Here is a 69,455-nt window from a genome sequence, read left to right as displayed (position 1 = left end):
CATTATGGGGTGCCTGAGGATATAGTGTCTGATCGGGGTCCCCAGTTCACGTCAAGGGTCTGGAAGGCGTTCATGGAACGTCTGGGGATCTCGGTTAGTCTTACCTCAGGTTTTCACCCCGAGAGTAATGGGCAGGTGGAGAGAGTTAACCAGGATGTGGGCAGGTTTCTGCGGTCCTATTGCCAGGACCGGCCAGGGGAGTGGGCGAAGTTCGTGCCCTGGGCAGAGATAGCCCAGAACTCGCTACGTCACTCCTCCACTAACCTTACCCCTTTTCAATGTGTATTAGGGTATCAGCCGGTTCTGGCTCCTTGGCATCAGAGTCAGACCGAAGCTCCTGCGGTGGACAATTGGTTTCGGCACGCTGAGGAAACTTGGGAGGCAGCCCACGTCCACCTTCAGCGTGCCATAAGGCGCCAGAAAATTGGCGCAGACCGTCGCCGCAGTGAGGCCCCGGTGTTCGTACCAGGGGACAGGGTCTGGCTCTCAACCCGAAACCTGCCCCTCCGCCTGCTCTGCCGGAAGCTGTGTCCGCGGTTTGTGGGGCCGTTTAAAGTCCTGAGGAGAGTGAACGAGGTATGTTATAGATTACAACTGCCCATTAATTACCGTATTAACCCCTCGTTCCATGTGTCTCTCCTCAGGCCGGTGGTGGCTGGCCCGCTCCAGGAGGCTGAAGTGCGTGAAGTTCCTCCGCCTCCTCTAGACATCGAGGGGGTCCCGGCGTACGCTATTCGATCCATTTCGGATTCGAGACGTCGGGCGAGGGGCCTTCAGTACCTCGTGGACTGGGAGGGGTACGGGCCGGAGGAGAGATGCTGGGTTCCGGTGGAGGACGTTTTAGATCCTTCTATGTTAAAAGAATTCCACCGCCTCCATCCGGATCGCCCTGCACCTCGCCCTCCGGGTCGTCCCCGAGGCCGGTGTCGACGCGCTGCTGGAGCCGCGCGTCAGGGGGGGGGGTAATGTCACGACTTCTGCCGAAGTCGTTGCCTCTCCTTGTCCGGGCGGTGTTCGGCGGTCGACTTCACCGGTCTTCTAGTCATCATCGATCCATTTTTCATTTTCCATTGGTTTTGTCTTGTCTTCCCACACACCTGTTGTCAATCCCATTCATTACCTGTTGTGTATTTAACCCTCTGTTTCCCTTCATGTGTTTGTCAGAGATTGTTCGTTGTCAAGTGTTGTGTGTTTTGTGTATAAGTGTGCGATGGGTCTTCGTACCCAGATTTTGTATTATATTTTTTCGTGAGTGTTATGGAGCTTATTACTGGAACTTTTATTAAAGTACTCCATGCTACACTCTATTTTGACTCTCCTGCGCCTGACTTCCTCTGCCACTTATACACGCCATTGTAACACCTTGATTATTTTGTCAAGTGTTTTTTCGTCTTCGTTTATAATATATTAAATCATGTATTCAAACCACGCTGCGCTTTGGTCCGATCCTTGCTCCTCCTCTAACGAGGAGGAAGACGAACGTTACAAGGAGACTATAACACAGTGTTAAGTACCTCAATGGAGCATAAAGGTAATCACTCTACTAACTATCATCACCGTGCCCTTAAGGAAATCACAATTATTATGGACAGATTAGAAATAGTGGATATTTGGAGACTAAAAAACCTTGACCAAGTGAGATATACATGGAGGAGACTTAATCAAGCTAGTCGTCTTGACTACTTTGTCTCTTTCTCTCTTGCATCAAAGGTTAAGAATGTTTTAATAGGAGACAGAATGCGATCGGATCATCATCTAATTGGCATTCACATAACTCTTATAAATTTTCCACGTGGACGGGGATATTGAAAATTGAATCAAAGTTTACTGGAGGACAACTTATTTTTAACTAAGACAAAATCATTTATAACTCAATTTTTCCAGTATAATATAGGTTCAGCAAATCCCCTTATTGTTTGGGATACCTTTAAATGTACCTTCAGGGGTCATTCAATTCAATATTCATGTCAGAGTCGTGTGTATAGGTGGCAGGGAAGTCAGGCGCAGGAGAGTTCAACAGAGTGTAAATGGAGACTTTTAATAAATGTCCACTTAACATGCTCCAAACACGAAAATGTACATACATAAAATAAACATGGGTACGAGGACCCGTCGCGCACCTATACACCAGGAATCAACACTTGACATAAAACAATCTCTGACAAAGACATGAGGGGGAACAGAGGGTTAAATACACAAGAGGTAATGGATGGGATTGAAAACAGGTGTGTGGGAAGACAAGACAAAACCAATGGAAAATGAAAAATGGATCGATGATGGCTAGAAGACCGGTGACGTCGACCGCCGAACACCGCCCGAACAAGGAGAGGCAACGACTTCGGAAGAAGTCGTGACAATTCATCAATAATAATAAAAAAAAGTTGTTTCTGGCTAAAGAGACAAGACTAACAAGGGAAATCCATGAACTAATAGTACAGGTAGATAGCAATAAACGATACTACAGAGATGCAAAATAAGTTAGAGGAAAAACAAAAAGAACTCGAGGAACTTATCGTACAAATGTACAGAAAGATCAGTGCGAAGGCCAAATTACAGAGGAAGAACTTTGAGCCTATTAAATCCTTTCAGTCTGGAAAAACAGGGCTTGATGGCATACCAGTAGAGGTATATCAAGTATACTAAAAGCTCCATTGTTAGATTGTTTTAACTACTCCTATAGAAATGGTAGTCTGTCAGGTACTCAGCAGGAAGGTCTGATTTCTCTGTTATTAAAACAAGACCCAGTGTAACGCTCGTCTAATGCCTCCTCCTCGGACGAGGAGGAGGAGTAAGGGTCGGACCAAAATGCCGCGTAGGTTGGATCCATAATGATTTATTTAAACAAGACAAAGACGAACACGAAAAACACTTTGAAAATTACAAAACAACAAAACGACGTAGACAGACCTGAACATGTGAACTTACATAAACACGAAGAACGCACGAACAGGAACAGACTACATACACGAACGAAAACGAAACAGTCCCATGTGGTGCGACATACACAGACACGGAAGACAATCACCCACAAACAAACAGTGAGAACAGCCTACCTTAATATGGTTCTCAATCAGAGGAAACGTCAAACACCTGCCTCTAATTGAGAACCATATCAGGCAACACATTAAACCCAACATAGAAACACAACACATAGAATGCCCACCCCAACTCACGCCCTGACCAACTAAACACATACAAAAACAACAGAAAACAGGTCAGGAACGTGACACCCAGATGGAAAATATAAAGACCCAGTCTATCTAAAAAACTGGAGGCCCCTTACACTTTAATGTTGTGATGCAAAAATACTAGCAAAATGCATAGCACTCAGAATTTAAAAGGTTTTACCAGGTATTGTTCATCCTGATCAGACAGGTTTTTTACATGGACGATACATTGGAGATAATATACGACAACTACTAGAAATAATAGAACATCATGAAACATATATGAAGCCAGGAATGGTATTTATAGCGGATTTTGAAAAGGCATTTGATAAAGTAAGACTGGATTTTATTTATAAATGCCTGGATTTTTTCAATTTTGGTCATTCTCTTATAAAATGGGTAAAGATAATGTAAAGCAACCCCAGGTGTAAAATAGTAAATAACGGCTACTTCTCAGAGAGTTTTTAATTGTCGAGGAGTTAAACAAGGGTGTCCGCTGTCATACCTATTTGTTATTGCCATCGAAATCCTAGCTATTAAAATCAGATCCAATAACAACATTAGAGGATTAAAAATCCAAGGCTTAAAAACAAAGGTGTCCATGTATGCCGATGACTCAAGTTTTATATTAAGTCCGCAAGCTAGATCCCTGCAATGTCTCATTGAAGAACTTTTCTGTACTCTCTGGACTAGAACCTAATTATGATAAGTGTACAATATTACATATTGGATCCTTAAAAAATACAACTTTTACATTACCCTGCAGTTTACCTATAAAATGGGCTGATGGTGAAGTAGACATACTCAGTATTCATATCACAAAATACATAAATAAGCTCTCCACAATGAATTTCAATAGAAAGTTGTAAAAATAGACAAGATCCTGCAACCATGGAGAGGTAAATACCTGTCTATTTATGGAAAAATTGCCCTGATTAACTCCTTAGTCATATCTCAGTTTACTCGCTAACTTATGGTGCTGCCTACTCCTGATTATTCGTTTTTCAAATCATATGAGCAAAAAATATTTCACTTTATCTTGGACGCTAAACCAGACAAAATTAAATGTGCCTATCTATATAATGAATATGAATTGGGTGGGTTGAGATTATTAAATATAAAAGCACTAAACCTCTCTCTAAAAGCTTCACTCATTCAAAAGTTGTATTTGAACCCTAAATGGTTCTCAAGTAGATTACTAAGAAAAACGAATCCGTTGTTTAAAAATGGCCTTTTTGCCTTTGTGCAGATTGCCATGTCTCATTTTCGATTAATTAAAAATTATACTTTTTTCAAAGTATCTCTCTTTTTCAAACAAGCATTGCAGAGCTGGCTACAATTTTAATTTCATCCCCCTGAAAAGATAGAACAAATATTATGGCTAAACTCAAATGTGCTAATTGATAAAATACCTGTATTTATGGGAAATATGTTTGAAAAGGGTATTTTGTTTTTAAATTATATTGTAAATTGGAATGGTAGAGTTACGTTCTGTCTGCCCAATATAAAGGATAAAAATTGGCGGAGGAATAAAAATAGCATAAATAGGAAAGTATACCAATTTCATTTGAGGACCAGGATGTTGACAACTGTGCAATACAGATTGCAAAATAGTTGGGAGGAGATTTTTGATGTACCGATTCCATGGTACAGGGTGTATGAGTTGATATATAAAACAACGCAAGATTCAAGACTTCGTGCTTTTCAGCAAATATTATTATATAGAATTCTTGCCACCAACAAAATGTGGAATATTTGAGGCATAAAATCCTCGAAGCTCTGCAGATTTTGTTGTGAGGATACAGAATCAATAGACCATGTATTTTGGTATTGCCCTCAGGTAGACTGTTTCTGGTCTCAGGTTCAGGAATGGCTGAAAATGCATAGCATTGATCTAAAATTGACCCTATAAATAGAACTGTTAAGAGATCTGTAGAGACCGGGTCAGTCAATTACTAATATACCAATACTCTTAGTAAAAGTATTTATCTTCAACTCGCAATCTGTGGATTCTATTCGATTAGATAGATTGCAATTGTACGTTAAACATCACAGCATAGTTGAAAGATATGTGTTGGGTGGCAAGCAGAGATAGATGGGATTGGCTGAGGTAAGCTTAGTGTTGGTATGTGGAATTGGAGATAAGTGGGAGTGGAGTTGCTGTGTGGGAGATAGAATTATGGTCAAAGATAAAATAAAAAATACAAATAAAAGTCAAAATAAAACATAATTGTGAGCGGACCAAGTAATTGGGCGTCACTCTAAAGCGGGAAGGTGGAACAAACGAGTCAGGAGTAGGTTTTCTTGATTGAACAAAGTTCTATATTGAGGGCATTTGGACAACACAAACACTCCAACAGAATCAATGAAACTCTCCAAAGGAACAAAACATATATCTTCTTCTCCAGAGCAAAACAGGAACACAATATGATTGTCTTTAAATTACAACAAAAAGTCACGACATTGTCACCGTCTTAATGGTTCTTCCTAGATAGCTCCTCTGTCTCGGTGGCCATCTTCCAGAGATCGTTCCCCTTCTTGCTGGTTCCATACTCTCTCTTATAGGGGAAGGAGAATATCTCATTAGTAGTGTCAGCTGTGCTTAATTGCCTCTGGTTCACCTGTCTCCCATGCCTTGTTGGGCTACCATCCGTGAGCTCAGCCTGCCCTCTGGTGGTCCTTCCACATACCTTCCCCCTCAGGACCGAACCGGAGGGTCGGGCGCCAGACGCACCGTCTTGGTCGCGTCGGGACAGCGCGTCTGCATTCCCGTTCCTCGATCCGGCCCTGTGGATGACATGGAAAGAGAATGGTTGTAAAGACAAAAACCATCTGGCTATTCTGTTGTTATTGTTCCTCTTACCAGCCATCCACGTGAGGGGCGCATGGTCCGTAACTAAAGCAAACCTCCGACCCAGTAGGTAGTACCGGAGATAATCGAGAGCCCACTTAATGGCTAAGGCCTCTTTCTCTACGGTAGCATACCTCTGTTCCCGATCGCTGAGCTTCCTACTTATGAAGAGAATCGGCTTCTCTGCTTCGCCTTTACCCTGAGCTAGTACGGCCCCGAGCCCTGTATCCGAGGCGTCGACCTGCACAATGAACTCTTGTGAGAAGTCCGGAGCCTGTAGGACGGGATCAGAACACAGGCCATCTTTTAGCGATTGAAAGGCCTCTTCCGTCTCGTCGTTCCACTCTACCTGGTTTGGTAAGTTTTTCTTGATGAGGTTTGTGAGGGGATTGGCAATGGTTGCATATCCCGGGATAAAACGGCGATAATATCCCGTTATCCCTGAGAAGGCCCGAACGTCCCGCTTGGTCCGGGGTCGCGGCCAGTCTCGAATTGCCCTGGTCTTCTCTGCCTGTGGGCGTATTTTCCCATTCCCCACGGTGTACCCCAGGTATTCCGCTTCGGACAGACCCAGGCAGCATTTATTTGGATTGGCCGTCAACCCTGTGGCTTCCAAACTCACGAGCACCGCCCGTAATCGCAGGAGGTGACTATCCCAGTCCTCGCTGTGGATAACCACATCGTCTATGTACGCCGCTGCATACTCTTGATGGGGCCGTAGAATGGCATCCATGAGGCGTTGGAAAGTTGCAGCGGCACCATGCAGTCCGAAGGGCATCCTCACATACTGGAAAAGCCCCTCTGGTGTGGCAAAGGCAGTCTTTGGGCGATCCTCCGGAACCACCGGCACTTGCCAATATCCCTTCGTCAAATCCAGGGTGGTGATGAACTTGGCCTTTCCTAAGCGCTCCAAGAGTTCATCCACGCGGGGCATGGGATACGCATCGAATGTAGAGATGGCATTCACGGCCCTAAAATCGTTGCAGAGCCTCATACTACCATCGGATTTGGGGACCAGGACTATGGGACTGGACCACTCACTCGTCGATGGCTCGATCACACCCATCCTCAACATCTCCCTTACCTCGTTCTTAGCGATGACTCGGCGAGCCTCAGGAATCCTGTAAGGGCGGATATGCACCTTCTGGCCGGGTTCAGTGTGGATATGGTGGAACAGGACATCTGTTTGTCCTGGGAATGGAGAGAATATTAGACCGAAGTTCATAATCAGCTTGTCTAGCTGTCTTGACTGCTCCGGCAGGAGAGTTTGACCACGGCGCACCGGTGGTAGAGCCTCCTCTTTTCCTTTTCCCTCCAGGGCCATCAAAGCCACCTCCTCCTCTCTTCCATGGTACGGCTTTAACAGGTTTATGTGATAGAGTTGGACCTTCTTCCTTCTATCAGGTTGCTTGATGAGGTAATTGACCGGTGAGACCCTTTTCATTACCTCGTAGGGTCCTCTCCACTGTGCCAGCAAGCGATGTTCGGCCGTGGGCACGAGCACCATCACTTTCTCTCCCACGGTGAACTCACGGGGGGTCGCGGACTTATCATAGGCCCGGCCTTGGGTCCTTTGTGCCTTCTCCATATGTTCCTTGACTATGGGCCACACTGCTGACAGGCGGTCTCTCATCAGGGTAATATGTTCTATTGTGGATCGAAAGGGGCATGGTTGGGTCTCCCAGGTCTCCTTGGCTAAGTCGAGGATCCCTCGACAGGGTCTGCCATAGAGCAATTCAAACGGAGAGAATCCAGTGGATGCTTGGGGTACTTCTCGCAGGGCAAACATTAAGTGTGGGAGAAGCATGTCCCAGTTTTTCCCGTCTCGGGACACCACTCTTCTCAACATGCTTTTAATCGTTTTGTTCAAGCGTTCACACAACCCGTCTGTTTGAGGGTGGAATATGCTTGTACGTATTTGTTGAACCTGATACAACCGACACAGGTCCTTCATCAACCGCGACATGAATGGGGTTCCCTGATCAGTTAAGATCGTCTTAGGGAGGCCCACCCGAGAGAACATCATGAATAATTCCTTGGCAATTCCCTTTGACGACATATTACGCAGGGGTATGGCCTCCGGGAACTTGGTAGCGTAATCTATGACCACTAGGATGTACTCGTGTCCTCTGGCGGATTTTGGGAGGGGTCCTACGAGGTCCATAGCTATGCGTTCAAAGGGAGTCTCTATAATGGGGAGAGGAATCAAAGGGTTACGCAGGTGTGGCCGTGGAGCTGTACGTTGACATTGATCACACGTCCTACAATACCTGGCCACATCCCGGGTGACCCGGGGCCAATAGAATCTCTGCATGATTCTGTCAATAGTCTTGTCTCGTGCCAGGTGTCCTCCTAGGACGTGGGAATGGGCTAACTGTAGAACTGTATCCCTGTATGGTCTAGGCACCATTAGTAATTCCAGGTTTTCCCCCCCTTCGTCGTACGACCCAGTATAAGAGACCCCGCCTGATTGCATAGTAAGGAAGAGGGGGCTCACCTGATCCGTCGACGTTCCTCCCGTCGATCACCTTCACCTTCCTCATGGCCTCCCTTAGGTCTGGGTCTCTATGCTGCGAGGTGCCGAACTGTCCCTTTAATTCCTGGGGCAGATCAACCTCGGTAGAGGGATGTGGAGGATGTTCCCCATCCCCCTCGGGGGTGACCGATGAGAACCCCTTCCAGGTTCCCTCCTCGGATGGAGCTTCAAATATATCCCTTAGCGTCTGGTTGCTCCTTCCTTCCTGTGTAGTGTATAACCCTTCACAAGTGTCTTCATCGGTGGTTTCCTGGAATATCTGTCGTAAACGTTGGGTTGCTATTTCTTCCTCTGCTGCAGAGGACGAGGACGTAGCTACGTCTCCTTGTAGGACTACTACCTCGGGCTTGGATTTTCTCTTCTTTCCTGTCCCCCTTCTTTCCACGCATAACGTCATCTGCCGAAGCTCCTTATATAAGGGACAGTCTCTCCCGATCAATAATGGTACCTTCAGCTGGGGCACTTTCCCTGCCCTGACTGTACACCTTCCTTTTGGAGTGAGAATCGGCAGATTCACAGTGGGGTAATAGTGGGTGTCTCCATGGATACAGGATACGGCTACTTTGTCTGGTAGCAGTGTTGCGGAGGTCACCAGCCGCTCCTCTACTAACGTAACCATACTTCCCGAGTCGAGGATGGCTACCACATCTTGTCCTTCGACTTGAACTGGAATCTCTGGGGCTGGAGCTATTTCTGCTAACCAACAGTGTTGATCCTGCCCCCTCAAACCGAGAGGTGTGGGGGTGGGCAGTGATGACTCTGTGACCATGGGCTCGTCCTTGCTAGGACATTGTGGGGCATAATGGTTGGGAGACTGACATTTATAACACCGACCCTGCTGTGTGGGGGATGATTTCTCCCACCTCCGGAGGGGGTTTGGACGTGTCGGTGGCGGACGCGCCGGCGTGAGTCGGGGTACGGGATCGGAAGAATCCTTCCGTTCCTCCTTGTCACTTTTTAACAACTCCCCTGTAGACCGATATGTTTCCACCGCCTGTGCTATGTCGTCGGCTGACAACGGGTTGGCTTGCCCCACAACCCTTTTTAAGTCACTGGGTAATTCCCTCAATATCTTGTCCACTACAAGAGTCTCTATCACCTGTCCTACTCCCTTTTCAGGTTCTAGCCACTGTTTCGTCAGTCGTATTAATGCAAAAATCTGGGAACGGACGGGTTTGTCAGCTGTGTAGGTCCATTGATGGAACTTTACGGCCCTATCTCTGGCAGTCAGCTGGTACCGGGATAGGATCTCGGTTTTTAGTCGCCCATAGTCTGCAGCTTCGCGGGCATCCAGGTCAAAATAGGCTTCCTGATTCACCCCGGTCAAAAGAGGGGCTAATGCGCTCGCCCATTCTGTGGGCGGCCACTCTTCCAAGGTGGCCGTCCTTTCGAAGGTCATGAGGAAGGCCTCAATATCATCCTCCTTGGAGAGACGAGGTAAGATGGCATGAGCAGCCGCTCTTGGCTTAACTCTAGGTTCTTCTCGCCGGCTCAGCTGTTGTTGCAGGAGTTCTATGGTTGTATGCTGTGCCGCGATCAATTGTTGTAGTAGGGCGTTATCCATCGTTCTTGAAAGGTTCCTCCTGGTCTACTGGAAGAATCTTGATTTACTCACTTATCCTTGTGTCACTCGTCCACCTAGTGCCCACGTTCTCCACGAATGTGAGCGGACCAAGTAATTGGGCGTCACTCTAAAGCGGGAAGGTGGAACAAACGAGTCAGGAGTAGGTTTTCTTGATTGAACAAAGTTCTATATTGAGGGCATTTGGACAACACAAACACTCCAACAGAATCAATGAAACTCTCCAAAGGAACAAAACATATATCTTCTTCTCCAGAGCAAAACAGGAACACAATATGATTGTCTTTAAATTACAACAAAAAGTCACGACATTGTCACCGTCTTAATGGTTCTTCCTAGATAGCTCCTCTGTCTCGGTGGCCATCTTCCAGAGATCGTTCCCCTTCTTGCTGGTTCCATACTCTCTCTTATAGGGGAAGGAGAATATCTCATTAGTAGTGTCAGCTGTGCTTAATTGCCTCTGGTTCACCTGTCTCCCATGCCTTGTTGGGCTACCATCCGTGAGCTCAGCCTGCCCTCTGGTGGTCCTTCCACATAATAAAAAGTAAATTTGAATGACACTAAGGGGCAGTGTTTTTACAACTAATACCGGTTTGCCTGAGGCTGATGCCGTGCAGGTGTTTGTACACATGCATATACACACACTCTCATTCAAATAAACACATACAAGAACACACACACAAACATATACAGTTGGCATTGCTGTTATGATTTTAGTTTCCTTGATTATCCTTCGTTTTTTATTTTTTTATTTGTATTGTTGTTTGCTGTTTTCTTTGGTCTTTTCCTTTTTTCTCTTTAGTTCATTTTCTTGTTTTTTGGTGCATTGGGGTGTTCTTGGGGATGGGGAATGGAATTAATTGTATTTTTTATTTTTCTTCCTGGGGGGGGGGGGACTGTGGGAGGGGTCTCGAATGGTTGAGGGACAGCTATTGGGAAACTGTGGGGGGATATTGGAGGGTTCGGTTTCACGTTTTTTGGCCTGGTGGTAGATCGGTCATCATGCCCTTGAGCAGGGCATTGACCCTGTATGCTTCTTTCTGTGTGTTGCTCTGAATGGGAATCTGTTGGATGATTGGTATGATGTAGTTGTTGAGCGGCTTCACTGCAAGTATATTGTATGTTTTGAATAAATAAATAAAAGCTAAGGATCACGGTCGATGTAGTGGTTTTCATCCTGCCTGAGAGAGTCAACCGGGAGCCTCCTTGTAGCCTGTCGGCCAGTGATTGGTCTGTGTCAGCACGTGGTCCGGCGTGACAACAAATGTAGTAGTCAGAATGGACCACTATTTAATTAAATATCTCAATTTGTAGCGAACTGTAAAATAATTCACCATCAGGATCAAACTTGACCATAATAAACACATTTTAGAGGCCAAAGCCGCCATTCTGTCGATTGTAATTTACATAGGCTTTCTAAGGCAGACCAGGGCTTTTGGCACCGCTAGGTTGCTACACAGTAGTCGACCAGCAGAGCTAGTGGTTTCACGCTCCAGACCAGATACTTGGGGCCTGGTTATCGTGGTCCATGAAAACCATGTGTGGTCCATGTGTCAAGGGCCCTCAGATCCTCAAAAAGTTATACAACTGCACCACTGAGAGCATCTTGACTTGATGCATCACTGCTTGGTATGGGAACTGCCGTAATATAACTTCTAAATGCCTCATGAGCTTAGTTCAACTTTTGTTACCCATCAGAACCTAAAATATTTGTTTTTTATCCAATGTTTGTAAACAACGTAAATGTAAACAGACACTGTATAGAATAACACATTGGTTTCATTACACTGTAAAGAGTCTATGACAGCAATCCTTGCTTTGGTTTAGTTTCCCTGGCACCGTTTCCAAATGCTAATGTTTTAGCATTTGTGGCACAAATCCCATTCAAGTCATGGGACTGATATCAGCATTTTTCGCGCATGTGCAAATCATCCAAAAGTATCTCAAATTGATTATGAAGGTAAATAAAGTCATGTATAGATGATTTGAACATGATGCGCAAAAAATGCTAATATTGGTCACATTACTTGAATAGAATTTGTGCCACAAATGCTAAAATGTTAGCATGTGGAAACAGTCCCAGGGAAACCAAACCAAAACATGGATTGCTGTCACAGCTTGTCTATAGACTGACTGCTTACCGGGTAAGGATACCAATATGTAATTTTGTAATTTGGGTGAACTATCCCATTTTGATATCATGGATGGTCAGTCCTTGCATGCATAGCTCTGTCTATGAGTTTGAGAGTGGTTGCATTTCTCCAGGCCCATTCCTCAGCTTTTTACAAAAGCAGAAGCTGGGTGACAGCTTTGTTATTGCTTCAAATGCATACTGCGGATTCTAGCTTTAAGGGTAAGATTGGTGGAGGTGACGCTTATGCTAGATCCGCCTCATGGGACAATTTCACTGCTATAGCTACATACAACTCTACCCAATCGGAATTCAGTACCATTGTATTGTTACTTTTTAATTATGACTTTTTATTTTAGCCTACTTGGTAAATATTTTCTTCTTCTTGAACTGCACTGTTGGTTAAGGGCTTGTAAGTAAGCATTTCACGGTAAAGTCTACAATTGCTGTAGCGGCGTATGTGGCAAATAAAGTTTGATTTGTATAAGTCCCTTTTGCGTGACCAACTATATCCTCTCCACCTTCTCTATCTCTGTTTGTTTGTTTCTCTCCCTCCCCCCTCTCTTCCTCCCTCCATCAGGTACACACCCACAGGAAGCGTCAGTCCCACAATTCATGTCAGATGGATGTGGCTGGGGGTCCGTGCACGGTCCACTGCATGGAACTTGTCAGCGATTGGCTCTCTTTGCTGTGACGTGCTTCGAGACCAGTCACTAGGTGAGCTTCATCAAGCACGGGCCCCGCCCTGACAACTGGCTTTTCTTTGACAGTATGACCGACAGGGAAGGTGAGAAACGTCAACTATGATATAGCAGGGGTATTTAAATTGGGAGATTGAGGGCTGCAGAGTCTACTTACCTGGTGTTCAGATCTGAATAACCCCATGATTACAGGGCAAATGAAAGTCTGCAGTACTGCATATCTCAAAAAGCTCTTGCCCCTTGAATATCCCTGAAAGCAGAAGCATTCTATGAAAAACTAAGGCTAGACCCCGCCTCCTTAAGAGAGCCTGCCCGCCGGCCGTTTGTGACTCCTGCATGTGTCTCGACAAACATTTTTGGTTGTAATAACGGTTTTAGATCAATGTTGTTACCTGGGAGATCCGATTGGCGTCTCAATTAAAATTGTGGATGCGTTGGATGAGATGGCGTAGATGAGAATAATGAGAGCTGGGCTTATTTTGTTTTTTTTGTGTTTCTATGGAACAGAAGGAGCGTGCTCTGCGCCTCAAGAATATGTCGGATTGAAATGTGTCATGTATGGATCTTCGAAGCAGGGCGCCTATCAAGAGTGTTATCTCTGGGGTGGCACTAGAAGTAAATACAAAGCAATATACAGCATTCGAAAAGTATTCAGACCCCTTCACTTTTTCCACATTTTGATATTTTATTCTAAAATGGATTAAATAAAAAACATCCTCATCAGTCTACACACAATACCCCATTATGACAAAGCGAAAACAGGTTTCTAGAATTTTTTGCAAATTTATAAAAAATTAAAAACATACCTTGTTTACATAAGTATTAAGACCGTTTGCTATGAGACTCAAAATTGACCTCAGGTGCATCCTGTTTCCATTGATCATCCTTGAGATGTTTCTACAACTTGATTGGAGTCCACTAAATTCAATTGATTGGACATGATTTGGAAAGGCACACACCTGTCTATGTAAGGTCCCACAGTTGACAGTGCATGTCAGAGCAAAAACCAAGCCGTGAGGTTGAAGGAATTATCCATAGAGCTCTGAGACAGGATTGTGTCGAGGAACAGATCTGGGGAAGGGTACAAAAAAATGTCTGCAGCATTGAAGGTCCCCAAGAACACAGTTGCCTCCATCATTCTTAAATGGAAGAAGTATGGAAACACCAAGACTCTTCCTAGAACTGGCCGCCTGCCAAACTGAGCAATCAAGGGGAGAAGGACCTTGGTCAGGGCCCTGACCAAGAACCCATGGTCACTTTGACAGAGCTCCAGAGTTCCTCTGTGGAAATGGGAGAACCTTCCAGAAGGACAACCGTCTCTGCAGCACTCCACCAATCAGGCCTTTATGGTATAGTGGCCAGACAGAAGCCACTCCCCAGTAAAGGGCATATGACAGCCTGCTTGGAGTTTGCCAAAAGGACTCTCAGACCATGAGAAACAAGATTCTCTGGTCTGATGAAACCAAGATTGAACTCTTTTGCCTGAATCCCAAGCATCATGTCTGGAGGAAACCAGGCACCGCTCATCACCTGGCCAATACCATCCCAACGGTGAAGCATGGTGATGGCAGCATCATGCTGTGGAGATGTTTTTCAGCAGCAGGGAATGGGAGACTAGTCAGGATAGAGGGAAAGATGAACGGAGTAAAGTACAGAGAGATCCTTGATGAAAACCTGCTCAAGAGCGCTCAGGACTGTGGGTGTAGGTTCACCTTCCAACAGGACAATTACCCTAAGCTCACAGCAGAGACAATGGCTTCGGGACAAGTCTCTGAATGTTCTTGAGTGGCCCAACCAGAGCCCGGACTTGAACCCGATTGAACATCTCTGGAAAAACCTGAAAATAGCTGTGCAGCAACACGTGGAAAAAGTGAAGAGGTCTGAATACTTTCCGAATACACTGTACGTGAAAAATTGGATCAAGTGGTTGGTGCACAATGACTGACCACATGGTAGATGGAGTGCAGAAGCACACTAACATCCACTCTATTGTTTTTTTGATGAGTCTCCCTTCTCATTACGTTGGTTATCAACTGCAAAGCGCAAACAGAGAAAATCTGAGAAAATAGGCATCATTGTAAGTGCAGCTGACTCAGGGATTTTTCTGCAGAGGCATTACAAGGAATCCTGTCGATTGATGCACCTGAGCCTGTGTAGGGATGTGATTTGAATGTGACTGAACGAGTTGGATTGTTGTTTTATTTATTTTGGTTTCAATACCCCGTACAGTAGGTGGCGGAAATACACCAATAGGTATAGTCTGACATAACATTTTAAGAAGAAGTGAAGCGCGACGCCAATACTAAAACGTCACTATTGTGTGCCCGGCCATCGTATGTCGTCGATTTAAGCTGAATGAACTGCTTGTGAATAATTAGACGAATATTCACGTACGGTTGGCTAATTCTGCTCGAGAGTAACATCAAAGTAAAGTAAACACTAGTTGGAACGTCTCTAAGGTGAGGAGTGTTGTCATTTCATCTCTTAAGCCTCTTTCTCTGGCTAGATGTGTGAGCTAACAAGCTAGCTAGCTGCTTCGGTTAACCTAGCAGTAGCTAACTATGCATGTTTATACGTTGTTAGCAGTAGTACCAGTTTTCATGAATGCAATACTGGACAGCATCATAATTGTGTGTCATTTAGCGTAGCGTTAGTCCATAAACCTATAGTCTAACCCTAGTGCATATGTAATACAAGTATTTGTATGACCAGCAATGATGGCCTAGCTGCTAACTTAGATAGGTAACGTTCAACTAAGAAACCTGAACATTTCACCCCCATCTTGCTTTATGTCAAGCCAATGCCTCACTTCGTAGCTAGTCAGGGGTTGTCTTGGAATAGCCTAGTTTAAGAAATATTATCCGTAACTGTCCATTCCGACGCTGTGTTTTAACGTTTAGAAACGTCAAGCATCGCTTGCGAAACGTTTTTCGGAGCACGCTACATAGCTAAATAACACAGTGGGCCTCCCCTGTCTTTCCGTAAACAACACTATCAGCCATATAAAGTGTGTTAATTTAACATGTTTTATTATTATTCCTCGCAGATATGAAAGATACGCTCCAAAACCTTACCGTCAGCGATGCATTTAAACGTTCAGAACGATAGCCGGGGCTCTTAACAGAACACCCCCAGCCAGAAGATACTGTCGTCAATAGGCGCTGAATGGGTTAGGAATATCCTAGTCGCTGACACTAGCAAGATCTTCTATGAAGCGCAGCAAAAATAAAATATCAGTGTTTTGGTCATTGTCAAATGTCACTCAGTCATGTTCCTTTCATGTTATAATATTGTGTTCTTCTTGTGGTTCAACATAGTTATACATTGCCATGGCGTCTCCAGGGGGACAGGGAGGAGGGGCAGTGTCTACAAGAGGAGCAGGAGCTAGGAGGATGAAATGGGCTCTGGAGTTGAGCTTGGGCAATGCTAGGTAAGACTGCATTTTACTGCTCACGTCTTCAGTGCTCCTGAGTGGCGCAGCGGTGTAAGGCACTGCATCTTAGTGCAAGAGGCATCACTACAGTCCCTGGTTCGAATCCAGGCTGTATCACATCCAGCCGTGATTGGGAGTGCGTTGCCGGGGTTTGGCTGGGATAGGCCTTCACTGTAAATAAGAATTTGTTCTTAACTGACTTGCCTAGTTAAATGAAGGTTACATTTTAAATAAATACAAAATGAAAGTGTCTGCATTTGTTTGAATCCGGCCTGCCCTTAGAGGTTGTGTCAATCTTTCCCCACTGTCATCCTCTCTCACTATCTGATACACTTGATATTTTGCTGACATTTCAAATGAGTCCAGATCAACAGTTACACAGATAAACAGGCATGACATGCTTCAAGATCCACCTTGTTATAACTAATCTATAACCTAAAGCTTCTGTTCTGACCTCTTCCCCATGGATCGCCCTCTAACTGTCCTCTTTGTCTTCCAGGGGTCGTGGAGACAGACAGAGTAACCAGGGAGATGTGATGTACCCCATTGGATACTCAGACAAACCAGTCCCAGACACCAGCATCCAGGAAACAGACAAAAACCTGGTGGAAAAGGTAGGTCACCAGAAGAGGGTGATTTCACAACATCATGATGTATTGTTCAAAGTTTGCGTTTTCTACTTTTTCATCTTACTTTATTAATATATTGTTGGTAACTTGCTCTCCCTTCCTTACCCCATTACCCTTTCTCTCTACCTCCTCCCTCCTCTATAACAGCGTTGTTGGGACGTGGCCCTGGGCCCTCTGAAGCAGATTCCCATGAACCTGTTCATCATGTACATGTCTGGGAACACCATCTCAATCTTCCCTATCATGATGGTCTGTATGATGGCCTGGAGGCCCATCCAGGCTCTCATGTCCATGTCTGCCAGTGAGTATTTATTGTATATATATTTTTACCTTTCTTTTAGCAGGGAGTCCCATTGAGACCAATGTCTCTTTTGCAAGGGTGCCCTGCATCTCACAATATGAAAGAAATGTGTTTCAACAAGGTGTGTGCACATCAATCAACATTTGTTTCGACATCAGTCAATGTATGAGTCAGTTATCAAAAGTGCACATTTTCATCCATAGTCTCTGGGCAGGTTGAACCAGATATAGGAGAACCATAATACAATACAATCGTCACTACAGCTGTACAAATACGCCAAAGAGTAGCTCTGCCAGTGCCTAGTTCTTTGAGACTACAGCAGTGTTCACCAACCTTTGTCATTGAGCTCTCCAGAACTTCCTTTTGATTTATTTTTGGACTATCTGTTTTCCCATGTATGGGGTGAGTGCCTGGACACAGCCCTTAGCCGTGGTACAATTGGCCATATATCACAAACCCACAGCTAAGGGCTGTTATGTACGAATCAACGCGGAGTGCCTGGACACAGACCTTAGCCGTGGTATGTTGGCCATATATCACAAAACCCAGAGGTGCCTGATTGCTATTAGAAACTGGTTACCAACGTAAAAATAAATGTTTTGTCTTACCCGTGGTATACGGTCTGATTCACCACGACTTTCAGCCAATCCGCATTAAGCACTCGAACCACCCAGTTTATAGTGGCCAATCAAACGCGGCTAAGGACTGTTCTTAGGCACAACGCAAAGCGGAGTATATTGGCAATATCACAAACGTCCGAGGTGCCTTAATGCTATTATAAACTGGTTAACAATTAAAGTAGAACAGTAAATAAGTATTTGTGTCATATCTGTGGTATATTGTCTGATCTACACAAAGCTGAAATAAAGTTTCAGCCAATCAGCATCTGGGACCCTAACTACCCGGTTTGTATAATGTCGTTTATAAGCGTGTTATCACTGCTCACTCTTGCCCTTTCTCTCTTCAGCATTCAAGCTGTTGGAGAACTCTAACCAGCAGTGGCTCCAGGGGCTGGTCTATTCTGTAGGGAACCTGTTGGGCTCGGCATTGGCTATCTACAAGTGTCAGTCAATGGGTCTTCTCCCAACTCACTCTTCTGATTGGCTCGCTTTCATAGAACCCCCTCAGGTGATATTTTTTTCTATACTGTTATCCGTCCAATTTCCTGTTCTCTTATGTGTTATAGGATGATTATTAACTTGTTTTTCAGGTTTGTCATGTGTAATGAATACATTGGAAATCTTACCTGTGCTGTTGTGTTAAAAAAAAAACGAAAAACAGCACATCATAGTTGCTAGCAGCAATGAACAGGGTTCACAGGATGACAGAAAATACATGATCAGTTGGATAACAAAGCATGCATTATCATGTAGGAATTGTCTTTACATGCAGTTTATGAAAGCGTTACCACTTAGAATTGAAATCTGTTGGAACACTCCACATTAGCGTTCCAAAATACTTTGATACACTCTCACAGCTGTAATACGCTGGCTGAAAGTGGCAGGACATCCCATTTTTAAATTTGATCTAATAAAATATCCACTTTTCACTGCGTTCAGACCACATAAGGGGCGGCAGGTAGCCTAGTGGTTAGAGCGTTGGGCCAGTAACCGAAAGGTTGCTAGATTGAATCCCCGAGCTGACAAGGTAAAAATCTGTCATTCTGCCCCAGAACAAGGCAGCTAGGCCGTCCTTGTAAATAAGAATTTGTTCTTAACTGACTTGCCTAGTTCAATAAAGGTTAAATAAAAATGAGGGCAACTATGTGATTATACGAATCACGAAAATCCACAATGACCATCTGCATGATTTTAAATTTGCATCAAATAAAGTCCACTTGATCAATAATTATTGCTCTAGTATCCTCTGGTGCCAATGATATATACTGCCACCATCTGGTGACTTTATATTCCAAGATTCTAAGGATGTAAACTCAGCAAAAAACGTACTCACTGTCAGCTGCATTTATTTTCAGCAAACTTAACATTAATATTTGTATGAACATAACAAGATTCAACAACTGAGACATAAACTGAACAAGTTCCACAGACATGTGACTAACAGAAATGGAATAATGTGTCCCTGAACAAAAGGGGGGGTCAAAATCAAAAGTAACAGTCAGTATCTGGTGTGGCCACCAGCTGCATTAAGTACTGCAGCATGCCTAAGGCACGTTCACGTAGATGAGCAGGGACCCTGGGCATCTTTCTTTTGGTGTTTTTCAGAGTCAGTAGAAAGGCCTCTTTAGTGTCCTAAGTTTTCATAACTGTGGCCTTAATTGCCTTGTAAGCTGTTAGTGTCTTATCGACCGTTCCACAGGTGCATGTTCATTAATTGTTTATGGTTCATTGAACAAGCATGGGAAACAGTGTTTAAACCCTTTACAATGAAGATCGTGAAGTTATTTGGATTTTTATGAATAATCTTTGAAAGACAGGGTTCTGAAAAAGGGACGTTTCTTTTTTTGCTGAGTTTATAAGGTTCACATACCAAATTTCATTGCCCCATGTACATCAGTTCAGTTCTAGTAGCCATTTGTTGCCCATGGTGGAATCATCTAACCTGCTGCCTCCTGAAGCCCCCATGAGCTCCCAAGTCTAGAAGCAGTCTAGCTAACACGTTATCTAGCTAACGTTAGCATTGTCAATTAGCATTTCGCTAGCTAGCTGAGCTGTTTTACAAGAAAATGTCTGAGATGACTAATGCAAGCTAACAAGTGCTTATTTCTTTAAGATATCAATGCCAAAATTAACATGGTTCATCATGGTAATGTCTTTGATGACCCTAAAAAGTCTAAAGTTGATAGGCCATTGTGGAGTGGATTTAAATGGACACATCAAGTCTGATTTACTGATTTATCAATAACTCAGCCATCTCTTAACCAATCTCTTAGCTTTTCTCAAACAGCGTTAAGAGATGTACCATGGGCCTACATGCCACATTGTGGTCTTTGGACTTATGGTTCATGACTATAATATTTTTAAGGTTTTCCAAAATGTTAAGATGGAGGACAACACATTAAATTCTTCCGCTGCTTTGTCGTTCGCTACATGCATTAGTCTGAGACTGCCGTCATTTAAGTTGTTTCTGGTGACAAGGGGCAGGAGGGGTGTTCCACAAAACAAAGTCAGTGATTGGATTTATTTATTTTTCCCATATCAGCTTTGTTGTGAACCCCTAAATATACTCATACATACACTGAACAAAAATATAAAGCAACATGTAAAGTGTTTGTCTCATTTTTCATGAGCTGAAATAAAAGATCCCAGACATTCTGCACGAAAAGCGTATTTTTCTAGAATTTTGTAAACATTCGTTTACATCCCTGTTAGTGAGCGTTTCTCCTTTGCCATGATAATCCATCCTCCTGGCAGGTTTGGCATGTCAAAGAGCTGATTAAACAGCATGATCATTACACAGGTGCACCTGGTACAGGGGACAATAAAAGACCACTCTGAAATGTGCAGTTTTGTCCCACAACACAATGCCACAGACGTCTCAAGTTTTGAGGGAGGGTGCACTTGGCATGCTAACTGCAGGAATGACCACCAGAGCTGTTGCCAGATAATTTAATGTTAATTTCTCTACCATAAGCTGCCTCCAACGTCATTTTAGAGAATTTGGCAGTACGTCCAACCGGCCTCATAGCCGCAGACCACGTGCCCCATGGTGGGGTTATGGGCAGGCATAAACTACGAATAACGAACACCATTGCATTTTATCAACGGCATTTTGAATGCACAAAAATACAGCGATGAGATCCTGAGGCCCATTTTATTTATTTTTATCTGTAACCAACAGATGCATTTCTTTATTCCCAGTGATGTGCAATTCATAGATTAGGGCCTAATGAATTCATTTCTATTGACTGATATCCTCATATGAACTGTAACTCAGTAAAATCAATGAAATTGTTGCATGTTGCGTTTTTGTTCAGTATACATACAACAACCCATAAGCCTAATATGCATACAATTGTACAATGTCTGTTCCTGTTGTAATGGGTAGTACAAATATATAAACTGTGATCTTTTTCTGTTCTCTGCAGAGGATGGAGATCATGGGTGGAGGGATGGTATTGTGAAGAGGACAGAAGGCACACATTCTGAAATATGCTGAACTGTTCTATTAATACATTAAATCTCTTTCAAGTCTTTTCAATTCTCTGGCTTTTAGGTTTTTGTAGAATCCTCAAGCTTTTTATGTATCTACATTCTGTTTGTCATTTGAGATTTAATTTGTCACAGGTTATAAAATGTTACAGAACACATTCACCATCTGATAATAGGAAAATGTCATGTTTGTAAAACCGTTCATCATTCTACTAAATCCACGCGGTCAACTTAGTGTCACCATAAATGAAAAATATGTTATCTTTTTGTGAAATAAAAGGGTTAATTTGTTTGTTAAATCTAATGGTGACAGTCATTAAAAATGTGTGGAACTAAGTTTACTGGCAAATGTGGAAATGTCGTTCTGGAATAAACACTTTTTAGGAATTTGGGTTTTGCGTTTAACCTTGGACACCCTTTACAAACATTTTCCCTGTGCTGAAAACAGGGCGGGCAGGCCATAGGGTCAGACCGGCAGTGAAGGAAAGGGAAAGTTGGGCACATTGGTGAAGGCTATGGGGACACATTTGGAGAGGTACATGTAGGTTACTTTTGCATTGAATTACAAAGGCAATTCATTAGTGTCCTGGCGAAATCCGGAATGTTAGTCAGTTAACTCATGCCATCATTTTTGGAAATATTGTTTCTTATACATTTTGTACATTGTGAAGTCTTAAGTCATTTGAAAAACAACTCCCATTCTCATGCATGTACACTTGCAAGTTGGAAGCTACAAATCGACAACTTTGTAAGTAAAATTGATTATGAAAACAAATGAGACGGCTGACTGAAAATACACAATTGTTGAGCAGCACTCGCTCTTGTTAAACCAACGAATGCCATTCATTTGTATTTGGTCCACTTCTTCGAACGCCTTGCCGCACCCCCACATGAATCGCTTCTTCACTAGAAAATACAAAACCACTTAAATGTGGTCGAAATAGGTGGTAGTAGCCCATCCTGCACTGAATAACACAGGTAATTAAATCGCATTAGACTGCAGGTTAGACTTGCATCTGTCATCAATATGTAACTGTTTAACGAGTGACAGGATGCAGTGGCAACCTGTCATTCAGTGCTCTGCCCCACCTGTTAAGATAAACACTTTTGTGTAGTTATTTGGCATTAATACGTGTCACATAGCAGTTTGCAAACAAACATGGTCTCTTTTTTGCTTTCTTGAGCAAGGCAGTTCCAAAATGCAGGTGTTTCAGCCTAGCTCGGTGCTTTCTGTGGTGGAGAGGCAGCCAGCGGTTAATTGACTTAATGTTCTGTGACTCATGGTGTACTGTCCTCCTTAATTAAGGTGTATGCAACCATAATTTGACAACTCACATCGGTAGCCATGAAGTGCTTTGAAAGGATGGTCATGGCTCACATCAACATCATCCCAGAAACCCAAAACCCAGTCCAATTCACATACAGCTCCACAGATGACGCAATCTCAATCGGGGCGGCAGGTAGCCTTAGTGGATCGAGCGTTGGACTAGCAACCAAAAGGTTGCAAGATCGAATCCCTGAGCTGACAAGATAAAAATCTGTCGTTCTGCCCCCTGAACAAGGCACAAATACTGTTCCTAGGCCGTCATTGAAAATAAGAATTTGTTCTTAACTGACTTGCCTAGTTAAATAAAGGTCAAATAAAATCGCACACCACACTGCTCTTTCCCACCTGGACAAAAGGAATAACTATGTGAGAATGCTGTTCATTGACTACAGCTCAGCGTTCAACACCATACCGTATCCACAAAACTCATCCCTAAGCTAAAGACCCTGGGACTGAACACCTCCCTCTGCATCTGGATCCTGGACTTCCTGACAGGCCGCCCCAAGGGTAGGCAACAAGACATCTGCCACGCTGATCCTCAACACTTAGGGGTGCATGCTTAGTCCCCTCCTGTACTCCCGGTTCATCCATTACTGCGGGCCAAGCACAACTCCAACTCCATCAAGTTTGCTGACGACACAACGGTGGTGGGCCGGATCACCAACAACGATAAGCCAGCCTATAGGGAGGAGGTCAGAGACCTGGCAGTATGGTGCCAGGACAACAACCTCTCCCTCAATTTGAGAAAGACAAAGGAGATGATCATGGACTACAGGAAAAGGTGAACCGAACACGCCCCCATTAACATCAACGGGGCTGTAGTGGAGCGGGTCGAGAGTTTCAAGTTCCTTGGTGTCCACCTCACCAGCAAACTATCATCGTCCAAACACACCAATAATGTCGTAAAGAGGGCACGACCACCCCTTTTCCCCCTCAGGAGACTGAAAAGATTTGGCATGGGTCCCCAGATCCTCAAAAAGTTCTACAGCTGCACCATCAAAAGCATCCTGACCAGTTGCATCACCACCTGGTATGGCAACTGCTCGACATCCGTCCGTAAGGCGCTACAGAGCACAGTGCGTACGGCCCAGTACATCACTGGGGCCAAGCTTCCTGCCATCCAGGACCTATATACTAGGCGGTGTCAGAGGAAGGCCCAAAAAATGGTCAAAGACTCCAGTCACCCAAGTTATAGACTATTCTCTCTGCTACTGCACGGCAAGCGGTTCCGGAGCTCCAAGTGTAGGTCCAAAAGGCTCCTTAACAGCTTCTACCCCCAAGCCATAAGACTTCTGAACAATTCATAAAATGGCCAACTGGACTATTTGCATTGAACTCCCCCCCCTTTGTTTTTACACTGCTGCTACTCGCTGTTTATTATCTATGCATAGTCACTTTACCCCTACCTACATGTACAAAATACCTCGACTAAGCTGTACCCCGCACATTGACTCCGTACCGGTACCCCCTGTATATAGCCTCATTATTGTTATTTTGTGTTACTTGACTTTTTTTAAAAACTTAATTTAGTAAATATCTTCTTATCTCTATTTTGTTAAAATTGCTTTCTTGGTTAAGTAAGCATTCCACAGTAAGGCCTACACCTGTTGTATTCAGTGCATGTGACAAATAAAATGTTATTTGATTGTGTGAAAGACATTTTAGGACACACCTGAGGATGTTAACAACATGACCATCGAGAGAACACATCGGACAGTGACGACACTGCCCCAACCTGGTGAAAATCTTACAATACACCGACAGGGAGAAGGTCTGGCTCAGAGCAAAAGCTCTTAGAAATTCTCACTGGAAAGGGGCAAAGGTGGAGTTTTTCCCTGACTTTTCCAAGGATGTTCAGGACAAGAGAAATGTGTTCACGGAGGTGACACACACACTGAATTTATACCAGACATTAGGAACACCTTCCAAATATTGAGTTGCACCCCCAATTTTTCCCTCAGAATAGCCTCCATTTGTCAGGGCAATGACTTTGCAAGGTGTCAAAAGCGCTCCACAGAGATGCTGGTCCTTGTTGACTCCAATGCTACCCACAGATGTGTCAAGTTCCCTGGATGTTCTTTGGATGGTGGACCATTCTTGATACACACAGGATACTGTTGAGCATAAAAAACCCAGCAGTGTTGCAGTTCTTGACACAAACCGGTGCACCTGGCACATACTACCATACCCTGTTCAAAGGCACATAAATCTTTTGTCTTGCCCATTCACCCTTTGAATAGCACACACGCACACAATCCATGTCTCAAGGCTTAAAAATCCTTCCTTAACCTGCCTCCTCCCCTTCATCTATACTGATTGAAGTGGATTTAACAAGTGACATCAATTATTTTGCAAAATAATAGTGGATTTAGATGATTTTCCTCTGGTACTAGGGAGGGATTATAATCAGGTCCCTGATGCATTTTAGATTAATCTAAAACTGGTCGATCCAGGCTGTATCACATCCAGACGTGATTGGGAGTCCCATAGGGCGGTGCACAATTGGCCCAGAGTTGGCCGGGGTAGGCCGTCATTGTAAATAATAAGGAGAAAAAAAACAGGACCTCAAACTCAAGAAGCAATTCCAACACTGTGTAAAGATGCTGGTCTTTATGATATATGGAGACTGATCAATCAAACCGCTCATGATTACACATTCTTTTCGAATAAGCATACTGTTTATTCCCGCATAGAGTACTGTTTGATCTCACTCTCTCATAGATAAAGTGGGTGCTTGCAGTGTGGGCACAATCACTATGACAGATCATGCACCCATTGATCTGACGTTTGGAATAGGAGAAGAAAGAGAAACATTGAAGTGTTGGCGAATGAATACCAGCCTCTTACAGGACAAGGTGTTTTGTGAATTCCTTAAAGCAAACATTACAAAATTCTTTGAAACAAACAATGACGGTGCGAAACAGATACTTGTTTGGGAGGCTTTTAAAGCTTACATACGCGAAGTAATGACACAACGATCAGATACTATTAAAAAAATTGATAAATAGAACGTTTAGAAATTTGAAACGGAGCTCAAAACGCTGGAGAGGGATATTGTTTGCAATTACAGAGATCATACGTTTCCTGTAGTTCTTGACCAGATTTGCACACACTGCAGCAGGGATTTTAGCCCACTCCTCCATACATACCTTCTCCAGATCCTTCAGGTTTCGGGGCTGTCGCTGGGCAATACGGATTTTCTATTGGGTTCAGGTCTGGAGACTGGCTAGGCCACTCCAGGACCTTGAGATGCTTCTTATGGAGCCACTCCTTAGTTGCCCTGGCTGTGTGTTTCGGGTCGTTGTCATGCTGGAAGACCCAGCCACAACCCATCTTCAATGCTCTTACTGAGGGAAGGAGGTTGTTGGCCAGGATCTACGAGCGGAATGCTTTATTCAGTAAAAAAGCTGAATATTCCCTGTACAGGTTGAAGCAGATGGTACGAATCAGGTGAAAAGGCAGGAAAACTGTTGGCCAGTCAATTGAAACAATTCAGCAAATAGGTGGAATCAGAAATAAGACAGGCATGCTGATTACCAATCATAAAGAAAACAATATATTTAGAGACTTCAATCAGAAATGTTATACTTCAGATGGTCCTTTGGATATGCAGAAAGCAGAGACGTTCTTTCAGAATTTGAACCTGCATAAATCTAACAGCGGAAGACAGGAATTGACAGGAATTGATTAGATTGCCCCATTACTTTGGAGGAATTGACCGAAACCATAAGACAAGCACCATTGGTAAAACTCCAGGCTTGGATGGGCTACCCAGTGATTTCGATAAAAGTTTTGCAGAGCAGCTTAGCCCAGAGATATTGAAAACATTTAACACATCGATTAACACAGGTAAGCTCCTACCTTCTATGAGTAAAACAGTAATCGCCCTAATCCTTAAAAAAGGAAAGAATCCCCATGAGTGTGGGAGCTACTGTCCAATTTCTTTGATAAATTGTGATGGAAAATCATTTACCAAACTTTTGTCTATGATGGTGAATCATATAATTAAGAAAATCATAAATCCAGACCAGGTGGAGAACTGATCTGATAATCTTAGATGCCTATTGCATGTAATCTGGAAGGCCAAAAATGTGGATACTTCAGTGGCAGCTTTATCCCTAGATGCAGAGAAATCCTTTGATAGAGTGGGTTGGGATTACCTGCATTATACTCTAAATACATTTGGATTTGGACAGGGCTTTCAGAATATTATTACACTTATGTACAACGACTCCAAATCCATAGTAATCACTAACAGATTACGGTCATCTCCATTTAAAGTAGGGCGAGGCACAAAACAAGGTGACTGTCTCTCACCTTTCCTATTTATTATAGCACTAGAACCATTAGCCAAAGCCATTAGGCTGCATCAGTCAGTCAAAGTAGTTACTGTGGGAGGTAGATAGAATAAACTACTGCTTTATGCAGACTACATATTACTATTACTATCAGACCCCCAACTCTCCATATCTCCTTTACTCAACCTAGTAAATTAATTTTCAGAGATATTGAGGTATAAAGTAAATTTGACCAAGTCCGAGGTAATGCCCCTATAAAAACATGACTTCCTTAACTGGAGGTATCAATGGGTCCCTAAAAACTTGAAGTGCCTGGGGATTGCTTTAAATCCTAGTCAAGAGAACGTGATTTCTGAAAACCTTAACCAACTATTCAACAAAATTCAACTCCAGTTTAAGAACTGGGATAAGCTACCAATTGCATTATGGGGTAGGAAACAGTTTATAATTGTTTATATTATTCTTTATTTAACCTTTATTTAACTAGGCATATAAAGATTGGTCATAGCTCCCAAAACTGAATTACATCATCAGCATGTTACCACTATCCATACCTGTCGGTACCTTTTAAATCTAGGGACAAAATTAATACTCCCTTTATTTTTGCTGGTAAAAGGGCCAGGATGAAACTGGCGAGATTACAGGCAAAGACTGAGAAGGGAGGATTAAAGCTCCCTGACATGCAATTATGTCAAGAAGACTTTATAACTGCCCAAGTAGGCTCTCTCTTCATTGAGAACTCCAAAAGGCCAATTTTGGTGGACATCGAAGAAGAACTTAATGCCCCATTTGGAGCATCAGATTATCTGAGTCAACAAAAGGTGGGATGGCAGAATCCAATAATGTCCCATTCAAAAAATATGTGGAGTGAGATTCATAAGAGAGAGGAATATTCACCTTTCTTGAAAGCTCTGCTTTGTTATGGAACAACCATAAATTGAAAATAGGAGGACAGGGGATAAAGAACATTGGGTGTCTAAATCAAGAAAACACATTTACCTCTTTTGAAGAACTAAGGTCCAAGTATAATTTACAGGAACAAGACTTTTGGAGATACATTATCTCCAGTTTAGAGATTGTATGTTTACGGTGGGACTGAAAAACAACAAATTCCCTGTATATTCTGATGTAAATGTTAAGATAGAAATCCTCTGCAAATGGCCACATACCGCAGGGCTTATATATCGCCACCTTATAGGTGGATTTAATGAAACTTGTAAGGGCCTAAAGGCTGTATGATGAAAAAGACCTAGAGGTAACATTTGTAGAGGAGGAATTGAACACAATAGTACAACAGATGCAGATGCAGATCCCTATGAGGGATGCTGATTCAATTTAAAGTGTTCAATGGGATTTATTGGACTCCTCTGAGGCTGAACAGAATAGGTTTGATAGAATCCAACCTATGCTGGAGATGTCAATCAAGTACAGCTGACATAGACCTCCCGAGTGGCGCAGCGGTCTTGGGCACTGCATCGCAGTGCTAGCTGCGTTACTACAGATCCTGGTTCGATACTGGGCTGTGTTGCAGCCGTCATTAGGTGACGTTAAATTGGCCAAGCATCGTCCAGGTCAGGGGAGGGTTTGTCCGGCCGAGATGTCCCTGTCCCATCGCGCTCTAGCGACTTCTGTGGCAGGCCGGGCGCAAGGATGCTGACACTGGTTGCTAGGTGTACGGTGTTTCTTCCCGACACATTGGTGCGGCCGGTGAAATTTTCCATATGTTCTGTAAATGTCCAAGTTTGGGAAGCTTTTGGCATAGGGTAACGGAATAGACTGGGGAATAAATGGGTACCACAATACTTGCAAATCCTGCTATGCTATTACTGAATATCACTAAGGATATTGATAGACTGAGAAGCTCATGTTTAAACGGGCTAAAATATTTGTTTCCTTTAATATATTCTCTATTGTATATATATTCATGCCTGTCTGTCTATTGTTTAGTGTTAAATGTGATTAAATTCCATTGTTATATTGTGAAAGGAAACAATAAACTGTAATTGCAAAGAGTTAGCAGTTAAGGTTGGGGAAAAGAGGATTTTGAATGGGAATAAATGGTTTGGTCCCCACAAGGTTAGTAAAACAAACGTCCATCCTCCTCAGTGAATTTCATAAAAATAGTGAAACAATATCAGTTATCCTTTTTAGATAAAACTATACTAAATATACTCACGTCGCCAAATAACTGATTAAAAAATAATGTATTAATAATAAGGTCTACAATAGCATAAAATGTATTCTGTAGGGTAGCACCATGGTGTAGCCAGAGTCAGCTAGTTTCCGTCCTCTGTGTACATTGACTTCAGTACAAAACCTAGGAGGCTCATGGTTCTCACCCCATTCCATAGACTTACACAGTAATTATGACAACTTCCGGAGAACATCCTCTAACCTATCAGAGCTCTTGCAGCATGAACTGACATGTTGTTGACCCAATCAAAGGATCAGAGAATATATCTAGTACTGAAAGCAAGAGAGTGCGAGAGAGAGCTAGCTAAATTTCATATTTCTTTCACTTTCACTTACTTAGCTAGCAAATGCAGCTAGCTAGTTTAGCCTATTCAAACACTGGTACTCTTCCAAGTCAAGGTAAGCTTTTATCAATTCAATGCCACCGGGGTCCACTGGTGTAACTGCTAAACTGCTTGGAGACTGTACACTGTATGTGTCACATCTGTGTCACATCTACTCCCTCTCCTCCCCTCCCCTCCGGCGTTCAATATACTAACCACTGTTCCTGGGATCCCTCATTACACACACCTAGTATCAATCATTACACGCACCTGTACATCATCATAAGGCACACCTGGACTCCATTACCTTACTCATTACCTCCCATATATCTGGCACTCCCTTAGGTTCCTTCCCCAGTCAGTATTGAGCCTGTGTTTATGCAAAGATGCTACTGTTATATTGTCTCGTTCCATGTTTGTTGTTTTATTAAATGTTTCAGCTGCACCTGCTTCTCGACTCACAACGTCTTCGTTATGGAATACTGACTCAAACAATGGAAGCAGCAGGAGAACAAAATATCTCCCAGACGGTCCACAAGCAGGGATACCTTCTATGTCAACACCAGGACCAGCTTGCACAACTGGGGACGGCTATGGGAGAGGTTCTTCGCAGTGTGCAACATCTCGAACATACCCAGGAAGTGTTGCCGTCAACTAGCGGAGGATACTCTATAACCAGTCGACCCAGCGATCCAGCACAATATCCTATTCAGCAACCCGCTCAGGTCAGCGATGCCCGTTTGTCCCTACCGGATAAATATGATGGTACCCCATCTAAATGCCGTGACTTCCTACTTCAGTGCTCCCTCTACTTTACACACCAGAGGGAAGCCCCCACCACCGAGAGGTCCAAGGTTGCCATGGTTATTTCTCTGCTGACTAGGAGGGCTTTGGAATGGGCCACGGCCGTCTGGGAGAGAGGAAGAGCTAGATTCATATGAGGGGTTCATGTCTCTATTCAAATGCATCTTTGATCATCTCCGGAGGGCAGAGAGGGAGGTGAGTGCTTACTCTAATTATGGCAGAATACGTGCTCTTCCACCTCATAGGGCAGGAGTGAGTATTCCATCTTCATCACTTTCTGCTAAACTCTTTTTGGTGTCCATCACACTAGTTGACTATCCCTCATGTACTGTGTCTACAGCGTTAGTGGATTCCGGGAGCCACGGGTAACTTTATAGACCAGACCCTTATCTCCTCTCTTAACATCTCATACCCGCTCTCCTTTCCCGGTTCAAGCCCTTGATAATCGGCCACTAGGATCCGGAACCATCACCCAACCACTCATCCTCACCGCAGAGTCCATTCATCAGGAGAACATCTCCTTCTTCATCACCAGTGCACCAGGTCACAAGATCACCCTCGGCCTCCCTTGGCTTCAACGCCATAACCCCACCATCTCATAGTCGAGGATGAGAATCAGACTGGTCACCCGAATGCCGGAGGACCTGCTTCCCCATCCCCTGTGGTTCCATGTTGGTTGAGAGTCCTGTGGTTGGCCTTCAGCCCAACATCCCAGAGGTATACCAGGACTTGCGGGAGCTATTCTCAAAGACCCCCGCCACCTGTCTTCCCCCTCATCGCCCCTGGGAATGTGCCATTGACCTGCTGGCAGGGTCTGTGCCTCCGCGCAGACGCATCTACCCTCTGTCGGTGGTTGAGACCCAGGCAATGGAGGATTACATCCAAGAGGCACTCCAAGGTTTCATCCGCACGTCCAATTCTCCTGCGTCGGCAGGTTTCGTCATCATGGCCAAGAAGGATGGAGGGTCATGTCCATGTATTGATTGCAAAGGACTCAATGAAATTACCACAAAGTACCGTTACCCTCTCCCGTTGGTGCCGGCAGCCACCCAACAGCTCTGCGGGGCCAGGTTCCTTACCAAACTGGACCTGCGAAGTGTAAACAATCTCATCTGGGGATGAGTGGAAGACTGCGTTTAGCATGATGTCTGGTCACTGCGAGTACTTGGTGATGCCATTTGGTTGAGCCAATGCTTCGTCAGTGTTCCAGACATTCATTAACGAGGTGTTCAGGGACATGCTCAGACGCCAGGTGGTCGTGTATATCGATGACATCCTGGTCTACTCGGCTACCCTGGAGGATCACTTCACTCACGTTCGAGCAGTCATGGAACGTCTCCTGGCTAACCACCTGTTCATCAAGGCTTAAAAGTGTCAATTTCATCAGAAGACTGTCTCCTACTTAGGCTACCAAATCAGCCACAAATTGTATCCTTGTGCATATTATTCTAAGAAACTGTCCCCTGCAGAGAGGAATTACGACATTGGCGATCAAGAGCACCTGGCTGTGAAGTTGGCATTAGAGGAGTGAAGACACTGGCTGGAGGGCGCCAAGGAACCATTCGTCACCCTCACCGACCATCAGAACCTGGAGTACATATGGACAGCGGGGAGGCTGAATCCGCGCCAAGCAAGGTGGGCCCTTTTATTCACAAGGTTCGACTTCATGCTGACCTATCGCCCAGGTTCAAAGAACACAAAGGCCGATGTCCCGTCTCTGCGATTCGGGAGAGGGTCCTGTCCAGAGTGCACCTATAATCCCTTCCTGAGACATAGCTCCAGTGGTCTGGGACGTAGATGTGGACATTCGCTAGGCTTTGGAGAGGGAGCCCGGACCCCCTTACTGTCCTCCCGAGCGCATCTATGTTCCCATGGGGATAAGGGATCGGCTGCTGACCTGGGCACAAATAGCTGTCTCTGCTGGACATCCAGGTATTTCTCACACTAATCAATCCATCTCTGAGAAGTACTGGTGGCCCACCTTGGCGCAGGACGTCACTCGCTACATCAACTCCATTTTCGTATGTGCCTAAACCAAATCCCCCTGGAACACTCCAGCAGGGAAACTCCTTCCCCTTTCTGTGCCTCAGCTTCCCTGGTCCCATCTATCCATTGACTTTGTTACTGATCTCCCCTCCTCTGACGGTTTCACCACCATTTTGGTGGTTGTGGATAGATTTTCAAAATCCTGTCCTTTAATCCATCTTTCTTGTCTCCCTACTGCTCTCCAGGTCGCTGAAGCACTATTCCAGCAGGTCTTCCGGCATTATGGTCTTCCGAAGGACATCGTCTCTGATCGTGGCCCCCAGTTCACATCATGGGTATGGAGAGCCTATATGGAGAAGCTCGGGGTCACAGTCAGCCTCACTTCCGGGTATAGGCCTCAGTCCAACGGGCAGGTGGAGAGGATTAACCAGGAGCTGGGAAGGTTCCTGAGGAGTCAGGGCTCGATTCCTTCCATGGACGATCCCTGGGGATCGTGTCTGGCTCTCTACCAGGAACCTCCCACTCCGCCTACCCTGTAAAAAGCTGAGCCCCCAGTTTGTGGGACCGTTCAAGGTTCTCCGGAGGATCAGCGAGGTGACGTGTAGGTTACAGCTTCCCAGTGACTACCATATCTCACCTTCTTTTTATGTCTCCCTTCTCAGGCCGGTGGTTCCTGGTCCCCTAGCTGATGCTGTCCCCCACGACACCCCTCCGCCCCCCCTGGTCTGGCCTATGCCGTCAGATGGACTCCCAACGTGATGGGGGTCGGCTTCAGTACCTGGTGGACTGGGAGGGGTATGGCCCAGAGGAGCGGTGTTGGGTTCCAGTGGGAGACATTCTGGACCCCAACATCATCCGTGATTTCCACCTTTGCCGCTCGGACTGGCCCGCTCCTCATCCTCAGGGTCCGTCCCTCTGGTCGGCATCATCCTGAGGTTGGAGATGCGCGTCAGGGGGGGTTCTGTCATGTCTACTCCCGCTCCTACCCTCCGGGGTTCAACGTCGACTGTATACTAACCACCGGTCCTGGGATCCATCATTACGCACACCTGGCATCAATCATTACACGCACATGTACGTCATCATGAGGAACACCTGGGCTCCATTACCTCACACATTACCACCCCTATAAATCGGCCACTTATTTCTATTACAGCATATTAGATGACTGTCATTCATATTCCATTCACTCATCTCAATGTAACATCGATAGATTTAGGCTACTACTTCATTATACCCATGATGAGGTTGCTACAACCTAGCCTATGAATAAAAGTTTACAACAGGTGCACAGGTCGAGAAATTTGAGTAATCAAGGTGACAGAAAGTGACACATTCAATACCGCCTTGCACACTCTTGCCTGCATCTAGCTGATCTAGGGTGTAATCATTAGTCCAACAGTTGCAAACAAGAGTTTATATTGGACAAATTCAGGTATGTTTATTCCTGTTTTGTTCTGTTTAAGAAATGTTTTTCAACAGAATCGGCGGAATTAATACACAACTAATCACACGCAAACACAGTTCACCTTCATAGCAGCCACATGCAAATAGCATGTAAACTTTGATCTTTGTATAATTCCTTTTCGCATCTACGTGCTCTCCTCCTCTCACCTTTTCCCTTCGCTTGTGAACTTCAGTGAACAACACATCGACTGTCTGTGACCAGGTGAAAAAACCTTTCCAAGCCAAACCATCTCATAACCACTAACTGCTGCACACAGCCTGTATGTGCCCTTAGGTACCCCTCCATGTGTAGGATATTGTACTGGCCTGTGGAGTACATTCTTTCATATGTGTAGTAGTTTGTTGCATCGTATTGCTTAGTTTATCATTTGTGTCAACACTTTGGAACTCTCCTTCTTATCTCTGTAATCCCACCCTACCTTCACCCATTTTCCCTATGCTGCTTCCTTTGCCTTTTCTTCTCCTGATTTGATAACATGTTTAAACGTGTTGTGATGTACTGTTTTTACTACCTTTTTGTCACCTGTGTAATGCGGTCCTGCTTATTTTGGGGTTCAGACTGAATGCAGTGGTAAATGTACTGCTTACAATTGACAGCAACATGGACCTGTTAAATTTACAAGGGTGTTGATATACAGTAGCTGAGTTTAGGCATGGCTTCCTTGTTTTGAGTCTAAGTGTTTCTCATTCTGCTGGAGTTGACCTAGTATCTTATATAAAACCTTAAGCAGCCTGTATCCATTTGTAACTCACCCTAAAAAGCACAATATGCTGTTTTACATTTTGTGTTATTTTTACTGGTCTAATTCCTAAAAGGGAAAAGCAGAAGAATCTGTGCTCTCTTGGATAGTAACAATAGTTCATACGTTGCTCTTCGATGTCCAAGGTTTGTGGCATTGATGAATAAATAATTGAATGTTTACTTAAATTCAGATGTTTATATGTTATCTTGCGTATAAAAGGCATATGTATGCATTGTTTACTATTTTGATTTCTTTAAAACAATGTGATTGATGGGTGATTAGGTGTATTGTCAAATAAATATGCGTATTCATTCATCCTTATGGATACATTCTGCAATGAGTTAATCAGGCTTTCGAGTCTGCAACATAACAAGCTAGTTCTGGATTGCTTTAATAAAGCAGTGCATTCTGACACCATCAATTGAAATAGATTTCACCTTGTTCATATAATTGTCAGAAATAAGAAAAAATCTCCACCGGCTGAAGCAGAAGAGGATCTGGTAAAATAAATGTATGTTGCTAATATCTAGGTAGGTAGATAGCTGCAGTGCATTCGTAAAGTATTCAGATCCTTGACTTTTTTCACATTTTGTTAGGTTACAGCCTTAGTCTAAAATGTATTCAATTGTTTATTGTCCTCATCAATCTACACACAATACCCCATAATGACAAAGCAAAAACAGGTTTTTAGAAATAAAATACCACATTAACATAAGTATTCTGACCCCTTACTTTGTTGAAGCACCTTTGGCAGTGATTACAGCCTCGAGTCTTCTTGGGTATGATGCTATGAGTTTGGTACACCTGTATTTGGGGAGTTTCTCCCATTCTTCTCTGCAGATCCTCTCAAGCTCTGTCAGGTTGGATGGGGAGCATCGCTGCACAGCTATTTTCCTATCTCTCCAGAGATGTTCGATAAAGGTTCAAGTCCGGGCTCTGGCTGGGCCACTCAAGGACATTCAGAGACTTGTCCCGAAGCTACTTCTGCGTTGTCTTGGCTGTGTGCTTAGGGTCGTTGTCCTGTTGGAAGATGAACCTTCACCCCAGTCTGAGGTCCTGAGCAGGTTTTCATTAAGGATCTCTCTGAACTTTGCTCCGTTCATCTTTCCCTCAATCCTGACTAGTCTCCCAGTCCCTGTCGCTGAAAAACATCCCCACAGCATGATGTTGCCACCACCATGCTTCACCGTAGGAATGGTGCCAGGTATTCTCCAGACGTGACGCTTGGCATTCAGGCCAAAGAGTTCAATCTTCGTTTCATCAGACCAGAGAATCTTGTTTCTCATGGTCTGAGTCCTTTAGATGCCTTTTGGCAAACTCCAAGTGGGCTGCCATGTGCCTTTTACTGAGAAGTGGCTTCCGTATGACCACTCTACCATAAAAGCCTGATTGGTTGAGTGCTACAGAGATGTTTATCCTTCTGGAAGGTTCTCCCATCTCCACAGAGGAACTCTGGAGCTCTGTCAAAGTGACCATCAGGTTCTTGGTCACCTCCCTGAACAAGGCCCTTCTCCCCCGATTGCTTAGTTTGGCCGGGCGGCCAGCTCAAGGAAGTCTTGGTGGTTCCAAACTTCTTCAATTTAAGAATGGTGGAAGCCACTGTGTTCTTGGGGACCTTCAATGCTGCAGACATTTTTTGGGTACACTTCCCCAGATCTGTGCCTCGACACAATCCTGTCTTGGAGCTCTAAGTCAATTCCTTTGACCTCATGGCTTGGTTTTTACTCTGACATGAACTGTCAACTGTGGGACCTTATAGACAGATGTGCGCCTTTCCAATTCATGTCCAATCAATTGAATTTACCACAGGTGGACTCCAATCAAGTTGTAGAAACTCAAGGATGGCCAATGGAAACAGGATGCACCTGAGCTCAATTTCAAGTCTCATAGCAAAGGGTCTGAATAGTTATGTAAATAAGGTATTTCTGTTTCTTATTTTTATTACATTTCTAAAATTTCAAAAAACTTGTTTTCACTTTTGTCATTATTGGGTATTGTGTGTAGATAGATTATTATAATTTTTTTTAGCTAGGCAAGTCAGTTAAGAATAAATTCATATTTACAATGACGGCCTACGAACAGTGGGTTAACTGCCTTGTTTAGGGGCAGAACGACAGATTTTTACCTTGTCAGCTCAGGGATTCGATCTAGCAACCTTTCGGTTACTGGCCTAACGCTCTAACCACTAGGCTACCTTTCGCCCCATTTATGAAGAAAATCTCGAAGTTAATAAATGTTATAATATGTCTGTAACGTAACAAAATGTGGAAAGGGGGAAGCAGTCTGAATACTTCTGAATGCACTGTAGCTTCTTTGCAAAAAACAAAAAACGTCTAGTATTCATGGCACATTAAAAATATCTGACTGCTACTATTATAGAATCATGTGCAAGACACAAGACCAAATGTATAAATAAGACAACAAATATTAGTTAAATAACATATGGAACAGTAAATTTAAATATATTTTAGTTTTGGATCAAGGTAACTAGTAGCTAGCTTGCTGACAGCAAAGGTGATGATGATGCAGAAGCTTGCAAGGATGTGTAGTCTTGCATGATGTTTGCTTTGATGCTAATTAGTATTTTTGAATCTGAGCGCCAAATATAGTAATAAAAGTCACCTTGTCCGAGAGAGATTTATACTGTTATCAAAACGTCACGCCAGGGTAAGCCTACACAAAACACTTATTTGAAGTGTTTCTAAAAATCCACAATGAATAAACTATATGCTGAAAAAAGGTTGGAACAATTTCCGTGTTTTACTGCTAGTTTTTATGGGTATTATGAGGTCATCCGCTGTGGGGCTCATTTGGGCAACGATTGGAGAAACGTACTGTATAACGCCCCACACGCAGACTGTCGACCAATCGCGTTCACCTTGTCATTCTGCATCACGTTGTTGCAAATGCCGAGTTCAAAACAACTGGGAAATCTCAGATTTCCGACTTCCGTGCGTTAAAGACAACTGGGAACTCGGAAAAAAACGAGCTCAGACTGGGAAAAATCTTTTGAACGCTCATCCACCTCGGAACTCCAAGAATAGCCCAGAATGCATCGTGCGGCCCATTGACGTAGCATGTGCAATGTACACAATAGGCCTTAATACGTTTCCCATCTCTTCTAAAGTATCTCTGTCAACAATGCATCTCAACTCCTCCTCCACATTTACTTGATTGTTCCAGCCTGGTCTCATAGACTATACGTAATATAGTACAGTCAATCTGGGATACTCAAATTAGTATGGTAGCTAGCACAGTAGATCTGGGCCGATTCTGGATGCGAGTCGGGGCACTCGGCTGAGTCAGACTCGGCCGACGTCATGTTGCCCGAGTCTGGGCCGCCTTCGGCAGTATTACTTATGGCTAGGATGCGGGGATTGAGCTCGGGCCGATTCCGGTGTGAGGTATCTGGCCCAAATGTATTACTTGGCGCTTGGCCCGATTCCCGTGTGAGTTATCTGGGCCAAATGTATTATAATGCGAATTGTAATGTGTAACATATCTTACGAAATGGGTGATGGACATCCACAAATTAATAAATACCATACAAAACGTAACATGTCATACCAAATGTATTGTTTAGGATTTACTACAGAATAATACGAAATGCTTAGAAATCAGGTTACATCCAAATCTCGTGTACCGTGGTACTATCTCTGCTGATCACCTCTGCCAATCAATTTATCCGTATCTAAAGGTAGTAGACAGCTGGTGACATCTTGAGACTAATATAACATAGCAGGCGCTTGACGACCATTTAAAAAAACTGTCCGGGGAGGTTTTCTGCACTGTTCAACAAATCTGATCAGTGCAGAAGAAAAACTCACCCAATATTTTTTTTATTTTTTTTTTACATATTATCAAGCGCCTGCTACATTAGTTTGCTCTCAAGATGTCACCAATTGTCTACTACCTCAGAGACGTATAACGTGATTGGCAGACGTGAACAGCAGAGATACTGCCATGGTACACCAGTTTTGATTGGTGTACAGTTTAGTACTCGGTGGCGTTTGCCTGTCTATTTAGCGTATATGAAAGTAAGTATTTTGAAAACATTTCCGAGAATTGACATTGCCAACAAACGGAAATGTTTTCAGAATAAATAGCTCCTCCCTCGACAGATCGATCATCTCGAAAACGAAAGCAGATTGCCCACCACCTTACATGATTGGATTGTGATTGAAGGAGTGGGACGCGTTTCGAGTTATTTATATATTATTTTCTCCCCCCCTCCTTTCCCACAATGGAATATTTTATTTTCAAGAGGAAGGAGAAGAAAAAGTGGGCGGGAATATAACTTTTCAGGATGTAGTCCGCCCTAAAACCCCACCGAAGAAGATCACCAATGCGAGTTGTTGTTCTTCGTTTTTACGCCATATGCATTGACACGAGCGCACCTTTCGTATAAAGTTCCTTGTATTAGAGTACAATAAATCAACGTATTGGACTTTTAAAATTCGGATTCGTATTCACATCTTCGATTTCACTTGGATCGTTTTCACTTTTGAACTTGTTTCTTTGTTTCTTTTGATCCAACCAACTGTCGCACTCCTATCCATCGGACTGGTTTTGGCTCTCTGCATCTTGATAACGTTACATTTTGAGAGGCACTTTTATAACTTTTATATCACAACTTTTTACGCAACGCCAAATAGTTGCGGCGGAATTAAACTGTCGACGCACGGGGATATTCATCGCCATTCAGTGAAAACCTCGCACATCAAACCTCAAAGGGTTAGTTTGAAATCTGGTTGGGTCTGACCTACTTTTTACAGATATTGAGTCTGTCAAGGCTTGCCTAGTCGCCATGGAGAGGCGGGACAGTCGCCAAGCAACATCCGATTACCCTCACCCATTTATACACAAACTGAAACTGACCAGGGCACAGAGAATACGGGTGAGTTGTCTTATTATGCTTGAGGAAATGTGGTAAGAGTTTAAGTTGAAAAGAGGACACCTTTGAATGGTTTGTGTGTCTGCATGCATGTGCCTATTGTTGATTATCAACTGTGCACGCATCTGTTTTATGGATTCATTGTAGCATGTAGCAGCTTGTTTAGGAACTATGTGATACAATCTGATACATTGTAGCCTGTGCCAGAATGTGTGCATCTGTGTGTGTGATGAATATTATACATTGCAGGCTACCTACCCTATTTAACTTACTATTCTCCATATATTAACATGTCCCTCCAATCCACAGGGCATGGTGTTGGGCACCATCCTCTTCCCCATACGAATCTTCCTGGTCGCCCTCTGCTTCCTGTTGATGTGGCCTATTGCCCGGCTGCGTTTGGCCGGCTTGTCAGAGGAGGAACGCTCCCGGCCAGTAGTGACGGGGTGGCGTTGGTGGCTGCTACATTCCATCATCCGGTTCCTGAGCCGGGCAGCGTTTTTCTTCCTGGGGTTCTGGGTCCAGGTTAAAGGTCGTAGGGCGGGGTGTAAGGAGGCTCCTGTGCTGGCGGTGGCGCCTCACAGTAGCTTCCTGGACATGTTGGTGCTGCCGGAAACCCAGCTAGCTACAGTGGTGTCCCGATCGGAAAACCAAAAAATCCCTGTTATAGGGGGTGAGTGTGGGGGTAACTGGGAGTGGGACACATGCGTGCACACACACACACACAGTTGACTAAGGTGGTGTCCAGATTGGAGAACCAGAGTCTGCCAGTAATAGGGGGTGGGTGTTATGCAGGATACTTGGAGTGACTGGGTCAAAGGTTACCTTTAAAAGAAACAGATCTAGTATTTGATTACTGTCCTCAAATGGTAACCTTAATCACTGGGGATAGAATACCACACTGGGGGCAACATCATTCTACTCTGTTGGGGTGAGAGGGGGGGGTCGAGGTTGGGAAAGGAGGGAGAGATGGGGGAGGGATTTGAGAATAGGGAGCATTGAGAAATGTTGACAAACTTCTAAAACAAACTATTGCCTCATCACTTCTCTTGTTTGTTCTCCCGCTATCTTTTCCTGTCCTTCCCGCTTTCTTTCTCTCTTACCTTTTCCCTTCGTATTCCCTTTCCTATCTCTTCAGTAGCACAGGCCTTCAGTGGCTTTTGTGTCCTAAACAATATAATAATCATGTTATTATGGTTGTCACCCTACCCTGATGAAGCCTGTCGAAACGTTGGATATTACATTTTTGCATCTGAGCTCCTAGAGTGTCATGTCACATTATAACAGCCTTGTGTATGGTTTCTTTTTTTCTCCCTTTAGCCCTCCTGGCGTTTAACCAGTCAGTGATGGTAAATAGGAAGAATCCAGAGTCCAGGAAACAAGCTATTGCGCAGATCATAGAGAGGCTCACCTCCAACGGCTACTGGCCACAGGTAAGCAGTGTTCAAAGGTCATATTAGGCCAATGGAGGTAACGGGTGAAACGGAGTAGTCTTGTCCGAAACATGTAAACCCAATTGTTCAAGGATTTCCTATGGTTGATACATTGGGTTACCACATAGGCGACGTGGGCTCACATCCAACCAGTTACACACATGTAACCTCACTGCATCAGTCTTGTGTCATGTAGCGCAATGACTCTTGAGTTAACGGGCACGATAGAATGATGTAAATATAGGACAATTAACATTACTGATGAATGGACGACTGTTATAGAACTGGTTTAACGCCTTCTTTCTCTGTATATACATCAATCACTGTCTCAATCTCTATCCCTCCCTCCATCCTTTTCTCTCTCTCTTTCTCCTCCTAATGAACCTTGCTGATGGACTGGTTTTACTAACTCCCTTGCTTTCTCACTCCCCATCTCTGTCATTGTCTCTATTCATCAATCACGGTCTTTCTCTCCCTCTATCCCCCCCACTATCCCCTCCCTCTCTCAGATGCTGATGTTCCCAGAAGGCACCACTACGAACGGCACCATTCTCATCAAGTTTAAGCGTGGTGAGAACCAGACCTTGGTTCAAATACTATTTGAAATCTTTCAAATGCTTTTAGCCTTTGCTTTAGCCTGCCTAGGGTGGCAGATTGGCGGTGTTTGCACTTTTGCTTCTATTCTAATAGTTTAAATAATTTCTAATAGTATATTAACCTGGTATTGGTGAGCACACAAAAAATATCTTGGCTTAAATCAACAAACTGTCACTTATGCTGAACCTGAAGAAATGGATGGCATGTTGTGTTACGTAGGGAGGGGAGAAAGAAAGGTGTGAGCTGACTGGTTTACTGTTCTCTCTCTCTCCCTTTGAGGTGCCTTCCTGGCTGGAGTCCCAGTCCAACCAGTTCTGCTGCACTACCCCAACAAACTGGTGAGTAGAGAGGGAAATGAAATAGAAAGTGAGTGGTGGAACGAAGCGCTGCCTCCGGGAGCATATATGGTCTGGGATGACAGCACTACCACTAGACCAGCTCCAGACAGAGTAGTTAACTTGCTGATGGATTTTAAATTGGGCCTGAGCGCACCCTTCCTATTAAGGACTACAGTGTGTTCTGGTCGTGGGAAAATACCATGTTGTTTGCTTTCTAATCATAGATACAGTGCCCTCCACTAATATTGGCACCCTTGGTAAATATGAGCAAAACTGTCTGTGGGGAAGAAGAAAAACATCTTTATATTCACAAAAATCAAACCTTTTAATTAAAGTAAAAATAATTGAAAGAAAAAATATATTATCATAAAATAAATACATGTTTGTTCTCAAATATATGTGTGCCACAATTATTGGCAGCCCTTCATTCAATACTTTGTGCAACCTCCCTTTGCCAAGATAACAGCTCTTGAGTCTTCTCCTATAATGTGTAATGAGTTTGGGGAACACATGACAAAGGATCTGAGACAATTCCTCCATATACTGTAGTATCTCTCCAGATCCTTCAGATTCTCCAAGGTCCACGCTTGTGGACTCTCCTCTTCGGCTCATCCCACAGGTTTTCCATGTGGTTTAGGTCAGGGGACTGGGATGGCCATGGCAAAGCCTTGTTTCTGTGGTCATTGAACCATGTTTGTGTTGATTTTGAGATGTGCTTTGGATCGTTGTCCTGCTGGAAGATCCAACCACGGCCCAGTTTAAGCTTCCTAGTCAGGTTTTGATTTAATATCTGCTGATACATGATGTATCCTAACAAGTTGTCCAGTGCCTTTGGAAGAAAAACAGCCCCACAACATCAAAGATCCACCACCATACTTCACAGTGGGGATGAGATACTTTTCTGCGTGGCTGTCTTTATGTCTACGCCAAATCCACCTCTGGTATTTGTTTCGAAAAAAAGCTCTATTTTGGTCTCATCTGACCATAGAACCCAGTCCCATTGAAAGTTCCAGTAACATTTGGCAAAATGTAGGCGCTTGAGTTTGTTGTTTGACAGCAAAGGCTTTTTTTTATGGCAACCCTCCCAAACAACTTGTGGTGGTCGTAGTTTTGGAAACTTTCTGACCCAAGACCCAACTAACGTCTGCAATTCTCCAGCTGTGATCCTTGGAGATTTTTTGGCCACTCGAACCATCCTCCTCACTGTGCGTGGGGTCAATATAGACACACGTCCTCTTTCAGGCCGATTGTTAACATCTCCAGTTGCTTTAAATTATTGCCCTGATAGTAGAAATGGTCATTTTCAACCTTTGAGCTTTTTTCTTATAGCCATTTTCTGGTTTGTGCAGCTTAACAACCCTTTGTCACACATCATTACTGTATTCTCGGGTCTTTCCCATAGTAATGGATGACTATGGGAACTTGGCCTGTGTGTCACCTCATATTTATACCCCAGTGAAACAGGAAAGTCATGGCTTACCACTTAAGTGTTCCTAATCACTCAAGTGAACTTAAAAACGTAAAATATGAATGGGTATATACTTCAGTTATATTTTACTCATAAGAATTTCTAGGGGTGCCAATAATTGTTTCGGATAAAAATATTTGTCATTTATTTCACATTTATTTTTTTCAATAATTGTACTTCAATTAAAGGTTTGATTTTTGTGAATATTTTGAATGAAAGACCAAGAGGATAAATAGCAGAGATGTTTTGCTCATATTTACCAAGGGTGCCAATATTAGTGGAGGGCACTGTTGTTAATCTTTGTGCATGTTGGAACTCTAATGGTGCAACAGCATGCCTGTACAGGGTGTGCTTTGAACTGGGTGACCTGTGCAATGATCTGAACATAATCAGGTGACGTACTGTCTGCACATGTGAGTTTAAAAGAAAAATTGCTTATTTTTCTAGGATACTGTGCGCTGGACCCACAAGGGCACAACCTGGTAAGGCATCATCTAAATTCTATATATATTTTTTAAATATGATAATCATTCAACTTCGTTATCTATAACATTGGAAATGCGCTTTTTCTGAATGTTATTTCACTGATGGGTGTTTTTCCCTCCAGGATTGAGACACTGTGGCACACCTGCTCTCAGCTCTACACTAACGTTACCATTGAGGTATGATAGTATTCTGTTTTCAGATTGGCTGTCAGTGTAAATGTCCTCTTCTCTTATTGGCGATATTACCTGTCAGTATTAATATCCTGTTCTGATTGCCTGTATTACCTGTCACTATAAATTATAAATTTAATGTTCTCTTATTGGCTACGGTACTTGTATTAATATCCTGTACTCTGATTTGGTTACAGTATCTGCCAGTATACACCCCCTCTCAGGAAGAGAAGGATGACCCTAACCTGTATGCAGACAACGTCCAGAAACTCATGGCCAAGTAAGTTCACACAGAATTTCTGCTTGTAATGTATGTGTATCTCATCTTTGGGCTCCGTCTTCTTGAGGTGTGTGTTTGTTGTTGCTGTATGTGTGTTACTTTCTTTCATGATGCATTTTCTTCTTTGATGCACCTTATGTCTAAACTTCTTTACAGTGAAATGATCTTGATTGGTGATCTCAACTGGTGTTGGTTAAAGCCGGTGTATGATGATTTAAAAATGTTTTGTAATTCTATGAATCTTACCCAGTTGATTAACTCACCCACTCGCCCAAATCTTAAATGCCCAGATAAATCTACCCTGATTGATTTGATATTGACAAATGTTCCACATAAATATTCTGCGGTTGGTGTTTTTTGTAATGATTTAAGTGACCATTGTGCTGTTGTTGCTGTTAGAAATCCTAAGGTTCCAAAGACAAATCCACGTTTTATTCGTAAGAGAAATTTGAAGTGTTTTAATGAGCAGGCTTTCTTTCATGATTTGTTTTATTTTGACTGGAGCAAGATTGAGCTTATCCCTGATGTGGAAACTGCCTGGATATTCTTTCATGATGTTTTTTTTCCAAATAGTAAACAAACATGCCCCATTCCACAGGTTCAGGGTTAAAGGGCGGGATAATCCATGGTTTTCTTCTGAGCTGTCTTGTATTATTCACGACCGTAATCTAGCCTGGGCTAAAGCAAGGAAATCTTGTTCTGATGCTGATTGGCTTATTTTTAGGCAGTTAAGAAACAAGCGTTCTTTTCTTCTCAGGAAGGCCAAGTCTGAATATTTTATGTCTGTTACCACTGATAACCTGAATGACCCTAGAAAGTTTTGGAATGCTATTAAGTCTATGTCTGGTAACAGTAATGTTAATGAATTACCGTCATGTGTTTTGAAGGACTCTGTTGCTATATATGACAAAACTGAAATGCTGAATTGTTTCAATGAGCACTTTGTATCATCTGGTAGGCTGTTTGATTGTGTTCTCTGTCTCTGTACAACCCTGTGTGGATGAACCAGTGTCCTCTGTCTCTGTACAACCCTGTGTGGATGAACCAGTGTCCTCTGTCTCTGTACAACCCTGTGTGGATGAACCAGTGAGAGCTGGTCAAACTTTTAGCTTTTTGACATTCTCAGTGCAGGTGGTACATAAAGCCCTGAAATCCTTAGATCAAAGAAAGCCTGCAGGTCCTGATCTTTTGGATCCCTGCTTTTTAAACCTGGCAGCTGATTTCATAGCTGAACCACTTACATTCCAGGGTTAGATTGAACAGATATGCAATGAAATTCCAAATATCTGGAAATCAGCATTTGTCCTACCACTTTTAAAAGGGGGAGATCCAACTATTTTAAATAATTATAGGCCAATCTCAAAGCTGTCACCCCTGGTGAAAATACTTGAAACCCTTGTAAGTGAACAGCTAAAAGAGTTTTTATTTACTAACTCTATTTTATCTATGTACCAATCGGGCTTCAGGAAGAAGCATAGCACAATTACAGCAGCCATGAAGGTTTTAAATGATATCACTGAAGCCCTTGACAAAAAACAGCACTGTGTCTCACTTTTTATTGATCTCTATAAGGCTTTTGATACAGTTGATCATGCTATACTAAGGCAGAGATTGTTGAGTGTAGGTCTTTCGGAGCATGCAGTTGCATGGTTTGCTAACTATCTGTCTGATAGAACTCAGTGCACTCAATTTGATGGGCTTATGTCTGTTAAATTGTCTGCCCTGAATGGTGTGCCCCAAGGCTCTGTACTTGGTCCTCTCATATTCACTATTTATATAAATGATTTAGACAAAAATGTCCAAAATGCACAACTTCATTTTTATGCTGATGATACTGTTATTTACTGTTGTGCCTCATCTCTTACAAAATCTTTCCAGAACTTGCAAACTGCTTTTTATACTGTTCAACATGCCTTGTGTCAATTGAAGCTTATCCTCAATACTGACAAAACTAAACTAATGGTGTTTTCTAATGCAAGAAATAGACCTCTGAACCTTTCACCTATTACTACCTGTCAGGGCAAGGAGATTGAGGTTGTAACCTCATATAAATATCTTGGAATTATAATTGATGACAGCCTCTCTTTTAAATTGCATATTCAACAACTTACAAAAAAAATTGAAGCTGAAATTGGGTTTTTATTTTAGGAATAAGGCCTGTTTTTCTTTTGAAACCAGAAGGAGGCTAGTATCAGCTACATTTATGCCTTTATGGGGATATTTTATATATGAATGCTTCCGCTCAGTGTTTGAGATCAATTGACACTCTTTACCATGGCACTTTGAGATTTATTTTAAACTGCAAAACCCTTACGCACCACTGCACTTTGTATACCAGGGTTGGCTGGCCTTCTCTAGTCACTCGTAGGCTCAGTCACTGGTATACTTTTATTTACAAAGCCATTTTGGGTTTGCTACCTTTTTATTTGGGCATTTTTATTGTTCAGAAATGTGGTGGGTACTCTCTTCGTTCGCTCGACTTTATCCTGCTAACTGTTCCAAATGTCCGAACTGAATTTGGTAAAAGGTCTTTTATGTACTCTGCGCCATCGTCTTGGAACACCTTACAAAATAATTTTAAACTGGAAGAACTTGTCCCGATTGGTGTTTTTAAATCACTGATGAAGGATTTTGAGGCTGATTCCCTGACCTGTCAATGTTTTTAATGTGCTGTTTTTGATATTGTTATACTCTTGTGAATTCAATGGTTTTTACTAGATTACTTGTAGTTTTTCATGTTGTCTGTCTGTAATTTTTGTAATGACTTGGTGCTGCCTATCTTGGCCAGGACGCTCTTGAAAAAGAGATTTTAAATCTCAATGAGCCCTTCCTGGTTAAAAAATTCTAACAGTATTGAGTTTACCTTTTTGAGCTTGTCAGGGTCCTGGGTATCACAGCTAAAGACTATGGCTGTGTACGAATACCTGTACTTGCGTTTTAAATTGTAGGCTTTTTGAGAAGAAAAGAATGAGTATGGTTTAAATGCCAGGATGTCATGCTCATTTACGCTTTTCATCTAGTAGAATTGCGCATTAGATGATGCATTCTCAGTAGGCTCAGCCTAGTATGCTGATATTTGTTGCTTACTGCGTTAGTTTTGACTAAATATGTAGTACGATTAGTAAACAATATGCAGTTTAAGTAAGTAGTAGGCACTGCTTATGTGAACGAGAGGTGTGTGTGTGTGTGTGTGTGTGTGTGTGTGTGTGTGTGTGTGGTCTAACAGTATCATCTCCTATGTGTTTCAGGACTCTGGGTATCCCAGCTACAGACCATGTGATGGAGGGGCGTGTTCCTACCAGAATGCTAGGGGGGCTCTCCCTCCCCCTAGAACCCCCAGCCAGAGAAACCCTCTCACTGCTGCACAAAGACGGGTAAAAGACGTGTGTGTCACAGGAGGCTGGTGATGGGAGGACGGCTCATATTAATGGCTGGAATGGAGTAAATGAATTGGTATCAATCTGTTTGATTTGTTTTTATACCGTTAAGTACACTCGGCTCCAGCCATTACTATGAGCCAGTCCCCCCCAATTAAAGTGCCACCAGTCACCTGTGGTTTGTGTGCCTGTGTGGAGTCATACATATGTGTTCTATCAATTGTGTGTGTGTGTGTGCGCAGAGTCATATAACAATAACCATTTTGTATTAGAAAAGAAAGTGTATAGAACTTGTTTGTTACTGTGTATAGAATGTATGAAAACTTCTGTATATGGTAACTTCCTATTTTGTTAGTTACACCTGGTGGTCACCTGTGTGGCTTACCTGTAGGAGTAGAATAAAGGGATTATGGGGAGATGCTGTTAGTGTTGAGTTTGAACAGGTGTGACGGGCCTTGGAAGATGCTACAGAAAAACAGTTTACGAATGTCTTATCACATTTTTATATTTACAAAAATATATTAAACTGTGACAACCCGTACATTGTGAGTAATACATATCTATCAACGCTCTCAAGTCATTAATGCGAATTCACGTTGGAAACGTGCCTGCAAAGCTTCTATAGAAATGGCTACTTTAGAATCTAGGAACTGAAGCCATGACAATATACACATACAAGTAACTGCCAAAATTAAGAAAACGCCAACATAAAGGGCGTTAGGCCACCGTGAGCCAGAACAGCTTCAATTAAACTTTGCATAGATTCTACACGTGTCTGGAACTCTATCAGAGGGTTGCGACACCATTCTTCCACGAGAAATGTCATAATTTGGTGTTTTGTTAATGGTGGTGGAAAACCCTGTCTCAGGCACCACTCCAGAATCTCTCATAAGTGTTCAATTGGGTTGACATCTGGCGACTGAGACGGCATCGTTTTCATGCTCATCAAACCTTTCAGTGACTTATTGTACTCTGTGGATGGAGGCATAGCCATCCAATGGGGGCATAGCCATGGTAGATAAAATAATGGCCTGCCCAGCATTTTTATACATGTCCCTAAGCATGATGGGATGTTAATTAACTCAGGAACCACACCTGTGTAGAAGCACTGCTTTCAAAATACATTGTTCCCCTCATTGACTCAGGTGTTTCCATTATTTTGTGAGTTGCCTGTATACAGGACATTCGGAAAGGATTTTCCACATTTTTGTTACTTTACAGCTTTATTCTAAAATGGATTAAATATTTTTTCCCTCAACACACATAATGACAAAGTGAAAGAAGGTTTTGCAAATGTATTACAAAACATATTTACATAACTATTCAGAACCTTTGCTATGAGACTTGAAATTGAGCTCAGGTGCATCCTGTTTCCATTGATCATCTTAAAGATGTTTCTAAAACTTCATTGGAGTGCACCTGTGGTAAATTCAATTAATTGGACATGATTTGGAAAGGCGCATACCTGTCAATAAAAGGTCCCACAGATGACAGTGCATGTCAGAACAAAAACCAAGCCATGAGGTCAATGTAATTGTCCGTAGAGCTCCGAGACGGGATTGTGTCGAGGCACAGATCTGGGGAAGTGTACCAAAACATTTCTGCAGCATTGAAGCTCCCCAAGAACACAGTGGCCTGGAAGAAGTTTGGAGCCACCAAGACTCTTCCTAGAGCTGCCAGGCCAAACTGAGCAATCGGGGGAGAAGGGCTTTGGTCAGGGAGGTGACCAAAAACCTGATGGTCACTCTGACAGAGCTCCAGAGTTCCTCTGTGGAGATGGGAGAACCATCCAGAAGTACAACCATCTCTGCAGCAGTCCACCAATCAGGCCAGACAGCCAGAGTGGCCAGGCGGAAGCCACTCCTCAGTAAAAGGCACATGACGGCCTGCTTGGAGTTTGCCAAAAGGCACCTAAGACCATGAGAAACAAGATTCTCTGGTCTGATGAAACCAAGATTGAACTCTTTGGCATAAATGCCAAGCATTACGTCTAGAGGAAACCTGGCACCATTTCTACGGTGAAGCATGGTGGTGGCAGCATCATGCTGTGAGGATTTTTCTCAGTGGCAGGGACTGGGAGACTAATCAGGATCGAGGAAAAGATGAACAGAGCAAAGTACAGAGATGGTTAACCTTCTACCAGGACAACGACTCTAAGCACACAGCCAAGACAACGCAGGAGTGGCTTTGGGACAAGTCTTTAAATGTCCTTGAGTGGCCCAGCCAGAGCCCGGACTTGAACCAGATCAAACGTATCTGGAGAGACCTGAAAAATAGCTGTGCAGTGACGCACCCCATCCAACCTGACAGAGCTTGAGAAGATCTGCAGAGAAGAATGGGAGAATCTCCCCAAATACAGGTGTGCCAAGCTTGACGCGTCATACCCAAGAAGACACAGCTGTGTGCTGTGATCGCTGCCAAAGGTGCTTCGACAAAGTACTGAGTGAAGAGTCTGAATAATTATGTAAATGTGATATTTCAGATTTTTTTTTGTGAAATTTGCAAACATTTCTAAAAACCTATTTTTGCTTTGTCATTATGGGGTGCTGTGTGTAGATTGATGAGAACAACAATTTAATAAATTTTACAGTAACACGGAACCCAAACCGGCTGCGTGCGCCATCGTGCATACATTTATTTTGTCCCCCTACACCAAACGCGATCACGACACACAGGTTAAAATAGCAAAACAAACTCTGAACCAATGACATTTATTTGGGGACAGGTCGAAAAGCATTAAACATGTATGGCAATTTAGCTAGTTAGCTTGCACTTGCTAGCTAATTTGTCCTATTTAGCTAGCTTGCTGTTGCTAGCTAATTTGTCCTGGGATATAAACATCGAGTTGTTATTTTACCTGAAATGCACAAGCTCCTCTACTCCGCCAATTAATCCACACATAAAATGGCCAACTGAATCGTTTCTAGTCATCTCTCCTCCTTCCAGGCTTTTTCATCTTTGAACTTATATGGTGATTGGCATCAACTTTTATAGTATTACCACGACTACCGGCAAAACATTTCGTCTTTCAATCACCCACGTGGGTATAACCAATGAGGAGATGGCACGTGGGTATCTGCTTCTATAAACCAATGAGGAGATGGGAGAGGCAGGACTTGCAGCGCGATCTGCGTCAGAAATAGAAAGGAGTTCTATTTTAGCCCTTGGCATCGCAGACTCTCATTGGCGCGCGCAATAATTAAAAAACATGGATTTCTAAATATATTTTGCGACGCTCGCGCAGGCGACGTTTCCGGTCTGGTCAGCATGTAAGACTGTAACGTAACAAAATGTGGAAAAAGCCCAGTTGTCTGAATACTTTTTCAGAATGCACTATATGTAGGCTATTTTATCTATGGCTTTGTGTTTGATCGTAACTACGCAGGTGCTCTCTATTCTTGTGTGCAGTGCTTCTTAAATTGTCATTTAGAAACCTCCCTTTCTCATTTCTTTCCCCTTCAATCTGTTTCTCTCCTTCCATCTCCCCCTCGCCATCCTCAGTCTCAGAAAGTCAGAGGTTGAGGCGGCACTAACTCAGATGATTGACCGGTGTCAGTCAGAACAGGGTTGGAGGGCTGTTGTGGATGAGCTGGTCCCTCTTATGGGACTGACTGACAGACAGACTGCTGCTAAGATCTGTGGTCTCTATTCAAAGGTAAAGTACTCTGAGGTAACATTGTCCTCCAGCGTCAAGCGTGTGTGTGCAGTACATTTGAGTATTTCTTGGTGTTGTGTGTACTTTGTTTCTGTGTTTGTGTAATAGTGACAACGTTTGCATGCACAAAGTATTCCGGCTACTAACTCATATTCCGCTTAAGGTCTTATTCGGGATAAGCTGTTTACATGTACCTTTTGATATCCTGTTCACGAGTATCCATGGAATCTGTGAATATACCGAATATTCCTAATTGACTTTCATATTGGTTAAATGTAATAGTACAGTGCATTAGGAAAGTAACTTTATTTGTCACATGCGCCGAATACAACAAGTGTAGACTTTACCGTGAAATGCTTACTTACAACCCCTTAACCAACAGTGCAGTTCAAGAAGAAGAACATATTTACCAAGTAGACTATAATAAAAAGTAACACAATAACAAGGCTGTTGTACAGGGGGCACCGGTACCGAGTCAGTGTGCGGGGGTAGAGGTTAGTTGAGGTAATCTGTACATGTAGGTGGGGGTGTTGTGACTATGCATAGATAATAAACAGTGAGTAGCAGCAGTGTACAAAAGGAGGGGGGGGGGGGGTGTTGATGTATATTGTCCGGTGGCAATTTTATGAATTATTCAGCAGTCTTATGGCTTCGGGTAGAAGCTGTTGAGGAGCCTTTTGGTCCTAGACTTGGCGCTCCGGTACCACTTGCTGTGCGGTAGCAGAGAAAACAGTCTATAACTTGGGTGACTGGAGTCTGACAATTTTATGGGCTTTCCTCTGACACCGCCTATTATATAGGTCCTGGATGGCAAGAAGCTTTACCCCAGTGTTGTACTGGGCCGTTTGCACTACCCTCTGTAGCGCCTTACGAATGTCGAGCAGTTGCCGTACCAGGCGGTGATGCAATCGGTCAGGATGCTCTCAATGGTGCAGCTATAGAACCTTTTGAGGATCTGGGGACCCATGCCAAATCTTTTCAGTCTCCTGAGGGGGAAAGGGTTTTGTTGTGCCCTCTTCACGACTGTCTTGGTATGTTTGGACTATGATAGTTCGTTGGTGATGTGGACACCAAAGAACCTGAAACTCTCGACCCGCTCCACTACAGCCCCGTCGATGTTAATGGGGGCCTGTTCGGCCCGCCTTTTCCTGTAGTCCACAATCATCTCCTTTGTCTTGCTCACGTTGAGGGAGAGGTTGTTGTCCTGGCACCACATTGCATGTTGTCGGTGATCAGGCCTACCACTGTGTCATCGGCAAACTTGATGATGGTGTTCTGGCCGTGCAGTCATGAGTGAACAGAGAGTACAGGAGGGGACTGAGCACGCACCCCTGAGGTGCCCCTGTGTTGAGGATCAGCGTGGCGGATGTGTTTTTACCTACCCTTATCACATGGGGACGGCCCGTCAGGAAGTCCAGGATCCAGTTGCAGAGGAAGGTGTTTAGTCCCAGTTGTTCTTAGCTTAGTGATGAGCTTTGCGAGCACTGTGGTTTTGAACGCTGAGCTGTAGTCAATGAATAGCATTCTCACATAGGTGTTCCTTTTGTCCAGGTGGGAAAGGAGTGCAATAGAGATTGCATCATCTGTGGATCTGTTGGGGCAGTATGCAAATTGGAGTGGGTCTAGTGTTTCTGGGATAATGGTGTTATGAGCCACACCAGCCTTTCAAAGCACTTCATAGCTACAGATGTGAGTTCTACGGGTCGGTAGTTATTTAGGCAGGTTATCTCCGTGTTCTTGGGCACAGGGACTATGGTGGTCAGTTTGAAACATGTTGGCGTTACAGACCCAGTCAGGGACAGGTTGAAAATGTCAGTGAAGACACTTGCCAGTTGGTCAGCGCATGCTCGGAGTACACGTCCTGGTAATCCATCTGGCCCTGTGGCCTTGTGAATATTGACCTGTTTAAAGGTCTTACTCACATTGACTACGGCGAACGTGCCACACTATTCCGTCTAAGATCAACATATTTCAGGCATCTTTTCCTGGTTTCACATAACCGGGATACAAACTTTTTCGGGTTATTGTAAACAGGATTTGATGTTTTATATGCGTCAACTCAAAAACAGTGTACTTGAATATCCCAAGTAATAACGGGATATTGGTGTGCATGTAAACGTGTGTGTGTTGCGTTGCAGGATGACAAGGTGGATCTCAGACAGATCTATCTAAGTGTGGCTGCTGTCTCCAGCTTTATGGACTTCAAGTCTCTCCTTCACATCGCCTTCACTGTAAGTACCTCTCCCAGTGTTTGTGTGTGTACGTGTAGAATGGATTCATAACCCCTGTGTTAATGTTTAGAGTACATGTTAAACCTGGTAGGAAGTTATGCATTTCAACCTATAAAGTGTGTGTACGTAGCCTGGGTCCCAGATCTGTTTGTGCGGTTGTCAACTCCAACATGTTTGGCAAGCGAGCAGGAGTTGGCAAGAGAGCAGAAACAGACTGGCATCCAGGTTAAGAACAGAGTAACAAACCAGGCGGTATATACAGTATAAAGAGGGCGCTTTAACCTATAAACTGTACATATATAGTATATTTTACATGTGTTTGTATGCAGTGTATTTGTACAGTGCATTCGGAAAGTATTCAGACCCCTTCACTTTTTCCGCATTTTGTTACGTTACAGCCGTATTCTGAAATGGATTAAATACAGGGGTCTGAATACTTTTCGAATGCACTGTAAATGTATGTATGTACTGTATTTTCTAAATTGAATATTTTACAAACTGTATATTAACTTTATATACTTACATAAACTGTATATTTTTAACCCAATATAAACTCTGCTGTGTGTGTGTCTGCAGCTGTATGACAGAGAGGGTAGTGGCAGTCTGACTGCAGTGGATGTGTCTGACCTGATGGGGGCGCTAGTGGGGAGTCCTCAATACCACACAGAGGAGCTGTACTCAGAACTGTCCCGGAGAGGCGCGCCCACTGAACGCAAGACACCAATCTATATTAACATAATTTACATTTAAATGAATGAACAAAATTTGTCTTTTTTTTACCCCCTTTTTTCTCCCCCAATTTCGTGGTATCCAATTGTTAGTAGTTACTATCTTGTCTCATCGCTACAACTCCCGTACGGGCTCGGGAGAGACGAAGGTCGAAAGCCATGCGTCCTCCGAAACACAACCCAACCTAGCCGCACTGCTTCTTAACACAACGCGCATTGAAACCCGGAAGCCAGCCGCACCAATGTGTTGGAAGAAACACTGTGCACCTGGCGACCTTGGTTAGCGTGCACTGCGCCCGGCCCGCCACAGGAGTCGCTGGTGCGCGATGAGACAAGGATATCCCTACCGGCCAAACCCGGACGACGCTAGGCCAATTGTGCATCGCCCCACGGACCTCCCGGTCGTGGCCGGCTGCGACAGAGCCTGGGCGCGAACCCAGAGTCTCTGGTGGTACAGCTAGCGCTGCGATGCAGTGCCCTAGCATGAATGAACAACTTGATTAATCAAATAAACGTATCCTTATTTTTTGGGGGACCCATCCTTTTTGTTACATGTATATTCTACACATTATTTACATGGTAGTTTTTTTTTTACACCGTAATTACATAACTATATTTTTGCTATTTGAGTCCATCTGGATAGATGGTACTTAAACACATCCGGTATACATTATATAAAGTGTTTTCAGTCAGAACTATTATAGATCATGGGTTTTTAAATTCACCCCTCAGCTACTTTCAGCCCATTCCAACTTACCTTGATTATTAGTGTTGTATTATTAAACTTGTTGTGGCTGTTGAGCAGAAACCAAGTCTGTGATCAAGTGACACAAGCTGTTTCAAAGAAGAGCGATCGTCCGACTGCCCCTAACTACTGGCTCTTTCTCAATTAATCTTTCCTCGATTCCCCCGCATCCTCTCTCCTTGCCTCCTTCTCAAAACCCATTAGAGAAGGTCTTACGGGAGGGACCGTGGACCTTCTCCAATACAGTTGAGGCGCCAAGGAGATAGGTAGCGAGAACTGAAGGAAAGACAAGTTGAGAGATCCACATCCTTGTCAACAACCCTAATGCTACATTGTTGTATCTCTACAGAGGAGCTGTTCAGAGTGCTGACCACCCATCCCACCTATCAGAAGCTGATCAGCGAGTACCTCACATCTGAGGGGGCAGAGTCTACAACGCCATCGACTCCTCTGATCAATGGGAAGGTTGGAAACAATAATGAAGGATTGCCTAAAGACAACAGATCGGCTTTGCTTTATAAAACCGCTGATAACAGCTCAGCTCTATCCCAGAAGAAGGATGACTAAGTGAAGGAACTCTGAAGCATAGTAATTGAATTCCTGACTGGGCGGTCTAATTGCTGTGGTCTGAAGGGCTATGTCCCTTCTAGAAATTATATTTATGTACTCTGAAGGCTAGTCTGTTGCTGGCTACGTCTCCAATGACACCCAATTGACTTTGATGGCAAATTCCCTTCTAGGAATTATATTTCTATGGCGCTTACACTGTTTTGAGAAATGGAGAAAACCTGCACGAAGCAGCTCCACAGTATCTACTGTAAGCCCCATAGATGTCAAAGGGAATATGTCATGACTAGTTTGTGTGAGTCTCAGATTAGTTATATATTGTTTACAATGTACATAGCTAGCTATGATTATGTCACGCAGTTCTGAGTCTGTTCATCAACAAGATGCTGTGAAAATAGTATCACAATAGTTATTTATAAATGTAATGTTTTAATAAAATTACGAGTTCTTGTATTTTGTACTGCTTGAAAGAGATGTGGTATGTGAATAATTTGTATTGTTTAAAGAACAAAATATATAAACCAAATGGAAATGACTATTCTCAAGATTTTTTATTGTATTATACATACACATACACCTGTAGAAATCCACTTTTTAGAGCCGAGACACAATGGCCAGAGTTTACTGGAAAGTTTACATATGGTGTTGCACAACAATTTAAGTCAATAAAAGTCGTTGATTTAGTCAAAATTATGAGATATTTTGGCTAGAAGTGACAAATCCGAACTACCCACTTTGTGAGTGTGCGTGAATGCGGTGTCTTTCTATGATATTACGTAATAATTATTTTAAGCCTACATTTCGTTTCGGAGCTGGATTTTATTTGAATGTCACCACCCACTAGCATGGCATTGTTTATTAATCACAAACTGCTGCAGTCTTCGTGACCAGATACTCAAGTGGCCGCTCTAACAATGGAAGGCTGTCAGGATGTGGCAAGATCAGGTGGGACCATTCCAGCCAATGAGAGGGCAGATACGCATGTGAACAACAGGCACAGCGGTTACCACAGCCACAAAGTCAGTTCTCTAAACGTTACCCTTCTTTCTCTGACTTGTAATATAACTAGCCTTTTCTGTCCTCTGCTTCATCCCCTTTCTCGTTTTTGGCAATTGTTGCTGTTTTCGTCAATTCCTTTCCCCTATTCTCTGCAGTTTTGCTTTTCCTCTTTTCTCTCATCACGGGACTTTGCTTTTCTGTCGTCTTTGCCTCGACTCGTTGTTTCACCGTCTCTCTGTTTTCTTTGTCCTTGTTGAGGTTCTTTCAGTATCGCCTTCAGTTTATCAGTGTTAATATTAGGAACAGTAGTCGCCTTGGACTCACACTTTCCCTTCAGCTTGTTTGTTTTCTAATTTTCGTTGCTTGTCTCCTCCTTTTGACTCTTTTTATTTTCTGTTCCGTCTTGTATTTGGTTGCTATCACTTTCTCCACCTCTTCTCCTATAACTAGCTACTTCACTTTTTTTCCTTTTTAAAATCTTTTTCCTTTACTCGCTATTTTGAATTTTCTATCCCTGCTCTTCTGTCACCTCAAACTTCAAGAATCTAGGGTTGAACACACACACACACACACACACACGGTACATCTCAAATGACTCCCTGTTTCCCGGCCACATAGTATGTTTGTGACTAAAAACGCAACCATACTGACCATCAATGAAGGTAGACCTACCAATTAGTTGTTTTTACTGATATCAAGTTTGTTAATGAATTAAGTGATTAAAATTCGTAAATCTGTTACCAAATCGAATTACTGCAATTGAATTACCAGTTCGTCCCATTCTCACTTTTCACACTAGAAAATTCCTCATGTAGTACACTACTTTTGACCGGAGCCATATGGGCCTCAAGTCAAATGTAGTGCAGAATATAGGGATTTGGGAATAGGGTGCCATTTGTGATGCTGACATTACTTTTTTAACCACTAATAACATCACTGTTTTGACAAGCTGTGTGTAATCTCATTTTATTCAGAGTCACTGAAGTCATGTAAATGGGAATTTCCATGTGAAAGGACCCATGAGCACAAACGTGATGTTCATAGGAGCGTGTCAAATTGGATTACAAATGAAATCTAAGAGTCTATAATTTTGAGAAATTAAGGCATATACAAATTTGATTTATAGGCTTTGATTTCTTGTCAAACAGATGGAAATACGGGTCTTTGACAACATTTACCAGAAAAAGTCTTAAAGGGTATTAGAAATACAGCAAAACACAATATTGTTTAAGTAATGACCCCTGCCAACTAATATCTACACTTATATTTAGTTTTGGAGAAATTATTTGCCTTATGCCTTGTAATTCTGTTACCAAAACCCCACATATGTATCATCCTCATGGGGAGGGAGGATAATGAAAGTTCATAGAAGTAACAAGTAAAGGTAGACCTACCAATTAGTTGTAAACTCAGCAAAAAAAGAAATGTCCTCTCACTGTCAACTGCATTTATTTTCAGCAAACTGTGTAAATATTTGTATGAACATAAGATTCAACAACTCAGACATAAACTGAACAAGTTCCACAGACATGTGACTAACAGAAATTGAATAATGTGTCCCTGAACAAAGGGGGGGTCAAAATCAAAAGTAACAGTCAGTAGCTGGTGTGGCCACCAGCTGCATTAAGTACTGCAGTGCATCTCCTCCTCATGGACTGCACCAGATTTGCCAGTTCTTGCTGTGAGATGTTACCCCACTCTTCCACCAAGGCAAGTTCCCAGACATTTCTGGGGGGAATGACCCTAGCCCTCACCCTCTGATCCAACAGGTCCCAGATGTGTTCAATGGGATTGAGATCTGGGCTCTTCGCTGGGAATGGCAGAACACTGACATTCCTGTCTTGCAGGAATTCACGCACAGAACGAGCAGTATGGCTGGTGTCATTGTGATGCTGGAGAGTCATGTCAGGGGGAGCCTACAGGAAGGGTACCACATGAGGGAGGAGGATGTCTTCCCTGTAATGCACAGCATTGAGATTGCCTGCAATGACAACAAGCTCAGTTCAATGAGCCCCAGACCATGACGGACCCTCCACCTCCGAATCGATCCCGCTCCAGAGTACAGGCCTCGGTGTAACGCTCATTCCTTCGACAGTAAACGGGAATCTGACCATCACCCCTGATGAGACAAAACCGCGACTCGTCAGTGAAGAGCACTTTTTGCCAGTCCTGTCTGGTCCAGCGACAGTGGGTTTGTGCCCATAGGCGACGTTGTTGCCGGTGATGTCTGGTGAGGACCTGTCTTACAACAGGCCTACAAGCCCTCAGTCCAGCCTCTCACAGGCTATTGCGGACAGTCTGAGCACTGGTGGAGGGATTGTGCGTTACTGGTGTAACTCGGGCAGTTGTTGTTACCATCCTGTACCTGTCCCGCAGGTATGATGTTCGGATGTACCGATCCTGTGCAGGTGTTGTTACACGTGGTCTGCCATTGCAAGGACGATCAGTTGTCCGTCCTGTCTCCCTGTAGCGCTGTCTTAGGCGTCTCACAGTATGGACATTGCAATTTATTGCCCTGGCCACATCTTCATTCCTCATGCCTCCTTGCAGCATGCCTAAGGCAAGTTCACGCAGATGAGTAGGGACCCTAGTCATCTTTCTTTTGGTGTTTTTCAGAGTCAGTAGAAAGGCCTCTTTAGTGTCCTAAGTTTTCATAACTGTGACCTTAATTGCCTACCGTCTGTAAGCTGTTAGTGTCTTAACAACTGTTCCACAGGTGCATGTTCATTAATTGTTTATGGTTCATTGAACAAGCATGGGAAACAGTGTTTAAACTCCTTTACAATGAAGATCTGTGCAGTTATTTGGATTTTTATGAATTGTCTTTGAAAGACAAGGTCCTGATAAAGGGCCGTTAATTTTTTTGCTGAGTTTATTTTACTGAATTATTAAGTGATTAAAATGTGTAATTCTTTTACCAAATCAAATTACTGCAATTGAAATGGCTACAATGGGGAATCATAGTAGTCACAAACCACAGTTGGGTCAGACACCTGCTACTGTCTGTCCTCCCTTCTACTAGCATACTGTTATGTTCAGGTCATAACTGTTTTCTTTCTCTTTCTGTCGTCTGGGGGTCAAAGCAAGAGTGTTACAGTCTGGACAACCCCTCCCTCTCACTCTCTCTCCAGTTAATGACACCTCTCATGGCTCTTACAGGTGACTACCATGACACGTAACACTTACCCTCTTTCCATTTACTGTAACACGCATCCTCACCCACTGAGCACCGACCAACCGACACGGCATCCTTAGACATTGAAAAGTAGTTGAAATTTGGTCCGTTCTCCCTGGCCGGACCAAATCTGAACCAATCATAGACGTCTGTGTTTCAGAAGTTTGGACAGCACAGTAAACTAGAGAACAGTACAGTAAAGAAAAGTTGACCATAGTTCAGTAGTGTACAGTCGAGTTAAGTACAGTAGAGCACACTACACTAGAGTATAGTATAATGTACTGTATCTACTTTACTGAACTACTGTACTGAACTCTACTGAGCTTTACTGTGATGTACTGTCCAAACTTGTGAAACATAGATGTCTATGATTGGTTCAGATTTGGTCTGGTCCAGACCAACCAAATGTGGTCTTGTTTGGGTGCGTAGCTCATTAGAATAGTAGCCAAATATGCAAAGGAGCATATTTTATTTCTTATTATTGAGTATTAAAACGTACAATCTACTTGCAGTGAAGCCGCTCAACATTTACATTAGATTCCGTAATCTAACAGACTCCCATCCAGAGCGACCCACAGGAGCAACCAGGGTCAGCGCCCTGCTCAACGGCACGTCGACATATCTCCCACAAGGTCAAAAACATGTCGCTGGTTAGGGTCCCCATCAGCCACCGGCCCAAGCTCCCCCCACCTTCCCCAACAACCAACAAAATGAACAAAATAAAAAAAGACAAAGGAAAACAACAATACAAAAGACATCAAGGACAACAAAAATCATAACAGCAAGGCCAACTGAATATGTTTGAGTACATGTATGGCACTATTTACATGTGTGTGTGTCCGTGTATGTGCACGGTTGTGCGTTTGAATGAGTGTGTGTGTATATGCATGTGTACAAACACCTGCGCGGCATCAGCCTCAGGCAAACAGGCATTAGCTGTAACAACGTTGCCCCTCGGTGTCATTCAAACGTACTTTTTGTTTTATTTTGGCCTTATTTTTTTACTTTTATCTTTGACTGTCATTATATCCCCTGCCCGGCAACTCCACCCCCACTTGTCTCCAATTACACATCGCAACCCTCAGCTTCCCCCAGCCAATCCCACCTTTCTCTGCTGGCCACCCTCTGCTGATTTTTATGCACCATATATCTTTAAAGTATGCTGTGATGTTTAAAGGAGGATATTGAATATTTCTACTTTTGGGTACCCATTTAGGATACATGAAGAGAATGACATTCATATCCATAATAATGCATTTTTGTATGGTACAGATCAGGGACCCATAATATAATTCCGTTACTGTAATTCTGTTACCGGATGTAAATCCACCTCACTTACTGTAGTTCAATAACCAAAAGAGATGTTTTCAAAGTCGAGGTGTCATGACAAAGCTAAAAACCCAATTCTTATTGCAGACATATTTGAATTCAGAGCAAATATTGAAGTGTTTGGAAAACATAATCACATAAACTGAGAGATTTGACAGAAATTCTGTTACCATACTTTGCATCTGAACAGTTCTTCCTGTAAATGCGTTTTTGTAAAATGTTCAGTGGGAGTTGTTTAAAATGTGTCCTTGTGCATAGAGCTGTAAGGTTTTGTTAAAGCTGGAATCCTTAATGAAACAATAACAAAGCGGTTATTCCGCCTCGGTTTTGGTAAAAAGCTAAAGGATGTGCCTGGAGAAATGTAACCACTCACATTCATAGACAGAGCTATGGATGCAAGGACTTACCATCCATGATATCAACATTATCGTTTTGAGGCTGTACATTGTTTGTTTACATTTACATTGTTTACAAACATTGGAGTAAAACAATATTTTTAGGTTCTGATCGGGTACGACAGTTGAACTAATCTCATGAGGCATTTCTAAGTTATACTCTAAAAAAATCAATGGCTAAATATCATTAATTTGCAAGCCCAAAAATGGATAGAGCGACTTAGGATTCTAGATTTAAACTTTGAAATCAATATTTTTTTGGTCTGGGGGGAGAGCTATATCCAGAAGTGGGCAGCTTGGGATAAGGGTTGAGTGACAGATTATCTTTGAAGGGCCATTAGATATGGATGGAGGCTGCTGAGGCTTTATGGGTGAGAGGTGTGAAACAGGGTGATGTTGAAGGCGTCGCAAGTGGGAGCCTTCAATGACTCTGTCCCTGTCCTTGAGTCAGACTGCAGAGTCACTGCACCTGGTTCTGGTCCGAAGTAAAACACCAGATATGATATAGCCGGAGAAGAGAGATTGGTCTTAGTCTTGAATGTAAGGTCTGTGGCTGGGACTGGCTGTTCTAGCTGTAACAGGACTGGGTCGGATTACCCTTGTGAATTAGGTGGCACAGATTCAAATCCATGATAATCTAAGTGAGGGAGAGTAGCACTAGCCTGTATCTGGACTTGGTTAGACTCTTTGTTTATCTGAATCAAAGGTGGATCTGATACAGACACGGGATTGATCTGACAGTATCTGTGCTAGGTCGGCGTCTGCCTCCCTTGTATCTGAGATCATTCTAATGCAGCCTCTGGGGTTTCATACAGTATATCCAACATACTGTAACTTTGAAGTTTTTATTTAGTGGGATTTGAGTCAGTGAACATCTCAATCTCTCCCTGCAATAGTACTATTAGAACTAGCCTAGCTGCACAAAAAAACAACTATGTAAGCTATGTAATAAAGCCAACTTTGGTTGGAGACTGGAAAATATGCTGTATTTTTAGCCAGCACTGAACATTTGGACAACTTGAATAGGCTAAAAATAGACTACCATGGCTCCTTCTGTCACTGACGATGATCCAACGTTCTGAGGACAAAAAAAAACATTCTAACAAGAGAACATTACATGTGATTTAATGATTGACTGAAATAATATTATCCTATGAAAACTCTTTCAAGTATGAGAACTGCAAATAAAACTCAATTTAGGAGATTGTGACAGCCGGTTAAACGGCATCCCTTGACAAGGCAAGAACAAGATGTATGTCAGGAGAAGTGCAGTATTATTGGTATTTTGGACAAAACTACATACATTTTTAAAAAGGCACACGTAGCCCACATATCAATGCATACATACAAATATCTAGGTCAAATAGGGGCGAGTCGTTGTGCCGCGAGGTATTGCTCTATCTGAATTTTTGAAACCAGGTTTGATGTTTATTTGAGCAATATGAGATGGAAGTTCCATGCAGTAAGAGCTCTATAAAATACTGTACGTTTTCTTGAATTTGTTCTGGATTTGGGGACTATGAAAAGACCCCTGGTGGCATAAGTGTGTGTCAGAGCTGTGTGTAAGTTGACTATGCAAACAATTTGGGATTTTCAACACAATGTTTCTTTTGAAAAGAAGTGATGCAGTCAGTCTACCCTCTGTAAGGAAACTTATACATGGAATACGGAGGAGGAAGGGAGGGAAAAAGAGAGGCAGATGAGGTCTAAGAGAGAGAGAGGAAGGAAGAGGGTGAGCTTGAGTTGGTTAAAAATGGTGGGAAAAGGGGAGATGGTTTGTTAAAGAAGAATGGTAGAAAGTGTAAGCGGAGTGAGTTGAAGACAGGAAAGGAATTGGAAGTGAATGAGGGCGAAGTATTGGAGGTCAAATTGTATTTGTCACATGCACCAAATACAACCTTACAGTGAAATGCTTACTTACAAGCCCTTAACCAACAATGCAGTAAAAAACAAAATGTTAAGGAAAAAATAGACGTAACTAATAATAATAATAACATAAAAGTAACTAATAAAATAAAAGTAACTAATAATTAAAGAGCAGCAGTAAAATAACAGTATCGAGGCTATATACAGGGGGTACCGGTACAGAGTCAATGTGCGGGGACACCGGTTAGTCAAGGTAATTGAGGTAATATGTAAATGTAGGTACAGTTAAAGTGACTGCATAGATAATAAACAGAGAGTAGCAGCAGCATAAAAGAGGGAGAAGGGCAATGCAAATAGTTTGGTAAGCTATTTGATTAGCTGTTCAGGAGTCTTATGGTTTTGGGGTAGAAGCTGTTAAGAAGCATTTTGGACCTAGACTTGGCACTCCGGGTACCGCTTGCTGTGCGGTAGCAGAGAGAACAGTCTATGACTAGGGGGGCTGGAGTCTTTGACATTTTTTAGGGCCTTTCTCTGACACTGTCTGATTTAGAGGTCCTGGATGGCAGGAAGCTTGGCCCCAGTGATGTACTGGGCCGTACGCACTACCCTCTGTAGTGCCTTGTAGTCGGCGGCCAAGCAGTTGCCATACCAGGCAGTGATGCAACTAGTCAGGATGCTCTTGATGGTGCAGCTGTAGAACTTTTTGAGGATCTGAGGACCCATGCCAAATCTTTTTAGGCTTTGTCGTGCCCTCTTCACGACTGTCTTGGTGTGTTTGGACCATGATAGTTTGTTGGTGATGTGGACACCAAGGAACTTGAAGCTTTCAACCTGCTCCACTACGTTGATGAGAATGGGGGCGTGTTCTGTCTTCCTTTTCCTGTTGTCCACAATCGTCACCTTTGTCTTGATCACGTTGAGGGAGAGGTTGTTGTCCTGGCACCTCACGGCCAGGTCTCTGACCTCCTCCCTATAGGCTGTCTCATCGTTGTCGGTGATCAGGCCTACCACGGTGGGGTTGGAGTCGTGCCTGGCCATGCAGTCATGAGTGAACAGGGAGTACAGGAGGGGACTGAGCACGCACCCGAGGGGCCCCCATGTTGAGGATCAGCGTGGCGGATGTTTTTGTTACCTACCCTTACCACCTGGGGGCGGACTGTCAGGAAGTCCAGGATCCAGTTGCAGAAGGAGGTGTTTAGCCAAGGTCCTTAGCTTAATGATGAGCTTTGAGGGCACTATGGTGTTGAACGCTAAGCTGTAGTCAATGAATAGCATTCTCACATAGGTGTTCCTTTTGTCCAGGTGGGAAAGGGCACTGTGGAGTGCAATAAAGATTGCATCATCTGTGGATCTGTTGGGGTGGTATGCAAATTGGAGTGGGTCTAGGGTTTCTGAGATAATGTTGTTGATGTTGATGTGAGCCAAGACCGGCCTTTCAAAGCACTTGGCTATACATGGCTACAGACATGAGTGCTACGGGTCGGTAGTCATTTAGGCAGGTTTCCTTAGTGTTCTTGGGCATAGGGACTATGGTGGTCTGCTTGAAATGTGATTGTATTACAGACTCAGTCAGGGACAGGTTGAAACTCTCAGTGAAGACACTTGCCAGTTGGTCAGCGCATGCTTGGAGTACACGTCATGGTAATCCGTCTGGCCCTGCGGCCTTGTGAATGTTGCCCTGTTTAAAGGTCTTACTCACATTGGCTACGGAGACCGTGATCACACAGTCGTCTGGAACAGCTGATGCTCTCATGCATGTTTCAGTGTTACTTGCCTCGAAGCGTGCATAGAAGTAATTTAGCTCGTGTCACTGGGCAGCTTGCGGCTGTACTTCCCTTTGTTGTCTGTAATAGTTTGCAAGCCCTGCCCCATTTGACGAGCGTTGTAGCCGGTGTAGTATGATTCAATATTAGTCCTGTATTTACGCTTTGCCTGTTTGATGGTTCGTTGGAGGGCATAGCGGTATTTCTTATAAGCTTCCTGCTCCTTGAAAGCGGCAGCTCTACTCTTTAGCTCATTGCAAATGTTGCCTGTAATCCATGGCTTCTGGTAGCGGAATGTAAGTACGGTCACTGTGGGGATGACATCATCAATGCACTTATTGATGAAGCCAGTGACTGATGTGATGTACTCCTCAATGCCCTTGGAAGAATCCCGGAACATATTCCAATTTGTGCTAACAAAACAGTCCTGTAGCTTAGCATCTGCTTCATCTGACCACTCTTTGAAGGACCAAGTCTCTGGTATTTCCTGCTTTAGTTTTCGCTTGTAAGCAGGAATCAGGAGGATAGATTTATGGTCAGATTTGCCAAATGGAGGGCTTTGTACGCTTCTCTGTGTGTGGAGTAAAGGTGGTCTTGAGTTTATTTTTCTACATTTAATGTGCTGATAGAAATGAGGTAAAAGGGATTTAAGTTTCCCTGCATTAAAGTCCCCGGCCACTAGGAGCGCCGCCTCTTAATGAGCCTTTTCCTGTTTGCTTATGGCCGTATACAGCTCATTGAGTGCGGTCCTAGTGCCAGAAAAACAGGAGTCATTGTCTGTTCTTTTGAGTTTTGATTTTGAGTCTTTGCCCGACAAAGTGATGTTAGGATATATAAGTTATCCTGTAGCTTTTGTGCCAAAAAAACATTACCTTGTTTCAGGTGTCAAACTTAAGGGCATGTGGCAGCAGTGTGTAGGAGGGAGGTTCCTAGGTGTGAGAAGTGTGCAGAGGGCATGAAACAAAGTATGGGTATGTGTAAATTGTAGGGGTGCCCATGGGGATGAGGATCAGAACTGTCCTGTGCGAGAGAGGCAGGTTGAAGTTTCCCGGGTTAGAGTAGTGCAGAAGTCATATGCTGAGGCAGTGAAGAAAATAGAGAAAGATGGGTAAAGGTGGAGGGATCCTGAGAGGAGTGGTATGAGTAGGGATAAACCAACAAGTGATATGTTTCAGTAAGATTGGACTTTTGGCATTTATAGCAATGGTTATCAACTGTACTGCAAGGATCCATAAGTCGCAGAAAATCGAGGTTGTGGTGGTAGCTGCAGAAAGGTATTTGGGTGTCTCGAGACTTGACATCAGATGAGTTACATTTTTTGTTATATTTTTACCTATCTATTTTTTACTTGACACCTATTTTCCTTAACACTGTGTTGTTGGTTAAGGGCTTGTAAGTAAGCATTTCACTGTAAAGTCTAAACCTGTTGTATTCGGCGCATGTGACAAAGTATGGTATTGTTTTTATTATTATAAATAAAGTGGTGTTAGATGGTAGGGTATTTGTTGTATTTATTTTTTCAAGCAAAGGAGTTATACTCCAGTCTAGTAGGTGGCGGTAATGCAACATTTATTGGATGCCAACTAAACCTCATCCAATAAGAAAAAAAACGATTAGGTTTGTGCAAGAGGCACTTTTCCCCCCTCACGTATATCCGCTTTCTACACTCGGAGGAAAAATAGCACGTGGAGCGCTGAACGAAACAATTAGAGGCACATTTTCTGTAAAATAAAAGTTAACAAGTCCACTTATTTATAACTTACAAAGCACAAGTTATTCGACACGATGTTTCTGCAGTTCTACTTGAACGAGAATGGGGAGAGAGTTTACACTCTGAAGGTAGGTTTAGCTAGCTAACAACTAATTATTCAACATCATATTCAATGATGTTGTAACGTTATAGAATCGTGTCCACTCTATGCACATAAATATTACGTCTGTCTTCTGCATTGTAAGAACAGTTTAGCGGAGTGCGTTAATGCATTGTGTTTTTTAGGGAGGTAGGCTAGTTGTGTATCGAAAATAACGCTACCACAATATATCTTAGGGCTTCACCCTAAGAAAAAAACGTTTCATTTAACAAAGCCATGTATTTACTGTATAGAAACTCTACTTGACATATGTGAAATGTGGATGGATTCAGCTGTTTATTTGATAGCGAAGCACACATTTCACTGTACGTCTGGTAGAGAGTTGCAATATATTATATATATGCCCTTTTTTGACTGGAAACTTTTGGGAGTGAAGTTGGCTATATTGTGGTATGGGTTATTTGCAGAGGGAGTCCAACCAATACAAAGACTCCCGATGTTGTGTCCCAAAACTAAGCGGTAGGCAGTCAAGTAGGGCGACAGGTGAACCACTATCTGGGTTAGAGACCTCTAACGCTCAGATTCAATCTCCTATTCACCAGCTCTGCAAGCATTGTCAAAATACGTTCGTTGATCATATGGAGTTTTGCTGAGAAACTATGCTCATGTATTCATGTTAAAGCCAATATGTACTGCCCAAAACATATACAAACAACCCCCCAAAAATGCATTTTCCGCATCTTACAAGCCACGCACAGGTCGAAAACAGATCCGGTACATACTGGCCGTAACAGGAGTAAATTTAAGCTAGTATTTGGTGACAAGCAAACATATTTTGAAATAAACGTTATAACGCTTTGCAGAGCTGGTGAATGGGAGTTCCAATCGCAGTTTTTGCAGATTAGCCTAGCGGTAAGACCATTGGGCCCATAGAAATATAATTCATTCTATTTCTCTGGCTGGGCAAGTAACTAAAAGGTCGCTAGTTCAAATCCCAGAGGCGGTAAGGTGAAAAATCTGTTTCTGTGCCCTTGAGCAAGGCACTTAACCCCTAAGTGCTCCTTGGTCGCCATTGATAATGTCAGACGCTGGTTGTGAACTGAACCAGTACCCGGGCTTGAGGAGACTGATGCCCAGTACCCTTAAATTCAAAGTCCCATTAACTAGCTCTGCAAATGTTTTAATGTCCACATACGTTTGGGCTTTAACCAAAATATGGAGTTCAGCAGAGCCGCTATCTTCATTGCTGCAGTTACGCAGGGTATGTACTTTCAAAACATGTCTCAATAAAATTAATGATACTTTCGGGATACAGTACTGTAGCTGGATCAGCTGACTTGTGCGTGGCAGTAATGAGTGATTTTTTTTATTGCCAGAGCTGAATGTAGATAATTTGCATCCGCGCTTGGTCATAAACGATACATTTTTATTTAGACCATTTTTCGAAGCACATACCATGCGTAACTGCAGTAATGATGATAGTTGCTGTGCGAAGCTCCATATTTTGGTGAGTGCCGAACATATTTTGACGTTATATGTTTACGGAGCTGGTTAATAGGACTTTGTATTGAAGGATCCTGTGCATCAGAGGAGATCTCGTCTCCTCGAGCACAGGTACTGGTTAGGCTGTGAACCCACTCTCCGAAGGTCTCTGAGTTGGGATATGCAAAAAACACGTTAATACAAACTTGTACATGTGTGAAATAGGACAAATATAAACACCCACCTAATTATTACTTGTATATGGTGTTATTCTTATTGTAGCTAGTTCCTGATTGTATCTGTGTACTTAGGTCCTGCTTAGATGGCATCTCTAAACATCAACTAATGATGCAATTCATAACCTTCTCAGATGTGGTCCACGTATTCAAACTTTACATCAAATTTTTTTCCTGGTCCTACAGCTTCTGTAGAAATTGGGCCTGTCCAACCCTGTAACGTTGTGACAAGCTATACTCAGCTACTTGTTCATGCTATCTCTTTTCTTGTCATACGTTTCTCCTCTCGTCACCCTGTGACCAAACAGAAGGTGGATCTATTGGGCCAGCCCACCAGCTCTGCCCATCCCGCTCGCTTCTCGCCCGACGACAAGTTCTCCCGGCACCGGGTAACCCTGAAGAAACGCTTCGGCCTCCTCCTCACCCAGCAGCCCAGACCAGTTCTGTGATTGAAGCATGGATGACAACTATTGTGCCTGATTCACCCTCCAGGGCTGACCCGAACCGTAGACCTACTGCGTCAGCTTGGATATTTTCTTTGTACGTTGTCCTTTCTAGCATGGTTACAGCTAAACAGTACAGCTCAGCATGGCCCTAAAGTGTGATTCAGGCTTTGATTTATCATCAATTGATTTAAGAGGCTCGCTGCATAATTGTTTGAGACGTATGGGCCCAGAGGATGTATGTCTAGGGGCTAGCCTGAGAAATCTGCTTATGAAAATCTCAGGCTGGCTCCTATATAGGCTATTTGCCCTGCCAGAATGTAATTTTTAAATTTAGTTTTTATTTCTGTGTGTATACAGAACACATCATTTTGGACATGAAGTGCTTTATGTGATTCTCCTA

At 43.2% G+C, this 69,455-nt stretch overlaps 3 protein-coding genes across 3 annotated transcripts in view; all 3 read left to right on the top strand.

The window, feature by feature from the left end:
- Window positions 1-15,097: 15,097 nt before the first annotated feature.
- LOC129865553 (ER membrane protein complex subunit 4) lies at window positions 15,098-21,830 on the top strand. Its single transcript, XM_055938428.1, has 6 exons — window positions 15,098-15,427; window positions 16,286-16,398; window positions 16,901-17,015; window positions 17,178-17,331; window positions 18,299-18,459; window positions 21,380-21,830. The coding sequence occupies exons 2-6, from the start codon at window positions 16,298-16,300 to the stop codon at window positions 21,413-21,415; spliced, it is 567 nt and encodes a 188-aa protein (XP_055794403.1). The 5' UTR covers window positions 15,098-15,427; window positions 16,286-16,297; the 3' UTR covers window positions 21,416-21,830.
- Window positions 21,831-38,686: 16,856 nt separating this feature from the next.
- Window positions 38,687-56,088, top strand: LOC129865551 (lysophospholipid acyltransferase LPCAT4-like). Its single transcript, XM_055938426.1, has 13 exons — window positions 38,687-39,481; window positions 39,788-40,151; window positions 40,799-40,911; window positions 41,421-41,481; window positions 41,788-41,846; window positions 43,762-43,796; window positions 43,922-43,976; window positions 44,168-44,250; window positions 47,499-47,624; window positions 51,129-51,282; window positions 53,421-53,513; window positions 54,090-54,225; window positions 55,336-56,088. Exons 1-13 carry the CDS (start codon window positions 39,392-39,394, stop codon window positions 55,551-55,553), a joined length of 1,587 nt encoding a protein of 528 aa, XP_055794401.1. The 5' UTR covers window positions 38,687-39,391; the 3' UTR covers window positions 55,554-56,088.
- Window positions 56,089-66,699: 10,611 nt separating this feature from the next.
- The window catches only part of LOC129865552 (H/ACA ribonucleoprotein complex subunit 3), a 2,877-nt gene continuing 121 nt past the window's right edge, over window positions 66,700-69,455 (top strand). The window contains exons 1-2 of the mRNA XM_055938427.1: window positions 66,700-66,919; window positions 68,918-69,455. The exon at window positions 68,918-69,455 is cut by the window's right edge and continues 121 nt beyond it. Of these exons, the coding sequence (XP_055794402.1) occupies window positions 66,866-66,919; window positions 68,918-69,058 (195 nt within the window). The 5' untranslated portion in view covers window positions 66,700-66,865 and the 3' untranslated portion in view covers window positions 69,059-69,455. The remainder of the gene's footprint in view (window positions 66,920-68,917) is intronic.

This window comes from Salvelinus fontinalis, chromosome 11, assembly GCF_029448725.1.
Source record: "Salvelinus fontinalis isolate EN_2023a chromosome 11, ASM2944872v1, whole genome shotgun sequence".
NCBI lineage: Eukaryota > Metazoa > Chordata > Actinopteri > Salmoniformes > Salmonidae > Salvelinus > Salvelinus fontinalis.
Note: the sequence above shows the minus strand (reverse complement) of the source record. Positions and strands in the feature narration are given on the sequence as shown.

Coding starts and splice junctions, on each gene's coding strand:
- LOC129865553 (XM_055938428.1), top strand. CDS start 16,298: ATGGCGTCTCCAGGGGGACAGGGAGGAGGGGCAGTGTCTACAAGAGGA. Junction 16,399..16,900: donor TTGAGCTTGGGCAATGCTAG/GTAAGACTGCAT, acceptor TTTGTCTTCCAG/GGGTCGTGGAGACAGACAGA. Junction 17,016..17,177: donor ACAAAAACCTGGTGGAAAAG/GTAGGTCACCAG, acceptor CCTCTATAACAG/CGTTGTTGGGACGTGGCCCT.
- LOC129865551 (XM_055938426.1), top strand. CDS start 39,392: ATGGAGAGGCGGGACAGTCGCCAAGCAACATCCGATTACCCTCACCCA. Junction 40,152..40,798: donor AAAAATCCCTGTTATAGGGG/GTGAGTGTGGGG, acceptor TTCTCCCTTTAG/CCCTCCTGGCGTTTAACCAG. Junction 53,514..54,089: donor TCCTTCACATCGCCTTCACT/GTAAGTACCTCT, acceptor GTGTGTCTGCAG/CTGTATGACAGAGAGGGTAG.